The following is a 72,089-nucleotide window of genomic DNA, read 5'->3' on the forward strand; positions in this document are numbered from 1 at the left end:
AAGGAATAAATAAGATTTGGAAGGATGTAGGAAGACGTGTTGGAAAACTAAGGGGGGGTGGGCTTTAAAAATACAGAGTACATTGACTTGAGAGAACCAGTCTCTACCTCTATGACAACGAAGGACAGTGTGGTTCTGGACACTTATGTGCACAGATGATTCATACCACACAGGTCTTTGTTCTGGTTGTTTAAAAAAAACTTTATCAATTTACTAGAAAATTAACCAGACCTCTATTACAATCTTTTATCAAACAATGGATGGGCCAGACATGGGGAAAAAAAAAAAAACACAACACATCAAGTACTTTTGCTGGAAATCAGTCTAATTAACTGCAACATGACTGATGATAACTGAGCCTTTAAATTTTCACTGTTCTTCAAGTCCTTCTGTAAATAGTCACCAACTCATAAGCCACCTATCTCAAGGGAAGTGGGATTCCAACCATTTTTCCAAGGCTGAGTATTGAGTTGGACTTTCTCTTTACCATTTTTTTAGACTGAGATGATTAATCAGAAGGGCACATCCTTTCACTACCTGGAATACGGCCTTCTCCTAAATTCCAGTTGGTAACTGTTAGGCAAAATTACTTCAGGCAATGAATTTCAAATGCTTCTCAGTAGCTAAATTTCTTAATGTGACATCAAAGAAAAGTCAAATGTGGTTTGAAAATATAACACTGAGTTCCTCCCCACACTTGATCCTGGCCTGCTTTCCTCGAGATAATGGGTCACAACACCCTGCTTTCTACTTGGACTCTATTGTGCTTCTATTACCTGATGTATTCATACACCACGCCACTTTTCTTCTCAACAGGTTTCCTTGTCACTATCTGTAGATACGCTACTAAGAGTAATGAGCTGTTGCTGCTGCTGTTGCTGTTTTTAAACCTCTTTGGATTCCTGGATGGGAGTCATCACTAAAATGCCACTGATTTATTTTTTCTCTTTTCTCTAAATTGAATTTATGTAGACATGGATTTTTTAAAAAGTCTTCCAAAGAATTACTTTTTTAAAAGTGTTTTATTTTAATTCCAGTATAGTTAACATACAGTGTTATATTAGTTTCAGGTGTATAATAAAGTCATTCAACAGTTCCATACATCACCCAGTGCTCATTACAAGTATACTTCTTAATCCCCATGATCTATTTCACCCATCCCCCCCATCTACCTCCCCTCTGGTAACTATCAGTTTGTTCTCTATAGTGAAGAGTCTGTTTCTTGGTTTGTCTTTCTCTCTTTTTTTCCTTTGCTTATTTGTTTTGTTTCTTAAACTTGCCATATGAGTGAAATCATACGGTATTTGTCTTTCTCTGACATACTTTGCTTAACATTATACCATCTAGCTCTATCCATGTTGTTACAAGTGGCAAGATTTCATTCTTTCTTGTTTCTTTTTTTTAATGTTTATTCATTTTTGAGAAGAGAGAGAGAATGAACAGGGGAGGGGCAGAGAGAGAGGGAGACACAGAATCGGAAACAGGCTCCAGGCTCTGAGCCATCAGCCCAGAGCCCGACGTGGGGCTCGAACTCACGGACCGTGAGATCATGACCTGAGCCAAAGTTGGATGCTTAACAGACTGAGCCACCCAGGCGCCCCCATTCTTTCTCATGGCTGAAAAACATTTCATTGTATATATATACTACCTCTTCTTCATCCCTTCCTCTATCAATGAACACTTGGACTGTTTCCATATCTTGGTTATGGTTAATGCTGCAATAACCATTCTTTCTTCAATGTCTTAGAGTTTTCAGAGCACAGTTTTTCACTCCTTTGTTAAATTTATTGCTAGGTAATTTTATTATTTTTTTGGTGCATAAAGGATTACTTTTCTGGGTATTCTGTATCATAGCTAAGTCCCAGGACTATGAAGCGATGTCTCTTAACTTGAAAACTTTTACTTTTTTTAAGTATTTTTAAAATTTATTTATTTATTTTGAGAGGAGGTGAGGAGCAGAAAGACAGGAAGAGAGAGAATCCCAAGAAGGCTCTGCACTGTCAGCATAGAGCCTGACAACAGGGCTTGGACTCCTAAACCTCCAGATCATGACTTGAGCTGATATTGAGTCAGACGCTTAACCAACTGAGCCACCCAGGTGCCCCGTCTAAAATTGAAAAATTTTAACTCATCACATTGTAGAGACATGCACCAGGAAACCAGAGAGTTGGACTTTCAGAGATCCCATATCGATTTCACTGTATACCTCTATCAAGATTGGTAGAAAAATGAATACATCAGCCTTGGGCTTAGCGAAGAAGAAGGGGGTAAGGGAGGGACTTTTGAGCATCTCAGAGCAAGTGCAGCTGTTCAGTGCTTTAACTACATGAAGATATAGGCTAATGGAATATAAAAATGTAAGCAATATAGATACATGCCACACCATAAATAAGACTAAGTCATTTACTGTACAAGTTCAATGCTCTCTCCATTTCCATCAATCTTAAATACACACGCTGCAAGTTGGCATCTGTTATAGCAACAAAGACTATATACAACAGCCCTGGGTTAAGTTCTGCTGAGCTTGTGACCAGCTGTGGGACTTTGCCCAAATAAAGACTTCCTAAGTCTTATTTCACACATCTGGATACACCTACCTTTCATGAGAATCAAGTGAGATAATGAATAAGAACACTTTTACAACCATATCATGTAAACTATCTGGTAAACACATTGCAATGATTTTGGATGGATACCCACTTAATTGCTAATAGCAGTTACTTCTGAGGAAGTGAGCAGCACTGATAGATGAAGCAAATCTGAACTTTTTACTACTGAATTGTTTGAGGTTGTCAGGAGAAGAGGGCCTTTATTACAGATGTCTCTTTTAATGATAGTCTTCATATGTCTTTGTTATTAGAACTATGCAAGGATCTAAAAACCCTTACTATCTAGGGATTACATGTTTACTTGCAAGCACTTGTGTGAATATTGCTACAGCACTTACAACATGAAAACCCTCAGCTCACTCTTATCTGTAGATACAGAGAAAGCTTTAAAGTTCCATGTCCCTTTGCTTCTTGGAGGAGGCTCACATTTGAGCCAAAATTTAAAGTCTAGAAGGAGGCAGTTATATAAATTTAGGTGTTTGGAAAAGGGGTGGAATATGCTAGGGCCAAGACTAGTTATTTTCCAGAACAGAACATGCAAAGTTGGCTTAGAGCTAGAAATGAAAGTAGGCAGCCCAGATATACCTGGTTAAGAGCCTTAAGTTCTATGGTACAAAGATCCTTTAATGTCAAAAGACTGACAACAGAAACCTAAGAACTTGACAATATTACACAGAAAGGGACTGAATGGAAAACCAAAAGGAGGTTAGAGAAAGAATGGAGGTTGTGCCAACGGACACAAATGTGGAGACCAAGAAGCATGAAAATAAAATGTCACCTAGAAGAAACAAATGTAGTTGTTAATTCTTTGAATATAGGGTAGAGATTTCCTCCTCTGAAATTTGGTGCATCTTCTAGTATAGTTCAAAAAGAATCTTAGGGGCACCTGGGTGGCTTAGTTGGCTGAGCGTCTGACTCTTGATTTCAGTTCAGGTCATGACCCCCAGGGCTGTGGGATTGAGCCCTGCGTCGGGCTCCTGGCTGAGCATGGAACCTGCTTGAGATTCTCCCTCTCTCTACCTCTGCTCCTCTATCCCACTTGCACTCTCTCTCTCTCAGAAAAAAAAGTCTTATAATTTTATCATACAGTATAGTAGAAAACAATTTGTAATTTGAAATCAGAAGACATGGGGTCAAGTATTGTTTGTACCAATCACTAACTATATAATCATGAACAAGTCTCAACATTTCTGTACTCCAGCCTGCTTATTTTCAGCACGGAGTTAATGATAATTTCTACTTCACAGAGTTGTTCACTGGAATAAGTAAGAATGTATGTAAGATGTAATAAGGAAAATTGTGATATTAATAATGATTAAAATAATCTTACATTAGTTGGGCACGTAGTAAGTGTCAGACACTGTGCTAAGAGCTTCACGCTCTTAATATATCTCATGAGGCTGTTTGGTTAAAGGTAATGTCCAGGCATTCATTCACTTATTCACTTCATATATATCCATGAGACATCTTCCTGTCATGTCTAGTGAATCCTACATTGTCACACATCCTACATTGAAAGAGTTTATTATGCTCATCATGGTGAACATTTTGTAATCAATATAAATGTTGAATCACTGTGTTGTATACCTGAACCTAATATTATATGTCAACTATACATCAGTTTGAAAAAGAGGATCTGCCATTTATTTAGTGGGGAATGTGTGTGTGTGCGTGTGTGTGTGTGTGTGTGTGTGTGTGCGTGTGTGTGTGTTTGGAGGTAAGCGTGCTCAGATAAACTCTTACCAAGATGATAATGTCTAATAACACTGAATTCTAAAATAATGTTCTTCCAATGGTTAATCAGTCGACTCGTTTTTAAATCTGTTTGGTTGGGGGTGCCTGGGTGGCTCAGTCACTTGAGCGAATGACTTCAGCTCAGGTCATGGTCTTGCAGTTTGTCGGGCTCTGTGCTGACAGCTCAGAGCCTGGAGCCTGCTTCAGATTCTGCATCTCCCTCTCTGACTCTCTCTCTCTCTCTCTCTCTCTCCCTGTCAAAAATAAATAAACATTAAAAGACATTTTAAATCTGTTTGGCAGGTTGAGACCAGTATTTTGTCTTAAATTATCACCGACCCTACTTATTTGTATCACAAGACTCTGAGAATCCAGATGCATTACTCGAGTGGCAGTGAGATCCCAACAGCTCTCAGCATGTCTGGTATCTTGATCTGGCAAATAAACTAAAGCCTGCTTGCGTAACTTTGAGGAGACTCCTGGGAGAACTCCTCGAAGAAGTCAGGCTTGAGGAACTTGACCCAGTGATAGTGAATTCAGTGTGGCAGGTGCCACTTGAGTCTGTCTGGCTCTGCCCTGGATGTATGTCCTAGGGAGCCAGAGGGGAGGCTGAAAATGAAAACTAAAAGAACTATTTAATTAAGCCCTGAGGAACATGTAACATTAGGCAGCACTGCTTTAGAACTCCACAAACAACTACTTGCTCACAGACCAACATATAGGCCCAGTGAGGGCTGCCATGGGAGAGATGGGGGAAATGGGAAACCACCCACAGTGTCTCTGAGACACGGCTGGGTCCTGGAGAGGAGAAGTGGTGACTAGAGCAGGGGACATATTCATAAGCCCATGTGAGCCACATGAGACCCTCCTGCCTTCCTCAGCAGGAGGGTGCAAGAGCCAAGGAAGTTAGAATTACTGATATTAAGGTGATTTCATTACTCCCCATGGGCTACTGAGACCAGAAAAGAAGTGTCAATTCCGTACAACAGGGAAATAGGAGGAGAGTGAGAGAGAATATTAAATAAAGATAAGAGCAGAAAATGAAGGGAAAAACAAAATTGGACAGATCTGGCTATATGCTTGAAGAGGTCCAAAGCAATCTCTCTATCTAATGTCAATGGGCTCCAAAGCAAGTTTTTACCTTTAGCGAGATAAATGAGGAATATGCCCAATGTCTATAACATCCTGATGAGATCACCGTGTCGATTAAACTAGGGAATTGCATTTTCTAAATGCAAATACATCCTATCCTGAGTATATCTCACATGGTAGAGATGAGAGAAAACAAATAGGATGCCAGGTTAGAGGCTTTAAGCACATCAGTATGCAAACCACTTTTTAAGCCTGTTTCCATTTACTCTCCACTTCTGGACCGATTTTACAGAGCAGGTAACCTGTAACTCAAAACAATCTCTCCATGACCCTATTTCATTCAGCATCAAGATTCTAATCAATATCCTATTTCCTTTAATAGTCATAGGCATAAGCTCTAAAAATAACTTCATCAGCTCTATATTTGTGTCATTTGGAATTTTGAATTTATAAGGGCGTGTATGCCCAGCCCAGGGAAATTACTGAAAATGGTCTTAAATCTCCAATAATGGCCTAAATTTGAAGCCCTGGGATATTTCTGTCCTTCCAAAAAAAAAAAAAAAAACCCACTTTGTGCTCACTCAGGATTCGTTCAGATGATTTATAAGAAATTGCATACCCATCTCACTTTGCAAAACAGGAAATCACTTTCAAAGGAGAGCAGAATAAAACACCTTATCCATCTCATTCTCAGGGAAATTACCAACTCAAAATATTCTTCTGCTTTTGATGTTCTTTCTTTCTTTCCTCTAAAGGAATCTCAGGCTAATGTATATTTATGTTTTAAGTGGAACTACTGTGCTTGTCTAAGAAAGAAGAGGAGAAAGGGGATGTCTGAGAAACTGCAGTAAGCAAAAATAAAGGACAGTTAATAAATAAAACTAGGAAATTTCCTCAGAAAAAAAGAGAAATTCAGGTTTATTTTATTATAAGATCGATAGATGCATATTACTTGAAAACCTTGTATCTGTTTGTGCACAGGGATCTCTCCTCCAGGACTTATCCTTGGGAATTTTCTCAGCTCTGTTGAGCTTGGTAGATCATGAGGAGTTTCCTTAAACATTTCAAGACTCAGTGGAATTTGTCACGTTTCCCAGACACAGAGAGTGATAAACAGCTTTCTTTAAAGTTTTTTATATTTTATGTCCTAATAGGTATTAGAAAAGTAGTATTTCTCAGCTCTAATATCAATACAGGTCTTGGGGTAGGGGAGAGGCATAGGGTGGGTATTATGATGATGTAAGGCTAGGCATTAATTCAGTCAAAAATGTCAAGAAACAGTTAACCCATCATACTCTTCTCAAATAGGTATAACTGCACTTTGACAGAATGTACACTGAAGATTTTGGAAATTTAAAAACATATAAGCTTCTATGCCTTATAAGATCTGTATGCAATCATCTACTCAGATGTATTATTCACAGATCACTAGTCACTTCTTTGAGAATTCCAATCCAGCTTAAATTACTTCAACATCTTTAAAGTTCAAACTTAGAGCATCAACATTGTGTATTCAAGGATATTGTAGGGGGAAAATAATTACCCTTTTGGTGCATATTTAGTAGTTGTCTAATTTGAATTATAGTCTATACGTTGAAAAGGTAAGAAATGGATTCACCAATAAAGGGCTTAAATTTAATAAAGAAAATAAAATTCACATATGTGAAAATATTAGTGGACAAATAGTACTATGTATCATTATACTTAATGTAATTAAAATATTATATAATAAATATAATATAATTAATATAATATAATATAATATAATATATAATAATATAGTGCAATTTTTTTTTGCTGCAGCAATAAACAGAAAAGTGGCTGGGACTTACCAATGTAAGCTGTCGTGGATCAATGTCTATATGTATCTGGAGGAATGCCTACATATACACATACACTGTAAGTGTGTTTTCCAAACTTCTATGATGATAAAAATCACCTGGAGAATTGATTTTTTTAACAGGCTTTCTCCAGACCTACCAAAATAAACTCTTAGAGAAGGAGCTCAAGAATCTGTATTTTTCACAAATGACTCAGTCAATTCAGATCAGGCAGGTTTAGAAAACATTGTGGTCCTCAAAACAATCCCATGAGAATATTATTATCCTTCTTTTATAGTTGAGAAAACTGAGGTTAGAGAGATTAATTAACTATTCAAAGGACTCCCAAGTTAGGATAAAGCAATCTGACTTCCAAAATTTCTTTTTTACTGTGCTAAGCTTTCTTTGTTCTCTGAGAAAATGATCAGGTTGGATGTGGAAACATAGAAAAATAGAAAAATTCATTTCTATTCCTCCTTTAAAACGTTACCTTCTGTTTTAAAGTGCTGGGGAAAAGAATATTGAGCCCTTGAATGTGCATATTGATACAGCCCCTCCATTTTATAGAAACGTAGAATACATAATTCTGTACCTGGCTTTTTTCACTCAACACTTTGACTTGGGGATGACATCACATCAGTATATAGAGACTCCCTTCATTCGTTTTCACAGACATCCAAGTAACACATTATGTAGCTAGAACTCAGTTTATTTAGTCAGCCCCCTGTTAATGGACCCTTGGCTTGTTTCCAGGTTTTTGCTATAACAAATTATGCCTTAATAAGTAGGCCTGTGCAGATGCCATTTTGCACTTTTACCAGTGTGCATCTGTGGGAAATGCAATATTCTTGAAAAGGAATGGCTGAGTCAGAAGTTAAATACATATTTAATTCTGATAGATATTGACTGTCAAACACCTCTAAAAATTCTGTACCATTTTTAATTTCTAAAGGCAGTATATGAGCGTGTTTTATTCCCCACATATATAAACTCAAACATCTTTGTTTTGTCCCAGCTACGAGGTGAGCGATGGTTCTCCAGTGCGGTTTTAATTACACTTCTTTTATCATGAGCAAGAGGGGAAGGGGAAGTTTTTATTTACAGCTTATTTTCTGTGAACAACAATCTCTATTCATCTCTAGCTCATTTTTTCTATAGGGTTTTTTTTTGGTGGGCACCCCCCCAAAATTTTTAATGTAATTTATCAAACTTTTCCCTATTGGTTATGCATTTTTAGTCAAAGTTTGGAACATTTTTCCTATTCCCAGGTTATAGAGAAATTCATCCATAATTTCTTACAGTTCTTATTTGTAGTTGGAATTTTTAAAAGGTCCTAAAAAGATTCATATGTACACCAAAGTAACAAGTTACAAATCCAAGGTTAGAAAGTGATGTCAACCATTGCAGTTTATTTACATGAGAAATGTTTAATAATCTGTCATGTTCATGTTTTTCTTAATTCTTCTAAATGAAGTCAATCTGAAGTCTTCTTGCCTGTATGATAAAATGTTCCATTAGTAAAACAGAAAAGATTATTCCTGGAGTAACATATGGTCTTTATGAATAAACATATTCAATTATTGAAAACTTTACCTTTCTAAGAGAAGACAACATAAACCATTATGATGCAGCCCACAATCCAGCCAATCAAGAGAAGAATAGGGACCAGAAGGTGTGATAGTGTAGATTCTGGTTAAAAATAAAGAAAAGAAAACAGAGTAGGTAGGTCATTTTGGCATCATATCTTCTGAAGATAGAGAATTTATTTGAGAGAATAAATGGAATCTGATAATATCAAGAGGAAAAAAAATACACTCTTCAGTCACTCTCAGACATGATTATTATCTTCTGTTTTACAAAGGGTACATGAGACTCAGCTGGGTATTTAAAAGGAAAGACCTGTGTTCAAATGATAGGCTTTCCTTATACAGTTATGCGACCTTGGGCAACTCTGAGCTTGAACTTCCCTATTTGTAGAGATAATGAAACTTGTGATATCTACCTCCCTGAGTTGTTGAGAGGATCAAATGATACTGTGCATGTGCAAGAGCTTTGCAAACTCTAACCTTCCTGTGTGTGTGCCTAGGGTACACAGAACACATCCCTGCATTTGTTCAAGAACACAGCAGCTGTTTACATAGAAACCATCGAAAATGACTTTTGAGGCAATTCCTCCTAAACTAAATAATCATAATATAGGGAAAGTTATTGAAAATTGTTGTTAGCCTTCATAGCTGACTTTAATCCTAAGTATCATAGGAAAAGAAAAGCATTATACCTTATATAATCATTCTCAACTAGAGAAAAGAGATTCTATTTTCTTAACATATTCAGTAGAGCAACCAACACTGATCCAACACACATAAAAGACATTTAGAACAATGATTACTCCTGTGTCTATTTTGAACTCTAATCTGAAGAAAGTTTATAAAATTATCATTTTTTAAATATTCATTGTACATGCACACCACACAAAAAGATTCAAAAAGAGCACAAAAAGACATCATATAGAATTAATGTCCACACATTAAGGACTCAGATATATTCTTAACTGAAAAGCACAATTGGGTTTTGTACCACCAGCTAACAAAGAGAACGCATATTCTTAGCAATTGTGTGCCTGTTACCATTTCTATCATTTTAAAATGTGAAGTTTTTTTTTAAGTACTATTAAAATCATCAGGAAAAAAAACACTTCTAAAATTAGGAGCTCCTCTAATAAAAGCAAACTTTGTGCAGTTAAAGTGAACTTTAATAGTTTAAATCTATCTTTCCAGGAATGTTGGCATGTCTTTTAACTCTCACAAATTCAACGGGTTTTCCTTGCTCCTCCATCTCGCTTTGACCTTGAACAAAGCATTAACCACTCATGGAAAAACCTTTCTCTTTACCTGCCTGTGGTATTGCTTTAAGTATAAAGCGAACATTGTGATATGCCCTTTACTCTCATTTGGATGAAAGCCTTTTTATGAATTAAGGTGCCATTACAGTGGGAGTACATGGCAGTAACTTTTTTGAACTGTTCATATATGCGATTTCACTTTTTTCCCAGTTTCAAAGAACTTAAAAATTAATACGAATATTCTAATTGAGCATTTATAAATATCTTATACAAGCATATTTTTGTACGATTCTAAAATTTACATATAATAAAGCCCTAAAAGTATATATCTCATTATTTACTACTGATTGTAAAACAGTACAGTTGACTGCATTTCAACACTCAGAGTATGCCTGCATTTGTGTTCTTTTAACATGAATATTTTAAGTTTTACCATAATCTGTAGCATTGTTTTGAAATAGGAATATATAGGAACACAATATACTTTGCATAGGTCACTTATATTATGGCACAAACAAGCACAAAACTTCTTTTTAAATATGAAGAGTGATTTCAAAATGCTTCTCTCTGTCCAATTCTGAGCATGCCCAAGAGGTTATACCTGGAAGTATCCTTAAGGGCACTGTGCTCTGAAACAAGACTGTCTGCATTCAGAATCTGCTGTCACCACTTTCTATGATCACAGGCAAGTGGCTATACTCGGCTATGCCTCAGTTTCCTTATCTGTAAAATGGAAATGAAGACAATACTGCCTATCTCATGAGATCATTGTCCAGATTAAGAGCAAACAGTGTAGTGTAAAAAAGCATTTCTTGGGGCGCCTGGGTGGCACAGTCGGTTAAGCGTCTGACTTCAGCCAGGTCACAATCTCGCGGTCCGTGAGTTCGAGCCCCACGTCGGGCTCTGGGCTGATGGCTCAGAGCCTGGAGCCTGTTTCCGATTCTGTGTCTCCCTCTCTCTCTGCCCCTCCCCCGTTCATGCTCTGTCTCTCTCTGTCCCAAAAATAAATAAATGTTGAAAAAAAAAAAACATTTCTTGGATACAATATATATTCAGCCCCTTCTGTCATAGTAGAGTCAATCATTTTTCTTAAATATAACACACATTTTAAAACCAGAAAATAAGAAATTCAGATCTGAAGCATATCAGAAATGACTAAGTCCATTTTATTTATTTTCACTTTAGAGGCAGGCCCAGAGAGCTGGCGGAGCTTCCCCAAACTCACATGGCTGATCTGTGGACAGCCATGAATTGAGGACAGAATCAAATGTCCTCAATTCTGGTCCAGCACACCACAATACCTCGAATCTTGTATAACACTCGAGAATAGCTGACTCCCACCTCTTTCAAAACAAGCATGAACAAATTAAGCTCTTCTGTTTGATCCTTTGAAACTACATGTAACGTACAGACATAATCCATAAATTGTACATTGAATGGCTTTTTTCGTAGCCATGCTAACATATATGATGAATGCCCATTTAGCAGAGATACCACATTCTTAAGAATAACTGAGAAATACTAAATACTGGGGAACATAAAACAAACCAGGGAGCTTGGGCCTGTCTTACCAAGAGGGACTGATGCCTTAAATCTTACCTTTTTCAGCCATTCTTCCTGTTGCTGGGTGGGTTGGTCAGGGCCACACTCACCTCTTCGTTGTTGTCACGCACCGTCTCTTTGAACTTTAAATAGATATCTGAAGAGTGTGGCAGCTGCCTCTCTCCTGACTGCCAATTGTCTGCACAGTGATGTAAGGTGTTGGAGAACAGATCTCCCCTGGCTCTTCTTTATCCTGTTATCATGGAGGAAGCAACGGGCTACATAAGCTAAACAATTAAAGAAGTTGAGCTATCCTAACCCAGAAATGGTCAGATTTTTAATTCACCCAATGCCTTCAGGCAACATGGAGAAAATGTTTAGGAAAGGGGGTGTACAGAGGAAAAACGGCATTGCAATTAGACAAGTTCTATCAAGGAGAGAGGGTAATCTACTGGGGGAAAAACACTTTGGAGTCAGAAAGACCTGGCTTCAAATTCCAACTCTGCTATTTCTGTAATGAAGGCCAAGTTGCTTAACCTGAGTATCAGCCTCTTGAATTTTAAAATGAGAATAGTGATACCTCTCCACAGTGGAGGGGTCATAAAGAGGAGATGAAAAAGCTATGTGGAAATACAGACATTTATTACATTACAGGATGCAAAAGATAAAGTAAATTAAGTGGTGCCCCTCACTGTGAACTATTCTAAAAACAGAACATTTTAATATAAATGTACTAGAAACTAAAACAACGAAAGGCTGGGGTATTGCCTAGAATTTTCAGAGAGCAGTCATAAGCTTGTTTTTATTAGCAATGTATAAAAATAGGACATCCCATTTTTCAAAGTCCAACCTGGTTTATGTAATATGACCTAGACTGTACTCTAGATTCTCACTGGAATAACTTTAATTTTCAGGTCTGGATGGAAAAGTTTTGCAAAATGACCCTGTGACCAACTTCTCAAAAAGTCCACCACGAGATTAAGGGTGTCCTTCTTGAAAAGACAAGAGTTGCCTGACCAAGTCTACCTCCACAGAGCTCCGAGAGGGAGGTGTCCCTGCAAATGACCACATCTCATCACTCACCAGAATCCACCCATGGTTCTCCATCTCCCAGAAAATAAAAATCTGAACTCCTCACTGAGTACCTGAAAAGCCTCATCTTCCTACTTTCCCACTTGCAGTGACGCCTCAGCCACAGTGAATCCTTTGTGATATATGAATTCGGGATGAATTGATTTTTTACCTCAAGTCATATGCCTATAATTAGACTGTGCAGCCAACAATGTGGTAAGTTTATTACATGATTATGCAATATGTTTATGTTATATCATTCAAGCACAGTTGTCATCTCTCTCTTTCTCTATATACAACGTAAATATACTTTTAAAAATGCCTGGGTATACCAGACAGAAGAGAGACTTGTAATATCTATGTAACAAAATCCCCGGTAAAGTCCATTTTTTTAATACTAAATAATTATATATTGATAAAAGGTTAATTGAGGCAAGATAAACAGAGATAGAATGAAAAAGTGATTAATCTCACTTAAATACTGATTTTTTAAACTAAATAGATTCAAATGAATACCCTAAGACCAAAAAAAAAAGATATTAAAAAGAAACAGTGACATACCATCCAAAAAACAAATATACATATATACTAGTATAAAACAATTTGCCTAAAGTGGTTAAAAACAGAATGTATGAAAACATTTCTACATTAAAATTACCTTAAGCTTTCTTTTTTGATATAAAACTGACTATTATTAACATTGCTACCAATTTGAATTTTGAGGAGGAATTACTTTATAACTCATCATTTATTTTTGTTTTCTACAGAAAATGAGGGGGGGGGGGGGAACTAATTCAATGAACATGAATTGCCCAGATCTCAGAAAAGAGTTCAGTCTAGAATCTCATTTCTTTGGTATCCCATCAGTAACTTTTAAAAAATAATTATAATGTTTATTCAGGAAAAATGTTTTATTCACTAATAGACTGAATTCACTCTGAACTCAAATGCAAGGGCCTCTTTTGACAATTTTCTAATCTTCCTCTTAGGGCATACCATTTAGGAATGTTTTACATTTCTACTTTGCATAAAAATTTCTTCATGAGTTCTCAAATCCCTTATTATCAAAGTGACATTAGATTCTTCCAGGGCACTTAAGGTAAAAAAGTCAAATATTTGGCTCTTTATTCAAGATAAATCGTAATTCTTCATTTTTCTAATTTTTTCTAACCATTAGTGTCTGGAATTATAGTAGATAAATCTTTACATGATAGATTAAATGGACAAATTCCTCTTAAGACCTTAGCTTACCCAAACTGATTCAAAAAGAAAGAAAATTTGAATAGACTTATAACAAGTAAAGCAATTGAAGTTATAATAAAAAAAAATGTTTCACAAAGAAAAGCCCTGAGGGACGCCACGGTGGCTCAGTTGGTTAAGCATGGTTAAGCATCATACTTCAGCTCAGGTCAGGATCTCGCAGCTTGTGAGTTCCAGCCCCAAGTCAGGCTCTGTGTTGACAGCTCACAGCCTGGAACCTGCTTCCGATTTTGTCTCCCTGTCTCTCTGCCCCTCTTCCACTCACACTCTGTCTCTCTGTCTCTCTCCCTCTCAAAAATAAACATTTAAAAAATAATTAAAAAAAAAAAAAAAAAGCCCTGGAACAGGTATCTTCGTTGGTGAATTCTTCCAAACATTTAGAGTTAACACCAATACCTCAAAAACTATAGAAGAGGAGAGAAGACTTCCCAACTCATTCTACAAGGCCAGTATTACTCCAATACCCAAACCAAAGATATTATAAGAAAAAAACTACAGACCAATCTCTCTAATGAATATAGGTGAAAAATTCTCAACAATAAACTGACAAACCAAATCCAGCAACATAAAACATCCTGAATTACATCCCAGGACCAAGTGGGATTTAACCCAGGAATGCAAAGTCAGCACAACATTCAAATACCAATTCATGTAATACACCATATTAATAAAATTTTTTTAAAAGCCCAAAAAACAAAACAACAACAAAAAAAAACACATGATCATCTCACTAAATGCAGAAAAGCATTTGACAGACTCCAACCAACCAATTGGTAATAAAAGCGAACTTCCCCAACCTCATAAAGGGAATCTACAAAAACTCACAGCTAGCATCATATTTAATGGCAAAAGACTGGATGCCCCCCCCCCACCACCAATCTCATGAATAAAACAAGAACGTGTACGCTTATACTTTGATTCAATACTGTACTGGAGGTTGTAGCCAGGAGAATTAGGCAAGAAGATGAGATAAAAAGTCATCCAAATTAGAAAAGAAGAATTAAGCTATCTTCATTTGCATATAACATGATCTCATATACCAATAAATCCTTAAGAGCCCCTTCTGCACACAAAAAAACTCTTATTTTTTTAAGTTTTTTAATATTTATGTATTTTTGAGAGAGAGAGAGAGCATGAGCAGGGGAGGGGCAGAGAGAAACACACACACAGAACCAGAAGCAGGCTCCAGGCTCTGAGCTGTCAGCACAGAGCCCTATGTGGGGCTTGAAGTTGTGAACCGTGAGATCATGACCTGAGCTGAAGTCAGATGCTTAACCAACTGAGCCACCCCAGCTCAAAAAACCCACCCCCCAAAAAACTCTATTAAAAGTAATAATCAAATTCAGCAAGATTGTAAAATACAAGATCAACATGCAAAAGTCAATTGTATTTCTACACAATAGCAATGAACAGTTTGAAAATTAAATTAAAAAATAACATTACAATAGCATCAAAAAGAATAAAATACTTAAGAATAAAGAATAAATTTAATCAAAGATGTATAAGCCTTGCAACTAAAGACTAACAAACCCTTGCTGAAGGAAATTAAAGAAAATCTAAATAAATAGGCATTCTGTGCTCACGAATTGAAACAATATTGTTAAAGATGGCAGTACCACTCAAAACAATCTACAGGGTGACTGTATTCCTATCAAAATACCAATGGTCTTTTTTACAGAAATGGAAAATCTAATCTTAGAATTCATATGGAATTGCAAAGGACCCTGAATAATCAAAACAATCTTAAAGAGGAAATACAAGGGACTCACACTTACTGATTTGAAAATGTACTATAAAGCTACAGTAATCAATAATGTGTGGTACAGGCATAAGGAGAGACATACAGGTGAATAGAATAGAATTGAACATCCAGAAATAAATCCACTCACTAGTGGTTAATTGATTTTCAACTGAGGTGCCAAGACAGTATATTAGGGAAAGAATAGTCTTTTCAACAAATGGTGCTGGGACAACTAGTCTTTTACATACAAAAGAATGAAAGTGAACTCCTACCTCATACCATATACAAAAATTAAGCCAAAATGAACCAAAGACCTAAATGTAAGAGCTAAAACTATAAAATTAGAAGAAATCATAGGGGTAAAACAGGCAACAGTTTCTTAGGTAAAGAAACATACATAAAGTACAAGCAATCAAAAAAAAAAAAAAAAGATAAATTGGCCTCATCAAAATTTAAAACTTTCGTATATCAAAGAATACCAGAGAAAGAAAAAAGATAATCTATGGAATTGGAAAAAATATTTGCAAATCATATATCTGACAATGGTTTAATATCCAGAATATATTAAAAAAAAAAGTCTTACAACTCAACAAGAGACAACCCAGTTTAAAAAGGGCAAATCATTCAAATAGATTTTTATCCAAAGGAAATGTATAAGTAGTCAATAGGCATATGAAAATACACTCAAATCATTAGTCATTAGAGAACTGTAAATCAAAACCACAATAAGATACCACTTCACCCCCACCAAAATGGCTAAAATAAAAAGTTGTACAATAACAAGGGTTGACAAAGATGTAGAGAAATTGGACCCCTCATACAATGCTGGCAGGAATGTAAAATGGTTCAGCCACTCTAAAAAACAGTTTTGTAATTCCTCAAAATGTTAGATATAGAACTACCTTATGACCTAGCAATTCCATTCTTAGGTGTATACCCAAAAGAATTGAAAACAAGTATACAAAAACTATATACAGAAGTTCAGGGCAGCATTATTCATAAGGCTCAAAAAGTAGAAACAAACCAAATATCTATAAACTGATGAAGAGATAAGCTAAATGTGGTATTGCCACACAGGGTAATAGTCAAACATTAAAACATGTTTTGGTACATCCTACAGCATGGTTGAACATTGAAAATATCATGGTATGTAAAAATGTCATATTGTATTGTATGATTCTGTCTATATGAAATGTCCACAATAGGAGAAACCATAGAGACAGAAAGTAGATTGATGGTTGCTCTGGACTGGGGGAGATGGGAATGGGGAGTGATGGCTAAAGGCTATTGAGTTTTCTTGGGGAGTGATGAAAATGTTCTGGAATTAGATAACAGTACTGGTTGCACAACTTTGTGAATATACTCAAACCACAGAATTGTACACTTTATTTTTCTTAGTGTTTATTTTTGACAGTGAGAGAGACAGAGCACAAGTGTGGGAGGGGCAGAGAAAGAGGGAGACACAGAATCCAAAGCAGGCTCCAGGCTCTGAGCCGTCAGCACAGAGCTTGATGCAGGGCTCAAACCCATGGACTGCAAGATCATGACCTGAGCCAAAGTTGGGAGCCACACAGGTGCCCTTGAATTGTACACTTTAAAAGAGTGAATTTTATGGTATGTGAATTATACCTCAATTTTTTAACAAGTTCAAATTAGTTCTTGAAACAAAAAAGTTTTAGAAAAGAACCCCAGACCTCGAAGGCAAAAAATCAGGGAGAGGTAAAACAGCATTGGGAGAAAGGACAACAAGGAGTTAGTGTGACTCCAGCAGGATGAGCAAGGGGGATGGCAGTAAGGGAAGAGTCCAGGTAGTAAGGAGGCTGTATCAGCTATTGTTAGAATTTTGTTTTTTCCCTCTGAGTGAAACAGGGAGCCAACAGAAAGTTTTGAAGAGAGAGATTACATGATCAGACCTATAGTTCTGAAGTCTCATTTGTGGCTGTTTGATTGAGACCAAAGGTAGAAGCAGACTTGTTAGTGACTATTGTAATGATACAGATAAGAAATGGTGGAGACTTGGACCAGGGTGGTGGTCAATTCTCATCAATAAAGGTGACTATTAATGAGGGCAGAAAGTAGTGTGGCACATTTACAAAGGTGTGACTAATAAGGTTTTGATAGGTTGGGTGGGACTTTCCCATATTATGAATTTTTGTTGACCAAGTTGCTGTGTCAAGAAATTTGTGTGTTCAAAGTCCAAGCAAAAGGTTCAGCAAATTGCAATAGAATGTATTGAACAATATTTATCCAATCTGAGGTGTCCAAAATATGAAATGTATTGAGATTAATGAGTAAGAGGCAACAAAGGATTACAAACTACCTGATCCTCTTCCCTGGGACTCCTTACATGTCATAGAAAAGAAAGAGTGGCTCAAAGCAGCAGGGACTATGATAGTGAAGGAGGAGGGACTCAGGATCAAGTTTGAACACCATCTCTGGCGATCGCTGTGTGAACTTAAACAAGTCATGTGTACTCTTGAGTCTATTTCTTCATTTGGAAAATGAGAGAAATAGCATACAAGGTTGTTGCAGAATTAGAGATAAATGGGTATTATGTGCTCAGGGCTAGCCTAACACGTAGTAGATTCCCAATACATGATATTTATTATAATTAAATTATCATAAGCAGAGATAAAGATGAATGAGAAGCAACATGTACAAAGAACTAGATGTTCCCTGATACGTGTAGCCACAGTCATTCCTGAGGGTTGTCTTAGATTATCTCTTCATCCTCAGGCCGCATAAGGCAGGTTGTAGGAGTCCATTTTTCAACTCCCACTCACTTCCCAATGCACTTCTGATTTAGCTTCTGCCTACATTTTTCTATTAAAACAGCTTGTTCCTAAGATCATGAAGATCTATTATCACGTAAATTCCATGTGGCCAAAGTCCATGGAAATTTTTCAGTCCTGATCTTACTGATGATCTCTTAGTGTCACTTGGTTACTGTATTCTTCTTGAAATTCTTTCTTGGCTTCTGTGGCATTAGATTCTTCTGACTTTTCCCATTTTTAACTGTTCATTCTTAGTCTTGTATGTTTATCATCATCCACCCAAACATTAAAGATTTGTTCCTTGGTAAATATATCAGAACAGAGGTTTCGGGATACAAGAAGATGATTTGGAGAGAGCCAGTAAGTGAAATCACAAAGTCGTGCATTTACAAGGCCCTGAGAGTTCCTTTCAGGGCCAGCTTCTTGGTATACAACCTGTACCGTTATTTAGGACTCTGTGCTAAAAAGGCCCCCATGCTTGGCTTAATGCTCTGATGTCAGTGTCTTGAAATTCTTAATAATTTATCTTTGCTCTTGGGTTTCATCAGAGTTGATGGAGAAATGGAGCATGTGCACAAGCAGAAGGATATTCAGGAGACTGTGTATGCGTGATGTATCGATCCAGCCACAGCTCGAGTATGCGCGGGCCCAAGCTCTAAGTCCTGTAACAGCATCCACATAGCAGTGGACACTGTGGGCAGGCCAGAGCCTCGGACAGTGCAGAGCTGCAGGGAGCAGAGTTGTGGGGCCAGGCTGGGACCTGGGCAGAATGGAGCCCATGACAGCAGCAGGCATGCATGGAAAAGTGAAGTGAATTTTCCAATTTCACAGTCAGCCTCCTTACTTCCAACCTCTCACCTTCCTGCTGCTTTCCTGGTATCCATGACCTCTTTGGTGACATGACATGTTCACTGATTTTACATGATTCATGACATGATGTGTTCAGTGATTATATATGAGAATCCTTTATTAGCCTACTGTAAAGTATAAAGGAATTTAAGGAAGAAGGCTGATAGATACCCTAAGGTGAGCATCTATGTATCCATTTCTTATTCTAAGACATTTTTCCCTAAACTTCAAGCCGTTGCCACCAGTACCCCCATCTTGCAAAACAGTATATGAAATATGATTTCAGTCTGAATCTATTTCTTGAATGTTTTCATATAGATAAAGACAGAGGTAAATATAAAGTGTTGTTTTCAGTGTCATTCTTAATATAGTACTCCTGTTCTTGGAGTCCGTAGCCTGAGCAATCTCTACGAACACAGACACAAAAGGTGCTATTACTTCAGATTGATGTTTATTGGCTGGGTTGGATGGTTTCATCACCTAGAGAATCTTTGTGTTTCAAAGATGCATTGGCTATCAAAGGGAATTATCTGCACAGATCTGATAGATTCCAATAGTCTTTAAAAAAAAAAAAACTCATTACTGAGTCATGACAACAGGTTGAATACATGGACGGTAGAGTCACAGTGTCGGGAGTTTGAATCTCTGCTCTACTACTATGCTATTTGTGAGACCTGGAACAGGTTACTGCCAGAAAAATTCTTCATACTTGGAAATAAGGCAGACAGATGGAGGCAGATTCTTTCAGTATCACATAGGGACAAAGGTCATTCAAGGATTGTCAAGACCCGTACTGTGTTCACCTCATTTTTACTATTGATTAAAGTTCCCATACTTAGGGAATTTACTTGATAACTTGTACATTTCTGTCCAGTAGAGATTCAAGTAATTTATGCCCAATGGAGTAGATAACCCCAAATCTCAATGGCCTGCTGGACATTAACCAGTTCTATATCTAGTTCATCAATCTCATCCTAGCATTTCTTTGTTATGTTGATGCTAAATACACTCTTAATGCTCTTTGAACTGATCATAACATCTTTTTCCCTCCTTAATTATGAATTCAATAAAATATTTGATACAGGTCCTTTTTATATTTGAGAGTTCTGATTTTATCTTTTTGAAAATTATGCTTTAACTTGACTTTACTCTCTTGGCCTCAGTTTTCTTGATCTGTAAAACAGAGATAAGACCAATTTATAGGATTATCATGCAAAGGTATATAAGGCACTTTGCACAGTCTGGAGCTTTGAAGGTGAGTTTGTGAAGAGAGTACAAAGCAGCTGGAATTGGGGATGTGGTCCAGTTCATCACTGAACACTTTAACACCCACATTTTACATTCTTGCCTGAAATGATTTTCTGCTTCTATAATCACATTCTTAAAAACCTTATTTGCTGACCCTTTGCTAATTATACACTTTATACCTCATGGAAATAATGTCCAGTGGGAACTATGTGTGGGAGCTGGGTGACCTTCATCACTGAAAGCTTTCCAGTGCTTGTTTCCAATAGTGCTCAGGCAGGTGTAGGGTTTTAAAGGCCCACGATATTGTCAATCAAATAAATTTAAACCAAAAGACAAACAAGTTTTTTCTCAGAGACCATGCATTAGCATTTCTGTATTTTCAAGTGGTAATTTTTCAGAACAAAAAAGGGGACATGAAAGCTGATATTTTCAATGAAGGATATGCTGAGGAAACCTATTCAGTTGTAAACATATTCTGTAAACTGTTTAACACTTTCCCCTCCCTAAGAACTCTCCCTAAGAACTCTCAAAACTATGGAATCAAGTTTCTGATATTTCCCATTTATTTATTTTTATTAAAAAAAATTTTTTTTAACATTTATTCATTTTCAAGAGAGAGAGACAGAGTGTGAGTGATGGAGGGGCAGAAAGAGAGAGGGTGACACAGAGTCCAAAGCAGGCTCCAGGCTGCCAGCACAGAACCCAATGTAGGGCTCGAACCCATGGACCCTGAGATCATGACCTGAGCCAAAGTCAGATGTTCAACCGACTGAGCCACCCAGGTGCCCCTGATATTTCCCTTTTACTACCCAAAGGTATACACCTATCCCACCCTCAGACCCTAAACAAAAGGAACCCCAAATTTACCCATCAGAGCCAAAGGGCATTTTTACGGTTGAAGTGTGGCTAGTTCTCTCCGCATGGTGGCAAAATTACTCCTGCTGGGGGCTGGGCTGTGTACAAAACAGAAAAATGCTCTTCTCCCAACACCCATTCCACACAATCTTTGAGAACTATAAATATAGGGTTGAGCAGCACAAAACCACAGAAGACAAATAGTTAAATAACTGTACTTTATGAACTACTCAGAACTCCTGGACAAACTGTTCTCAATCCTAAGGCTTTAAGCTATAAGAGAGCAGCTTAACACAAAACTCAAAGGAGTGAATAATCACCATGCTTGAAGGACAGAGCCATCCTTGGCCTGCACATTTGCTCTGGTCCAGTGACTACATTTTTCTCCCGGCTCTTTGAACATGTGCTGTCCCAGAGGACCTGTGCTCCCCTTGCTGGCCAACATGGCTCCCAATGGGAAAGCCCTCATGGAGGCTTCACACAGCCTCACAAGTCAGAACCCCCAGGAACACTACAGAATCTATGAGAGTCACCCCAGGAGTAATTCTGTTCCCTAGACCTAGCCCTTCCCACCAGCATTCTGGTTCCTAAAACTATTATAATAGGAGACAAAATCTTTCATTCTATAAAGTTATAACCACTTTCATCTTTACTGTATTCTAAATCTCTATACATTTAAACCTATTTTCCAACACTTTATCGTGACATTTTCAAGCACATGGCAATGTTGAGATAGTTTTACATAATTACAAAATTTCCCATCTATGTGTACAAAATTTCATCAGTCCATCTCATTTTTTGATTTTCTGATTTTTTTCAAAATAAAATGCAGATAGCAGCACTCTTCCCTTTGAATAGTTTAGTATGCATGTCATTGGACAAGAGTCCAATACATTTTAATATTTTTTTCAAAATAAACTTTATATACAGTGAAATGTATAACATCTTAACTGTACATTAACTGAATTTGACAAATGCATGTACCTCTGTAACCTAAACTTTTTTTTTTTCATTTAAATCCAAATTAGTTTACATATAGTACAGTAATGATTTCAGGAATAGAATTTAGTGATTCGTCACTTACCTATAACTCCCTTGCCCTCCCTAATGCCCATCACCCTTTTAGCCCATCCCCCTTACCCAACACCCCACCAGCAACCATCAGTTTGTTCTCTGTATTTAAGAGTCTTTTATTGTAATCAAACTCTTATTAGGATAGAGACCTGAATCTATTTCTTGACCTACTAGCTTTTATTAGTGACCTGTGTATTCACATACAAGTAACAATCTGTTTTAAATATCTTAGTTTTAAAATATATTTTAAAATCTGCATGTCTCATCCCCCTTTGTTGCTCTTATTTTCAGAACTATTTTTGCTATTCTGACAGATTTAATTTTTCTCTTGAATTTTCAAACCACTTAGTTCCCACAAAAAAAGAAAAAAAAATAAAAATTAAAAACTCCTTATCTTTAATTAACTTGCATTAAGTTTAGGATTAACTTGGGGATGTGTGTAACTTCATAATATTCCATGTACCCTTCCAAGAACACGAAATGCTTTTCTATTTAGTGAAGACTTCTTTTATGTGTTAGAATTCTTTTCATAAAATTCTTGCACGTTTCTTCTTGAGTTTATTTATGGGTTGTTTTTCTAAATGTGTTTTTTCCATTATACTTTTTTATATGAATTTTGTATACAAACAACTTTCCAAATTTGCTTATGATCGACAGTAATTTTCAGTTGATTTTCTTAGGTTTTGATATATAAATCATTATCTACAAACAATAATTTACCTTCTCTTTTCCAATTTCTATATCTCTTTCTCCCCCTCTACCCCCCCACATTTATAGTTGCATCAATTAGAGCCAGGCTGTCATTAGACAGGCATTAGTGTTTTGAACAACTTTTATGTATCTCTTTCACAGTAAATGGCCTCTTAATATGGAAAATGGCCTTCCTCTTAGGGGGAGGGGATGGTTTTAGCAATTTACCTTCCCTAAAAACTATTCCACTTCACCCCAATATTGAGTTGATCAAGAGTCAATTACTTCCATTTCCTCAGTATCCATGGTCATTTCCCCATCTCCTTTATTATTTTGTATAATTATGCTTTTCTCTTTTTCACTAGTTTTTCAAAGAGTCAACTCTTGAATTTATTTTTCAGGCTTATCATTTTCCTGTTTTATATTCATTAATTTTTGCTTTTAAATTTCTGAGTTACTTCCTTCAACTTTTCTTAGGTTTATCTCCTTGTCTTTTATCTAATTTTTAAAATGTGATGCTTACTTCATTAATTTTTGTTCATCTATAAAAACATTTAAGGTTGTATATTTTTCCTCTGAGCACAGTTTTAGCTGTATCATGGGTTCTGATATGTCATGTTTTAATTAATAATGTTTTCTAGATATTCTGACATATTACTTTTGATTTTCTCTTTGACAAAGGAATTGTTTGAGAGAATTTTTAAATTTCTAAGTGGTATTTTGCTTTTAAAATGAATCATGGAGGGGCCCCTGGGTGGCTCAGTTGGTTGAGCGTCCAGACTCTTGATTTTGGCTCAGGTCATGATTCCAGAGTCATGGGATCCAGCCCTGCCTTGGGCTCTACGCTGAGCATGGAGCCTGCTTAAGATTCTCTCCCTCTCTCTTTGTCTCTGTCCCCTCCCCTACGTGCTCACTCTCTCTCTGTTTCTGTCTAAAGTAAAAAAATAAATAGGGATGCTGGGTGGCTCAGTCGGTTGAACATCCAACTTCAGCTCAGGTCATGATCTCACGGATTGCGTCCCACGTCTAGCTCTGTGCTGACAGCTCAGAGCCTGGAGTCTGCTTCAGATTCTGTGTCTCCCTCTCTCTGTCCTTCCCCCACTCCTACTCTGTCTCTCTCGATCTCTCAAAAATGAATAAACGTTTAAAAAATGTTTTTAAATAAAAAATAAATGAATCATGGAGTAACACTTTTTATAGGACAAAAATTTTAATATACGATACTAAGTATTTATGCATCTGTTCAGGGAGTGTTGTTTCCTATAAGTGCTAGCTTTGTATTTGCGACCCAAATACACTGACGTATTTATTCCTTAATTATCCTCTTTTATTATAGGAAATCAAGTCTCAGAGAGATTAAGCAATTTGTCAAACACCACATAGATCTCAGAATCAAAATAATAGAGCAGGATGCCTGCCACGGCCAACACAATCCTACCTCCCCAGACTGTATCACTAGAACCATATGAGGAAACAAAACACAAATTACTTACCATCTAGAGGAAATACATGCCCAACACACCACCATAAACATGCAGTCACTGAGGATGTCATGGATGCCCATTGAGAAATGCAGATAAGTAATTGCACATTTCCTACAAGTACAAGGCTTTTAGAGATTTCACATGTTGGGAGTGCTCCAGGACAGTGATTCTGCTTTTGGAGTTCTTTCCGATTTTAAGGTATTCCTCGAAGAGGTTCATTTCCTTGTTTCACTCTCACCATCAGGAATCCTTTTTCATACCCAACCTAATTACTTCATGCTGAGGGTTAGCTCTCTCTTCGGGATTCTTCAGAGATGGAGAACAGCTGGTCCCTATTCTCTGCATAATAACTCCTTGTAAACTTGAGGGAGGCCTTCCGTAGTCATTGTCTCTGGGATAAATAATCCTAATCTCTAAATCCTACATTTTTGCAAAAATATTTTCTAAAAATGTGGTTATTTTCATGCCAGGGAAGGACAATGTTTATGCAGCCCACATAAGGTCGTTGTGTTGACCGTTCATGAGCTACTGCATGGTGAGGTGGTGAAGGTCATTGCAACACGGTTGTTTTCTGGTGTCTCCAAGTCTGTTCAGGCCTCCTGTGGCCTTTTAACCTAGGTCATAAGCTTCAAAGCATTTGGCATCCATCTCCCACACCTAAGGTGCTGAGGAAAATCAAAGCCGTCTGGGTGGCTCAGTCGGTTGAGCGTCTGCCTTTGGCTCAGGTCATGATCTCACAGTCTGTGAGTTCCATCCCCATGTCGGGCTCTGTGCTGACAGCTCAGAGCCTGCAGCCTGCTTCAGATTCTGTCTCTTTCTCTCTCTCTTTGCCCCTCCCCTGTTTGTGTGCTCACTCGCTCTGTCTCTCTCTCAAAATAAATAAACATTTTTAAAAATTAAAAGTGCTGAGGAAAATCAAAATTGCACATGATGATGAAAGAAGATATGAGAAAAGCATGTAGACAGCAGAAAAATATGAGGTTTGTGGTGATTTGTGTGAAGCGCATTTATTCTTAGTTTTAAAAAGCAGGAAAACTTATCTGATAGCATAGAAAGGAAATAAAATGAACACCCAGGATCTGTGATAACAGAGTAAAATTTTTTTAAGGCAAGAAAAGAAAGAAAATCCATCCAAGTCTCTTCCCATTCAGAACGCTAGAATGATTTCAGGCATCTCTAGAAATCATATGATAATGACAGAAATCTAGCTGCATGTTAATTATAGAACAAAAAGTGGAGGGAACTGGGTTACTGTATGAAAGAAAGTATCATAATTACAGAAGTGATTTTTGTATATAAAATCAATGCCTACAGTATATTACTTGAAAAAATAATTTCTATAAGGTTTCACCAATAAGTATTAGTAAAAATAATTATCAAGAGCTTTATTCATCCAGTGGCCCCACTAACACCTAGAACTTCAAAATCTTTCACTAGATCTTTATGGGAAGCAAAGAAATAAAAGCCTTTACATAAATGCATGGGAGATCTTCTGGTTTCTCCCTAAAGTTGTGTATCAACCTATCCACATTCCACCAGACAGAATTCAGTCACAAGTCTAATGTGAAGCAAGGTTAGTAAATATCATCTACCTGTGTGTCCAAGTACCTACCTAGTCTCTGCTACCATATTTATCTTTATGACTAAAAAAATGCTTCGTGCATGGGTGCTTAATAATAACAAATTAATATTAATTAACACAATGAAAGTTGTATTAATACAAAGCCATATTTCCTTTGAAAAGTAAAATCTACTGCAAATGACATATCCAATAAAGGGTTAGTATCCAAAATATATAAGGAATTGATAAAACCCAACACCCTAAAAACAAATAATCCAATTAAAATATGGGCAGAAGACATGAATAGACCTTTCTCCAAAGAAGACATACAGATGGTCAACAGATACATGAAAAGATACTCGACATCACTGATCATTAGGGAAATGCAAATCAAAACCACAATGAGATATCACTTCACACCTGTCAGAATGGCTAAAATCAAAAACACAAGAAACAACAGGTGTTGGCAAGGATGTGGAGAAAAAGGAACACTCCTGCACTGTTGGTGAGAATGCAAACTGATGCAGCCACTCTGGAAAACGGTATGGTGGTTCCTCAAATAGTTAAAAATAGAACTACCCTATGATCCAGCAATCACACTACTGGGTATTTACCCAAAGAACACAAAAGCACTAATTCAAAAGGATATAGGCACCCCTGTGTTTATAGCAGCACTATTTACAATAGCCAAATTATGGAAGCAGCCCAAGTGTCCATCAGCTGATGAATGGATAAAGAGGGAATGGTATATACATACAATGAAATACTATTCAGCCATAAAAAAGAATGGAATCTTGCCATTTGTAATGGCATGGATGGAGCTAGAATATTATGCTGAGCAAAATAAGTCAGAGAAAGACAAATATCATATGATTTCACTCAGATGTGGAATTTAAGAAGCAAAACAAGCAAGCAAAGGAAAAAAAATAAGAGAGAGACAAATCAAGAAACAGACTTTTCATTATGCAGAACAAACTGATGGTTACCAGAGGGGAGGTAGGTATAGGGATGAATTAAATAGGTGATAGGGATTAAGGAGTGCACCTGTGATGAGCACTGGTGATGGATTGAAGTGTTGAATCGCTATATTGTATACCTGAAACTAATACAACACTGTATGTTAACTAATTGGAATTAAAATAAAAGTGTAAAATAAAAAAAAATAAAGGGACACCTGGGTGGCTCAGTCAGTTAAGCATCAGACTCAATTTTGGCTCAGTTCATGATCTCACAGTTTGTGAGTACGAGCCCAGCATCGGGCTCTGTGCTGACAGTGTGGAGCACTTGAAATTCTCTCTCTCCCTCTCTCTCTCTGCTCCTACCCTGCTTGCCCTCTCTCTCTCTCTCTCTCTCTCTCTCTCTCTCTCTCTCTCTCTCAAAGTAAAATAAATAAACTAAAAACAGTATTTTTAATTAAAAATTAAAAAATAGGGGCGCCTGGGTGGCGCAGTCGGTTAAGCGTCCGACTTCAGCCAGGTCACGATCTCGCGGTCCGTGAGTTCAAGCCCCGCGTCGGGCTCTGGGCTGATGGCTCAGAGCCTGGAGCCTGTTTCCGATTCTGTTGTCTCCCTCTCTCTCTGCCCCTCCCCCGTTCATGCTCTGTCTCTCTCTGTCCCAAAAATAAATAAACGTTGAAAAAAAAATTAAAAAAAGAAAAAAAATTAAAAAATAAAAACTAGAATAATCTAGAACTAGCATTTCATATAAGGTCATCTACAAATTTCAGTTTAAACAATGTATGTCTCATACCTTATGAATGCGTAATGAAATTTGAGAGTTGGCTAACCAAATTTTTAACCAGGGTTTCTAAAAGAAAATAATTTAAAATAACAAAAGTATATATGTTACTTGATGTTTTTTCATACTTAGACTTTATTATTATCTATATTAGCTAATATAATATAGATTCCTTTTCTAGTTCATTTTTTAAGTTTTCTTCTTTGTGAACTTTTGAGTTGCTTGAATTTTAAAATAAAAATCATGCAACACTTACATATATAATAAAATCATTATTCTTAAAAAATTAATGTAAAATCACATATTGGCTTTCTCTATATAGCATTCTAACAAAGAAGAAAGACAAAACAGCAATGCTGATCAACGGCAAAATGCTTTAATGTTTAATTTGACCTCTGACAGCTTTAAAGAGATGCTTTTTTTTTTTTTTAATTTTTTTTTTCAACGTTTATTTATTTTTGGGACAGAGAGAGACAGAGCATGAATGGGGGAGGGGCAGAGAGAGAGGGAGACACAGAATCGGAAACAGGCTCCAGGCTCTGAGCCATCAGCCCAGAGCCCGACGCGGAGCTTGAACTCACGGACCGCGAGATCGTGACCTGGCTGAAGTCGGACGCTTAACCGACTGCGCCACCCAGGCGCCCCTAAAGAGATGCTTTTAAAGCAATTATCACATGCTTCTTTCTTAGGAAAAAAAGGGGGAAAACAAAGCTAACCTGTCTGTGATGAGTCTTACATCATGTCTCAAATGCTAGCCATTTGGAATTTACCAAGATCAACTGTGTTTCTTTCTATAAGAAAGAAAAATAAATGGTTAATACCTTCAGCAGATCAATTAAATTACCAGGCAGCTATCTTCCCAACTGCCTATGTTGACATTGTTCTGAAATTAACTATTAAACTTAGTTTAGCTATTGATAGTATATTGCTCAAAAATAACTAGTTTCAACAACTTCTGTTTTTCCCCTTCATTCCTTTCTGAATGCCAAAGTTCCTTTCACTAATGGATTGTTTATGATATGCTAAGGAGTCCATCACCAGAATAAAGGTAGAGATGGAATGTGGTCATGATGAAATTGCTATATTCCATTGCAGAGGTGATAAAAATGCAAGGTGCCTCATAAATATTTCTGACCCATTTGCTTACAGGGATGGGGGTATTGATTGTTTGGAAATCTCTGGCTGTAAAAAAGCATTTCAGTTTATTCTATGCCATCAAGTAGCCTTTTGTTGAAGTAGAGTTTCATGGGTGAGTTATTACTGGGAAATCTGCCTTTAGAACATTAGTAATGCAATAAATTCCATCCAGCCCATCTAGGTTATTTTGAGCAGAACTATGTCTAAATGAGCCAACTGCATTTCACCAAAGATATTATATTCTATTCAGAGGCTCATATGTGATCTTCTTGGTCCTTCTCTTTTTGAGATTCAGAATGGCAGAAATAGTCATGATGGGAGCTTCTTTTTAGGGAATTTCAATCAAAAGATGACATAAAAAATTCACTGAACAAAACTTTGTAGTTAAACCAAGTAACTGAACTGATCATTATAAGCTATTGAATCACATTGCAGCTTACGAAACTTGCATATGAGATCCATGAAGATATTTTTGTCTTGAATATGAAGGTTATAGCATGTTCTTTCAGATTTGTATGGACACTATGGAATCATAGTTCTATAGCTGTACCATGTATATCTGTTTTGTTTTCAAATCAGACTCAAAACACATTGATATAAGGGATGGCATATAAGAGGCATTTCAACTTTGGAGTCAGATGTCTTGTGTTTCAGTAATGGCTCTGCCACTCAGCTGTGTGGCCTTGGACAAATTACATAGCAATCCTGTGCCTCACTGTTCTCCTCTGTAAGAGGAAGACAATAAAAGTATCTATTTTTTTGAGAATTAAATGTTTTCTCCTACTATTATTATTCTCCTTCTGTTATGTTCTGACACACAGCATCCTGCAGAATAATGGGACCACAGGAGGCACTCAGTATATGTTCATTGAATAAATTGTCCCCAGTAGATTTCTTATGGCTATAGAGACATGTAGTAGTAGCCTAGTGTGGGGTAAGGGTAGGCAGGGATCGCAAGTTAGGGAGAACTGAAAACTCAGTTTATCTGAAATAAACTTTACTAAGCAATTGTTTTAGTTTTCTCATTAGTAAAATGGTGCCAAGAATATGATCTTAAAAGATCATTGGAATTAGAAACAATATATGGTGAGTGCTGGCAAAATATCGACCACTCAATAGATAGATGATAGCTATCACTAGCTAACACTATGATCTATTTCTATTCCCAGAACACCTTTGACACTAAATGTCAAGGGTGGTGGTTGGTTTCCCATATCAACAACAAATTCTCCAACGCTTACAATTGAATTGTAATTCAGTTCTGACACTACCTGGAATTAGCACACACCCACAAGAGTTTAGTCCCACGAGACTGCCACCACTTCACACACCAGTTTCAAAGTCCAGGCTTCCTGTACTTCTGACCTACCGGCTGTAAATGGAGGGTTCCCATGACCCTCTCCTCAGGTTTGATAATTTTCTAGGATGGCTCACAGAATTCAGGAAAATAGTTTACGTACTATGACTGGTTTAGTCTAAAGCCTATAATTCAGGAACAGCCAAATGTAAGAACTATGCAGGGTAGGGTAAGGGGGGCAGCACAGAGCTTCCACGCCTCTCTGGGTGCACCATTCTCTCAGCATATCGATGAATTCTCCAACCCGGAAGCTCTCTGAACTCCACTGTTTAGAATTTTTATGTTTTAGAATTTTTTAGGCTTTATTATTTCATTATGCAGGAATGATTGATTAAAGCATTCGTCATTGGTGATTAACTCAATTTTCAGCCCCTCTCCCCTCCCTGAGATCAGAGGGTGGGGCTGAAAGTTACAAACCTCTAATCACAGGGTTGGTTCCTCTGGCAACCAGTCCCCTACCTCTAAGGGTCACCTCTTTAGCATGACTCTGGTATAGTTGAAAGAGGCTTGTTATGAATTACAAAAGATGTTCCCCCCATCCCTTTCATTCAGGAAATTCCAAGGATTTTAGGAGCTCTGCCAGGAACCGGAGAAGACCAAATATACATTTCTCATTATATTACAGTATCACACGAACATGTGCAGAATGATGCTATGAAGAATGACAACGCTGACCTGCAGACATGATCTCACCACATTTTATAAATGTCTACCTTGTGCAACACTGTGCTGGTGATATGGGCTTGAGAAAGATGGAAAACACATGACTTCTGTTGCTCATCGTCTGTTGAGAAGTAGGATTTTAAAAAGATGGTAAAATACATAATTTTTGCAAAGGCAAAGTCAAATGACAAAACTAAAGTTAGTAACAAGTTTATTGTCCTTTGTTGAAGGCAAAACAATCCATGCATTGAGGGAGTTCAATGTCTCACAAGCAGTGGAACACTCTTCCTGAGGGATTTGGATCAAGAGCAAACTTTATAGAGCATTAGAAGTAGTAACAGGTTGGGGGGCCCGGGGGGCTCAGTCGGTTGAGCATCCGACTTCGGCTTAGGTCATGATCTCATGGTTCATGAGTTCGAGCCCTGTGTCGGGCTCTGTGCTGACAGCTCGGAGCCTGGAGCCTGCTTCAGATTCTGTGTCTCCCCCTCTCTTTGCCCCATCCCCACTCATGCTGTCTTAAAAATAAATTAAAAAAACATTAAAAAAAAAAAAAAAAGAAGTAGTAACAGGGAGGGGTGTCTGGATGGTTCAGTGGTTAAACATTTGGCTCTTGGTTTCAGCTCAGGTCATGATCTCATGGCTGGTGAGTTTGAGCCCCAGTTGGGCTCTGTGCTGTCAGTGCAGAGCTTGCTTGGATTCTCTCTGCCCCTTCCCCACTCACTCTCAAAATAAATACATAAACATTTTTTTTTAATTTTTTTTTTTAACGTTTATTTGTTTTTGAGACAGAGAGAGACAGAGAATGAACGGGGGAGGGTCAGAGAGAGGGAGACATAGAATCTGAAACAGGCTCCAAGCTCTGAGCTGTCAGCACAGAGCCCGATGTGGGGCTCGAACTCACGGACTGCGAGATCATGACCCAAGCCGAAGTCGGCCGCCCAACCGACTGAGCCGCCCAGGCATCCCCATAAACATTTTTAAAAAAGAAGTGGCAACAGAAAATGGGGCATGATTGGCTGGTGCTGCATATCTGACCTCATTTAGAGAAATCAAGGAATAAGGAAATCAGTATTCGGATATTGGGTGACTGGATATACGTGTTTCTGGTCAAGGGGGACGTTATAGAAACACAAAAATTGGTTTGCTGACATAGCACCTTGGTCAGGAGTGGCTTCATCTTGGACCTAAAATTTATTTCCACTGTGTGAATTTTCAAAACTTACTCAAGAGCAAGTAGAAAAACATAAATATAGATCAATAACCATATTGTAGTAAAACATGACCAGGCCTGTTTTGTTAACACCTTGAGTAGATACAATAGCACAGTAAAATATTTAAAACTAGGTTATATATAAGATGCTTTGTAAATATCAGGTACCTCAGTGGTGCAAAGTGGTACTCAAAAAAAATCTTAATCTGGAAACTGAGTAACATGGTTTAAGTGAAAGAGAAATGTGTTTTTTCAGTACAGGTCCCTGAGATTTGATATACACCCACCTATACTCTGCCCCCCACCCCCCCACCATTCCTATCCCCTGTAAGAAGTGATATCAGGCAGTCAGCTGCCAGGCATGGATTCTCCAACCTCATAGACCCTTGTCTTCATGCGGACTGCTAAAGTCACTAAAGTTCAGCATTCCTTTATGAAAAGCAAGGGTGGTTCCAGAAAGTCCAATTTATTCACATCATCATTAATCTTTGATCTCCTCGTATCCTTTGAATTGCCTATTTGCTGGTTAGGAAGTCCAACATAGAAAAGGTTATGTTGCCTAAGAAAGTTGTGTTTATTTTTTTAATGTTTATTTATATTTGATTTTGAGAGAGAGAGACAGAGACAGAGAGAGGGAGAAAATTCCAAGCAGGCTCCATGCTGACAGCCCAGGGTTCCATCTCATGAATCATTAGATCATGACCTGAGCTGAAATCCAGAGTCAATTGCTTAACCGACTTGAGCCACCCAGGGGTCCTAAGAAAGTTGGGTTTAAAAAACAACAAAGGTGGGGCTCCTGGGTGGCTCCTTCATTTGAGCATCTGACTTGTGGGATCAGTCCCCCTATAGGGCTCTGTGCTGACAGCACTGAGCCTGCTTGGAATTCTCTCTTTCTGCCCCTTCCCCCATCCTCAAAATAAATACATAAACTTTTAAAGAAAAAGGATAAAAATAAGATTTTATTGCTCAAAAAATAATTCTCATGGAACCTCAAACGTGGGATGACTTTTGTCGTCTGGCCCATCTTACACAAGAAGAATTAAGAGTTACAAATCCTTGTAATTTTTTGTAGTGACTTTCAAAGCATGGGCGGGGGGGGGGGGGGGAAAATTCTAAAACCTAAAAAAATATTTTAAAAAAAAAAAAAAAATATAAAAAATATTATAATCAAAAACAGAACTAAGGTCAGCATTTCCAAAACTGACCCAGAAATCCCTCTTTCAAATGCACACTAATGAATCATGCACACACAAAAACGATTTTGTGATCAAATTATCTAGATAAGTGACACTCACTATGATATCCCTTTCTTGAAGACTCATAATACAGGATCTGAGAAGTTCTACAGTGAAGAAATCAATTTAACCAAAAATTTCCCCAATTGATTTGGCTGTAAGCAATCACTACCTTTTTGTGGCCCAAAACCTTTCCCAAAGCAAAGAAGGTACCAGATGCCAAAACAACGATGATCAACACCATTTGGAAAGATATCAGATTTCATCAGGACAGGAAACATAAGGTGATATCCCTTGCCCCAGCTATTAATAATGAATTTGTTATACCTCGTAAGTTTGACAAATAGTTACATGATTCTCCATTTATACGCTTATATGTTTAATTCCTATTCAGATCTTTCAAAGGGCATTGTGTTCCCTTAAATATCAGCATCTGTGCACTTTATTTTTTCCCCCATCAGCTTTGAGAGACACAAGTGAAATTTGGAAGACCCCAAATTTGGAAATAGCCCCAGAGAGAAAGGTTGAACAACCCAGTTAGAGTAAGAAACAGAACTTATTTTCTGAAACTTCTAACCAGAGGTCTCTTTAACTTTGACACCCAAGTAGAGACATGGATGGAATAGAACAGGCTTCCAAGACAGGTTATGGAAACCCAGTATAATTCTTTTACCAGATTACTCTCTCAACTCTATAAATAGCATATGTGTCTCAGATGCCATTTGAACATTAGGCTTTGCTTCACCCTGCCCATAGCCATGTCGTCTCTCTGCCAACTCCAAGATGGCAGCATCAGGCTTTTACTGGAAATGTTTTCTATAGCCTGCATAATGGATACTAATGATACAGTGCTTCCCTGCCCCTGCCTGAACAACCCCATGATTTTCATAATATCAATCCATACAGACAGTGGTCATTTGATAAGGAAAAGCATCCATTCTGTAAACTGTATTGAGCTATGAACACCTTGAGCTTGAAAAAAAAAACCAAACTGAAAAATGTCAAATATTGCATCCCATGCACGAAAAATTGGGGAGCTTCAGCCTAAAATAAATTTTTAAATACACCTTGATTTTATTACTGAAGAGACAGATTTTGTTTCATAAAAGATATTACAAAGTTTCAAATTCCTCTATTTCCTAGAGAAATAGAATTTATGTCATTTATTTATATATTTGATACATCTATCAATTGAAATTTCTAGGTGCCATTTTGATATAAAATCTATTTTGTTTCATTTGTTAATTTCTAAATTTGGCAAGAGATCATCATGATAAAAGCACAATACTTTCTTTAAGAGGTATATGTCAACAATCTCAGTTGAATATCTCTTGTGGCTTAGTTAAAAGGTGGACAAAAGTTACTAAGTTCATTATGACTCCCCCCAAAAAATCCTAAAAATGGATTTATAAAAATGGAATTTTCATGCAAGGTACAGGGCATGTACATATAAACAGGTACAAAGCAGTACCAGTTTAGGCTATTTCTTTGAAATTTTCATTGTTATTTATGTGTGTGGTTTGAGTCACAACAGTGAAGAAATAAATCATAAGGAAAAAAATCCAGTTCTATGTGTGTTCAGCTGCACTAATTATTTCTTATGAACAATACCAAGCATTTTAATTTTTCATTCTAATGAAGATGAAAAAAGCTAGTGGATAAATCATATAAAGACACTATTAAAAGAGGCCATGATTACCATACTGAACAATACTTTGTAATTTTTTAAAGACCATTCCAATATATCCAAAGAAGGAATGAGGTTTTAGGAATATTTGCAATAAGTAAAAGAGTCATTTATTTTTTTTATTTTAGAATTTTCTACTAGACACTAAAGTGAAAAATACAAATACTAAATTTTATGTGTTAATATTCCAGACAGTCAATATTAACTTTTCCAGAAGAGTTTATCTTACTAGGATTGAGCATGGACACTGAGGAAGCTCACACCATTAAATGGGAAAACAGTTCCCATTCAGTCTGTTTGCAGGGAAACAGACTGTGAGTCCGAGGTTAGCACCCAGGAGGCTTCCCTGGGGGCTCTGAGGAATGACATGGTGAGGTAAAAAAAGAGATGTGGAACTGGGCAGAAGGCGAGGTTAAACTGTGATGCAGCTGTGATCAAGATCTCAGTCAGCCTCAGTGAATGCCGTAGGAGGCCATGGAGCTGGGATGGCCCTCAGGGCCATGCAAGCTTGAGACCAGGAGGCCAGGCCTTTGTACCTCCACATCGACCGGATTTTGGACGTAGGCCACCCTAGGAAGGAGATGGAAACTGGGCCAAGGTCACCCCCTAAGGCTAAGAGCAATGCCTGGGGAAGGACTCAGCTGTGAACTGGCGGGCCATGATCCTTGGGGAAGTCGGTGGATTGAAGGAGTCCCGGGCATTGCGTAAAGCCACTACCTGTCCCTGGTGTGGTGGACCGTTACCAATCAGCGATATTGAGCTGCAAGAATTCCTGACATTAGTAAAATGCAAAGAGAACTTCATTTCATGCTTGTCTACTCAGGTAAAATCCAAAGAGGAAAAATCACCAGGACAAAAAAAAAAAAAAAAAAAAAAAAAAAAAAAGCTGGAGCATAAGTTTGGTAAGAGCAGAAATAGATGTAATGCCATTCTGAGATCACTGACCTCTGCTGAAGTCTGATACTTATGTATTTAGATTCTATCCCCCACCACATGCACATACCATACACAGCATGATCCTTGAGTCAAGAAAATTTCATCTAGCAATAGCTCCTGGCCAGACAAGTGTGACATCACCCTGATGAGCAGACGTCAAGTGAAGAACTCTGCATGCCATTAGATACTCAGGCCAAAATTCAAAACATGTGCTCATAAGTAGGTAATATGAATGCACAGGGACATTGACTTAGCCAGGAACATTTTATTTCCCTCATTACAGTGTTTCGGCTGCCGAGGAAGTTCTGTTTCTAAACACCTAATCCCAATAAAATGTAAAATGTAAACTCTCTATTTCTTCTTCCTCAGTCTTCACTGCTTCTCGAAACTAGAATGGTTCGCACCAGCCACCCCACCAAATTCCCTGAAATTTTTTTGCCAATTAACAAAATATAATACAAGCAAGTACATGTTGCCGTCAGTTACATTCACTAAAACCAACCTGAAAAGCAGAAAATCATTAATTATTTTTAAGTCAAATGTACAGAATATTAGAAATTGCATTGATTTTTTTTTAGTGGCACAGTTTGGGGTATAATACATGAAATCTGTCGTGCATTTTTCCTCAACCAGAAGCCTACCTTTTTTTTCAAGGTTAATACACACAAATAGGTGTAGAAATGATTCTGAAACTAAGATATATTGACTAAGCTATGATCTGGGAAGCATCTTAGGTTGCCTAGTTTGACCTGTTTTACAGATAGGAAAGTGAGACCAGAAATGGGAGGACACTAACCAAAGGACATACAGCTAATTAGTAGCCACTGACACAAGGAAACCCAATCTCAGAGCAGGGTTCCTTCTGCAATAATAGCTTCATTAACATTTCAGAAGTTTCAGTGCGTTCTTGTTTTCTACCATCACTGCAACCAGTTCACACTGAATCTAGCAGGGGATTGTAGTTCCTAAAGTAGTAGGCAACACTAATGTTTAAATGTTTAAGCTACTTCAGTATTTTGTGTGCAATCCAGCAAACTGTAGCCAGATTTTGTATCTCGGGTAAACCTGTTTATGTCTTTTGCCTGGCCCTCAAAGCTGGAAAATGTGGTCACTGAGTCACAAAATTCAAATGCATCTAATATAAGTTCTTTACCTCAGCCCTAGGCCCATGCAGGATAGCTAAGCCCACGGGTGTCCTGTGTTGACAGAGCTGGCGTCTCTAATAGCTTCCAGCAATGTTCTGCCTGGCAAGAGGTTTCCAACTTGAGAGGATGCATGGCCTACAGCCAGCACCGATCATATAGCATGAAAAAATTAAAACCAGAATATAGTTTCAAAATCTGTAAGGCATTTTGAATGCCTGGCTTAACCGTGCACTGCAATTTTCATTCTAGCCTTCATACTTTATTCAGAACAGGATTTTGTGTGAGAATGTTTCAAGAGACTACAGAGGGAAAAAAACTCCATCACCACACATCTTCCCATACCTTTAAGCTTCTCTTAGCCATTTTTTCCCTTTTATTCTAGGTCTTTCAAGACAACAGAGAAAAAGAAAAAAACAATATACTTCTGCTGAGCATATTTTATATATCACCGGTGGCAGATTAGCTCATTCCGTGCTCGTGAAGCTAAGGTTAAAAGTTCACCTGCAACAAGAGCTAATGACCTGCACTCTGACTTAGGGCCCTAGACAGTGTTCCAGAACCTCATTACTTCTCTAATAAAAGATAGTAGGAAAACCTGATACATGAGTGAATGGCCTCCTCACAGGACTGGAAAATATCTTCAATGACACATCCTCCCCTGGAGGGCAGTATCACCATTCTTACATAAAAAGAGCAGAGGTGCTGATGTTTTTAAGAAACGAATTGCCTTCCAGGCCTCACCCTGAATGCTGGGGATGCAGTAATGAAGAAGCTAGGCACAGTCCCTGCCTTCTCAAAACTGTATTCTGAATTCTGCTTCTTCCAGGAGGCCTGTTGGAAAAGTTCACCTAACTCTGATTCCTTCTCGGAGCTTCTTCAGCAGGCAGGGTCTACAACTCAATGTTACAGGAATATTGGACTGGCACTGGCATTCTGCTTACTTCACCATCATTCATTCCTGCAATGCTGTTAGTGTCATTTCCCTGGCTAGATGACACAATCTTTGATATCAAGAACCATTGCTTTTTATTCTCTATCTTGCTTGATACAAGCAAGATACAATTGATACAACTGATATTCATTAGCTGTCGCCTTTTTTGTCTCTGTTAAGCAGCTGAAAAAAATTACAGTTACGGAAAACTGAGTGATTTCAGACAAAGTTTGGACTGATAATTCATTTCCTTGAAAACTACCTTTCAAAACTTAGAGAATAATCTAATATTGATCCACATAATATGCAAAGCCTAGACATAAACTTATAAGTAATATATTCATACATGAACGTTAATACATAGTCTCTGTATAATATCAAGTAAAAAATAAATCATTAACACTTTATAAGCATAGGAAAGAAAATAAAGATAGACACCAAAATACTAAGTGAAACCATATGAAATCGTGGCTTGTGTTGCTTAAGAATGTTCAGCTTCCAACAAGTCTGTGGTTAAACCTGTTATTAATCATGTTTGGTTCTCAATGTGGACTTTATAAGTGAATTAAAATGCTCTTCATATGTTAGGGTATCTCTATTACTTTTCTGTTTTCCTCCAGTGAACATTTACAGTAAAATTAGAAAAACAATTTAAAAATTATTCTGATTTATTGACCATACTAGTAAAGGATCCTTTTTTAAAAATCTATGAAAAGACAGCCCTGTCACAGAAGTCTGGCATCTGTTTTCCTGAGTCTTGGTCAATCCAGCTCAGCGCTCCTTGAGAAGGCAGCTCTTTAGTGTCTACCACCCTCTAGTGAGCAGATCGCAAACCCTCGGTTCATTCTTGTAATTACGCTTGAAAACGGAGGGTCCCTATCCAGCATGGTTACCAACAGTTTTTAATTGCAGAGAATTGCAAGCATGCCTTACTAAATGAGCTCAGTTTTTGTTTTTTCAGGCCATGTGAGTTCAATATTTCTACTCTTAATGGGTCCAGCTCTTATTTGACTTTCAGACTCAGAGCACAGTACCACAACATTTAGGACATCAGGGTGAGCTACATAATCCATGACATTGCTAACTTCAGTGCAACCTATCTCTATTACCTACTGCACTTGCTGCAGGGATAGTGCCCACATGACTGACAGGAAGAACCACATCTGTAGCCAATACAGGAGGGCTGGTGGGGATTATTAAATACCACATGATGGAGCTGCGCTCCTGAGCCAAACACGGCTTTGCATAGTTGGTTTTTATTCAGAAACTGGATAAATGTCATCTATACACTTTCAGTTTGCCTTCTGTTGCACTCATACTGTGGGTTTACGTTAATTGTGAAAACTTTCATTCTACGCATCAAATAAATGAACATCTAAATATATGTACTCATTTATAATTTGTACTTCACTCACTTCCTAAATTTATTAGCCATTGCATTCTGAGGTTGAAATTCTTCTTGAAAAAAAAAACAACTTAACTTTATTTGAGAGACAGAGAGAGAGAGAGAGGGAGAGAGAGAATCCCCAAGGCTCCGTGCTGTCAGCGAAAGGCCCGACGCGGGGCTGGAACGTGTGAACTGTGAGATCGTGACCTAAGCTGAAACCAAGAGTCCCACGCTTAACCAACTGAGCCACCCAGGCACCCCAATGAGGTTGAATTACTTCTGATGGAGACTTTTTGGCACATCTACGGGATAACTTCTTTCTTCCCCAGGAATGTCCCAACCAGTGGGTCCACACACTCTCACTTCCCTTTACACTGGGAGGTTTTGTTCTTTGTGAGCTACAAGCCTCAGGCTGAAACCCAGCTCCCATCTCCTGCTTTCATTGGTTCAACAAGTATTTAATATTAAAAGTAAGTCACATGGTGTTTTTTGCGATGTGCAGGATAGAAAGATGATTTTTTTTTTTTGTTTTGAAAGTTGAAAATTGCCCCAGAACAGATGATAAGCCAGAGGAGTTCTTATCTGTATGTAGCACCTTTAAGTAAGGCAGAATGTGACAAGTGGCCCCCATGAAAGGTACAGATAATGGTGGGTCACGAGGGGGAGTAGGGTCATCATCACAGATAGCTTCAGGGAGGATGTGGCCCTAGCGCTGAAATGATGACCCAACTCAAACTCTTTCTTGGGCCCGCTCCCGCCCAACCCTCCTCTGCCCCAGTCTCTCCTCTTCCAAGTGTTGGCTACTTTTCTTGCCTGTCACCTGTTAGAACTAAGTCATGGCTGAGGATTGGTCAGATGCCAAGGGGGAGGTGGGCCTGGGAAAAGGGAAAAAGAACAAAAAAGTCAGGACCCAGGAGAAGAGAAAGGCAGAATGTGTCCCGCGGAGACCGATAAAGGTCTCACGCTTCAGGACTCAGGGCAACAAAAACCTACTACACATCCCCTATTTAACATGCAGCTTGATGCAGGCCCAGGGGCAAGGGCATCATGTAAGTAAAGCACACCTATGCCAGCACACATAAGTGCTTAGAGCTCCAGGTAAGTACGTCCCCTCCATCTGCCCAGCCACAGCCATAGCACGGGAAGGAAGAGTTTCTTCCACTCCCGTGATAGTGAAGGGCCATCCAGCCCAGAGACAACACTGTCCTCGAGTTATCCCAGCAAATTTGAGGCTTTGAGTTCAGGTTCGCTTGGTTTGGGTCATCCTGTCTCATATATGTTGAAAAAGCAAGAAAAGACCCATCCTTCTTATAATAGGGAATAGGATGCACTTTTTCTTCAATGTCCTTAATAATCTCCTGCTATAAGTAATGGACAGGGTGGAATAGACCCAGGGAAGGGTCCTTCAGGGACACAGACCCACCTTACATCCTCACAGAAGGATGAGAAAGGATGAATAAAGTTACTGATTTACACTGTGTTAAGGATAAGTAAACAGATGCTTCCAGACAGTTTGTCCTAACAGTAGGAGGCATGTGTTAGTCTGTGAGTAGCTCGGGTCTCCACCTCACAGAGGACACCACGGGCTCACGTGTGCCCAGCGCACACACAGCTTCAGTCCCGGGACGCTGAGCCTGCTTCCCTTTCAGCTTCACTCTCCCACCAAACAACTGGGAAAGGAGCGTTCTCTCTGAGCTCAAGGATCAGAACCATTCACTATAGAAGCTTCCACTTTGCCCCCAGAAGTGAAGGCAGCTGAGCATGAATACGTGTCTGGAACGACAAAATTTGGAGATACCTGGCTGGAATCCATGCCTCCTCATTCCCCACAACTCTGCATCCACATGTCTCCGGGTGGCACCTGGCTTTTAGCCTGGGGCCTGGGGGGGATAGGAGTTCCAGCATTATTAGCCATATAAACTGTTTTACGGGGGAAGCTTTGGTATACTACAGCAGTTTGGATTTAGTGCAACACTGACTCCAGCAGATGGCAATGAAGAACTTCAAATTCCTCCGTATGGGTAAGGAATCCACTTCATGCTTTTAAATAATTACAACAGTTTTTGTTCTGATACAGCCAATGTTTAGGTACAAAAAGAAAATAAGAATGACATTTATTTTTTCCCTTTTTGTCTGAAAGAAAGTCTAAAACCTAAGTTTATTAATTCATCTGACTCAAACTATGTTATGTTGTGGCTCTGAACAAGGCACAGCAGAGGCTATGTGGGAGGATATGGAGATGAACAGGACATGATGCCCCATCAGATAAAAACCCAATGGCTCTGGTCTGTCCGTGCAAGGACATTCACAAATAGTTCAACAACCAGATGTTGGAGATAAGTTTAACAAGACCTACGTACTTCTGACTCTAAATATGAAGACTTACTGAAATCATGAAGGCAGCTGGACCAGATCAGCAATCCCCAGATCTGGCTGATGTTTTTCAAGTTCTTCTTCCAGGTATTCTGATTTACTGGGCCTGCATAAGGACGGCGATGGATGTATTTTTAAGCTCCCCAGGAGAATCTGATAAATGCAATGTCAGATGTGGGATCTTCTTGCCACCAGATGACCTTTGATGTCCCTTCCAAATACTAAAGGCCCTCATTACTGTGAAAGACAGTCAAGGCAAAGGAACCGACTCCTGCTGGGCCACTTGCCTACTCAGCTGAGCCAGAGCTGAGAGTTCTGAGAGTTTTAGTAGCAATCCATTTGGAAAGAGAGATGGGCCTTTTATTCTGCATATGGATCTCACAATGTGTATTGTAACCAAACGTGGTTATCAATATGCCATTAATGCCATTTCCATAAAAAGAGCCACTATTTCAGTCTTTCAGAAAGCAGCAGATGTAGTGAATACATTTTTGAAGAAACATGTCAACATTTGTGATTACTGAGCAGAAACCGACATGATGCATGATATTGCTAATCTGCTTTACTTGAAAGCAACTGGAGCATGAGCGTTAGCATATATTCCTTTTTCAGGGAGCCAATTTAACTAAAAGCCAAACAGACAGTACAAAGCTTTGTAACTTAGACAGAAATAGTTATTAAAACTGTCAAGGGCAACACACTTAAGGATGAAAGTACTGCAGCTGACGTGTTCTTGTTACTTGCTCATATCCATATTTCCCTTGGATCCGTGCCTGTCAATTCAAAATTAGTAAGCTCCAATGAGTAATTTATTTTATTTTGATGCAAGTGTCTGAGATTCTTTGGGGAGGGGGTGGAGATATCTATTTCTGAAATAAAAATAATGCACCCCTGCTGATTATTTGCAGATATACATATACATTTAAATTTACATTACATAAATTTCATCTTACATATAAATCCCCCAAGCATCCACTCCAGGAATATGCTGTATTTATAAGGATCTTAGAATAAGGGTCTTCGGCTCCAATGTTTTTCTTCCAGTTCCTGTAACCATCACCATCAGTGCCATTCTTTTGATATTTACCATCTATTCCCGATTTGTGACAATGAATCATTCTGGTCCTCCTCTTTGCAGGAGGGGGTTATGATGTGATAGATGGAGTCCACTGGGTCTGTGGACCCACCAAATAAGATTTACCTTGTTCCTGAATTCATAATTGGGACTGGCATGCTTAATCAATGCTTTTGTCAGTAGTTATAACACAAGTTGGGGCCTCAACTTGTGAGATAAGGGGTATTATGGTGGGGAAAGTCAAACTGAAGCCTCTGAAAATGCCCACCACCAACTTTTAAAAAATATCAGGTCCAAGGGGTGGGGAGATGGCAGGAATCAATGCTACCCTTAAGGACCTAAAGGATGAAGGTTGGTCGATAAAATTTTTTTTTTAAAAAAAGGGGGTGCCTGGGTGGCTTAGTTGGTTAAGTGTCCAACTTCGGTTCAGGTCACAATCTCACAGTTTGTGAGTGTGAGCCCCACGTCAGGCTCTGTACTGACAGCTCGGAGCCTGGAGCCTGCTTCAGATTCTGTGTCTCCCTGTCTCTCTCTACCCCTACCCTGCTTCTGTTCTCTCTCTGTGTGCGTGCGTGTGTGTGTGTGTGTGTGTGTGTGTGTGTGTGTGTCTCAAAAATAAATAAATGTTAAAAAAAATTTTTTTTAAAAAGGGATGCAGGATGATGGTACCCATCAGATCTTCATTTCATTCTCCTGTCTGGCCCATGGAGAAACAAACAGGCTCTAGAGTGGAATATTGAAAACTCAACTAAAGAACAGCCCAATTGCAGCCACTATGCCAGATGTGGTATTTTTCTGGCCATTGATTTGACATATCTTCTTTTCTAATCAGAGAAGTTCAGGGGCACCTTGGTGGCTCAGTCAGTTGAGTGTCTGGCTCAGGTAATGGTCTAATAATTCGTGAATTGAAGCCTCTCGTCAGGCTTGTTGCTGTGGGTGCAGAACCAGCTTGGGATCCTCTGTCCCCCTCTCCCTCCTCCCCCTCCCCAACTCATGCTTTCTCTCAAAATTGAATAAACATTTGTTAAAGAAAGGGAGATCAGAAACAGTTTCCATTCACATGGAATAGGCAGGACTGTACAAACCCCGAGCCATGTCAACTCTCCTTCCACTGGTAACAATATACTAAGATGTGTGGACTATGTGGATATCCCACAAAGAATCACACTGATGCATCACGTATATAACATTATGCTAATTGGCCAGGATGAGTTGAGAAGTCTAGCGTGCCGGAGGCTTTGGAAAGACTCATGTGCTCCAGAAGGTAAAAGATAAGCCTTACAAAGATTCAAGGGACTTCATCAATAAAAATCCTGGAGACGAGTGGCAAGAGGCATGCCAGTAAATCCTCTCCAAAGGAAAAGACAAATTATTATATCTTACACCTTCAACCTTGAAAATGTTACCTCGGCGCATTGAGGTTCTACAGGTGGCATGTGCCACACCTGGGAATATGCTTCAGTCTCCATAGTGGGTAACACAAAGTCCACCAGCCTTAAGTGGGACTCAGAGAAGAGAAGAGCTCTACAGCAGGTCTCGGTTCTGGTGCACAAGGAGTCCTGTCACCTGGGCCTGTGAACCGGCAGACCCTATAGCGTGAGAGATAGTAGCTGTGGGAAGGGACGCCGTGTGGAGTGTGTAGTAATCCCCAGTGGAGGATGACCACACAGGCCCTGGGCGTCTTGCACACGGCCATGTCCCATGCAGGAAATAATTCAAGGCCTCTTGAAAAACACCTTCTCGGGGCTCCTGGGTGGCTCAGTCGGTTAAGCGTCTGACTTCGGCACAGGTCATGATCTCACAGTTCATGGGTTTGAGCCCTGCGTCTGGGCAGCTCAGAGCCTAGAGCCTGCTTTGGATTCTGTGTTTCCCTCTCTCTCTGCCCCTCCCCCATTCATGCTCTGTCTCTCAAAAATAAATAAAAGTTAAAAAAAAAAAATTAAAGAAAAACACCTTCTCATTTGCTCCTGGGCTACGTGTGAGGTCGAGTGGTTGGCCATGGGACACCACCAGAGCAATCATGCATCCAGAACTGCTCAGCATGAGCGTGGGCCTATTATCAGACCCACCAAGTCATAGTGTCCAGTGAGCCCAGCAGCAATTCATCACAAGATGGAAATAGTATGTCTGGGATCCCAAATGAGCAAGATCAAAGGGCACAAGCAAGTTGTGTGAGCCGGTAGCTCAGAACCCCTTGTCAACCACATTGTCGTTTTCTCAACCCAAAGCCACAGCCATATGGGGGATCCCTTACGAGCAGCTGACCGTGGTTGGGGATGGGTTGGCTCAGTAGGTGGTACAAGCTGAAAATGGATGGCGGCTGTTTTAGCCTCACTCATATGTGGCCAAAAAAGAATGGTTTCAAGTCCTCTGAATGCTTACATCAGGACCAGAAAATGATCTGGCCCGTGGAAATTAAAGACCAACAACATCTGACCCACCCTGAAAGGATTTATTTTCCAACTGATTGATACCCAGGATACTATTACTGTCATAGGTATTCAATATCCAGCAGATACTTTTTCATGGTAACTGACAACCTGAAAGCCAGCCAGCTGAGCTACCTACCCTCAAACTAATTGCAAATGATGCTTTTCAGAGTCCCAGATCCCTTCAGTGTCCAGTATCATCATCTTCACCTGCTGAGGGTATAAGGCTTTGATATCGGGTCACCTTATATCAGAATACAAAACAGGTTTTGCCAGAAGCCCACGGGCAGGATGCAGACACGTCCCTGGGAATTTCACAGGAACAAATTCAAAGCTTTTTCCATACTAATTATATTAAGACCAAGGAGACCTAGCTGCCACATACAATAGACCTAAAATAAAAAGTCCAGTTCTTTAAAAAGTGGCAAACTGGGATGCCTGGGTGGCTCAGTCGGTTGAGCATCCGACTTCAGCTCGGGTCATGATCTCGTGGTCTGTGAGTTCGAGCCCTGTTTCGGGCTCTGTGCTGACAGCTCAGAGCCTGGAGCCTGCTTCGGTTTCTGTGTGTGTCTCTCTCTCTGCCCCTCCCCCGCTCATGTTCGGTCTCTCTCTCTCTCTCTCTCTCTCTCTCTCTCTGTCAAAAATAAACATTAAAAAAAATTTTTTTTAAGTGGCAAGCAATTAGATTTTATTCCTTCTTGTAAAACTTATTCAGAAAAGGCAGTACATTTTATATATGGGAAAACATGCATAGTCATTTTAATTATACCATATTCAGGAATCCCACCCGGTGCCTCCTTTTGCACCATCCCAGGAACCTAATTAGCTTTCTGGTTATGACTTCATCTTGCTGCCACACTTGGAATGACCACCATTCAAACACAATCATACTGACATGTAACATGCTGCACTGTGACATGGTCAGTGCCATGTGGCAGCGCTTTCGGCCAAGTCTGACATGTGCTGCCTCCTCTGGCTGACTGGTATCTGAACCTGACAGAGGCTGTACAAAACCTTTCTGCTACCTGTTCAGGAGGCAGTGCATGCCAGGGGCCCAAATCATTCTGCTTTCTTAATCCTGTATTCCCTTAGTATATGGAAAGAAACAGGAGAGTCTTCCCGACCTGGACCTGGGCAAAACTGTCAACCATTCAAGAGAAACTTACAGCCAAAAAGAAGCATGGCATGGAATTCCTCTGGACTAACCTTCACTTGCAAACTGAAGACCCATGCTCTAAGTAGTGGATGAGGCTTTGACAAGGCCACTCAGCTAGAGAGCAGGAAACGCTGGTGGGGGCGCAACTAGGACAGCACACTCTGCCAAAGCTGCATCATCAACCAACTGGGTGGGTTGCCCTAGAAATCCTCCTTCTAGTTCCTGCCCCCCACACAGCTCCAGCTCGTTCTCTGGTTACTGCCCCTCTGCCCCATCTCTGGCATCTCTCTGGTCTGGTCGGTGCCAACTGTTTCTCTTGGTATATGCTATCAGCTGGGATCTGGTCAAGAGAATAGTTATGCTAGGTATTTAAAACAGAGGGGATTTAACTCAGGACTTGGTTGTATGGTTGTTGGAGCACTGAAAGAGCAAAAATTCTCAGGCTAAAATAATCTGGATATTACTAACTGCAGGAAGCAGCTACCACCACCACAGGTGGAGGAACAACAGGAAAGAAGTGGCATCACCAGAGGCCAGGCATTCACAGGGGGGCTCCCCAGGGTGCAGGTGCCCCAATGGCCAGGGCTATAGCCCTCAGCTGGTGCCTTGAGGCTGGTGCCTGGCTCTATAAAGAAATTGTCATATGGTTGTTGCTGGTCAAATCATTCCAATAGGAGTTATACTATCGCTAAAGAAAACAAACTGCTTATGTAAAGAAACTGTTTTATAGCAACTGAAAGCCTGTTATGCTAATGAAAGATCATTTTATGTAATCATTAAAGCCCAGTCCCTTAAGAATATATACTAGGCAAAACTTTGCTGCCTGGTTCAAATTACTGCAGGTAGTTGACAATAATCAAAAACCATTTCTTCAAATTCTGTAATTAAGACTGCTCACTCAAATTTGACTTTCGCCTTATCCCAGCTTGTCTGAATTGGTACAGTTCTTACCAAAAGCAATAAATCAAAACCATCATAATTAAACTATTGTGGTCAGCCTCATCCATCATAGGTCTATCATAATTGGACCTATAATTGCTTTTGTCATTGCCTCAGCTTTTATTAACAAAAATACTTGCTAGTCTTTAATAAGAGTCAATTATATACCAGGTAATTTATAAAACTTTCACTTGATCATCACAACTTATCTGTGAGGTTTAAGTATTATTATTTCCATTTAAAAGTAAGGAAGGAACTATGAAAATTTCCATGACTCGCATTTGCAAAGTTTTTTAAGGGGTTACTTATGACTTACAATATTAATCTCTGTCTTCTATGCTATTACAGAGATTAGATGAAATTATATAAAAAATAACCCAAAAGAACACATAATTGAGAGAGAAATAGAGTGTGAGCAGGGAAGGGTTAGAGAGAGAGAGAGAGACAGAATCTGAAGCAGACTCCAGGCTTTGAGCTGTCAGCCCAGAGCCCCACACAGCGCACGAACATGCAAACCTTGAGATCATGACGTAAGCCAAAGTCAGACGCTTAACCGACTGAGCCACCCACGCACCCTGCATATGGAGAATTTTTATCATAGTTGTTGCAACATCTATTTCAACTAATTCTCTTGTGAGAGAATCCATTTCTGTTATCCTAAGCCACCCAGTTTGTGTGCCTTTGCTATGACAGCTCCAAGAAACTAATATACCTGTTCATTTGGATTGGATGCTGGCTGGATATTGTAAATTTTACATTTTGCGGGGTACTGGATTTTGTTGTAGCACTTTAAGGAGTATTGGACTCTATTTTAGCACGCAGTTACTTAGACCCAAGTTACTTAGGAACAGTTTCATCCTTTTGAAACTTGCTTTAAAGTTCACCAGGATGGGTCAGGAGAAACTGGCAGTCTCGTGTTAACCCCCTTCTTCTCATCCTACTCAATGTCCACATCTTACAAGGCCTCCCCACTCTAGCTTGTGGGGATATGATATACTCCCAACCCAGTGTGAGCTCTGGGACATGTTTGATCTAGTGCTGGCTGAGTGTCTTCTCACACACGAGCAGATCAGAGCTCGGCCAAAGACCAGAGAGGACCCATCTGCGTGTCTCAGAAACTCTCTGTAGCTCTCTTCCCTGATATTCTGTCCCACAAACTCCAGGCATCTAGCCCCCAGAATTCCAATTTCAAGCTTTTCAACTCAGCCAGACTTCCACACTCTGCAGCCTGGAAACTGCCTTTGGGCAACAGTTTGGGTCAGTTCCAGAGCTCATCTTACTGATTTGGTTGTCCTTTCCTCAAGGATCACAGTCCTGCATTGCTTCGTAGCCAATGTGTGGAAACCTTTGTTTCCTACATTTTGTCTGGTTTTCCTTTTTTATGTTAGAGATTGAATCCAGTCTCTGTTACTTGTTACCATGGCTAGAAAGTACGTTAGTAATTTTTTAAGTAAACAAGAATATGATGTTTTGAATGTTTCATTTTTTTCCTCCTTCTTAGGATCTGGATGGCACATCTCACCTCACTACTCCACGCTAATGCTTAACATATCATGTATATTTTTGGCACCATGAGGTTTTTCTGTGAAGTCTCCAAGAAAGAGAAATCTAAAAGTTGAACCAGATCCTGACAGGCCAGACCCTAGGAACCCCAAATTCAATAAACATCTCACATTACTAATGACTGTTGGAGGCAAACTGGTGACAGAAACTATGTTCTGCTCTTTAAGTGATTTCATAAGCTAAGCAGATGGCAAACTTCCTCACTAGCTAACAGGTGCAAATGGTCTGGTTCCCGCCAATTCCCGCCAATAATCTTTATCTCAGCACTGTGCTGGACTGGAGGCAGGGCAGGAGGTTGTCAGGGAGACAAGAAGCAATCAGAGCAAATGAAAGCAGATTTCTTGTGCGGGGTGTGATGCGATCATCAGAAACCAGGAAATTTACACAAGAGTACGTTAGGCAAAAAGCAACAGTTTACTAAAATATGCTAAATTACATAGACTTGATAAACACGCCAAATTCTACAGGCTGACATTTTTATAGCAGTTATGGATTACAAGATATCCCCATATTTATTTATTTTCTTCAACCCTACTTCATCCCAGGCTTCAATTTTTCAGCTAATGGAAATTCCATTTTCCAGATGCTGAGGCCAAAAGGGGGTCATTGTTGGCTCTTCCTGCTCCTATATCTTCGATGAAATCCATCAGCAAATCTAGTAAGCTCTAACTATAAAACAGATCTAGCTGCAACCACTCCTGGATACCCTTGATGCCTGAGAGACCGTCATCTCTCTCCTGGATTCCCAAAAAAGCATCCTCACTGGTGAACCTGCTTCCAGCCCAGCTCTCCAAGACTATTATCAATCCAACTATCAGAATGATCCTACATCAGATTATGTCAGTCCTCTGCTCAAAACCCTGCAATGTCCCCCTATTTGTCTCAGAGAAAAAGGCAAAGTACTTAAAATAGCTAAGACCCCAGAGGACCCAACTACTCTGCCCCCACAACTGCTTCTTCTTACCTTGCTCTATTTTTCTTTTTTTTTAATAAGACTTTCATCATCTAGCATGCTATGTAATTTAGTTATGCCAAAGGGCAATACAGTCTAGCCAATTATCAATGTTGATTGATAAGATGTTGACATGTATTCCCTCAACTAAGGCATTTTACAAAGGCAAGTTTATATACTGTTACTAACTAACCTCAGCTACCAGAAGCTGACCTTAGCAGGAGCCTATAGAGCAGTTTGATGTAGATAAGGGTGAGCTGTGGCCCCACTCTTGCTATTCAGGCTATAACAAAAGCAAAGGTAACATGTATACAGGTACGTGTTGACCACACACTCATTAGCAAGCAGCACAAAACTCCACGTAAGCTAACAGAAGTCCCATCTTCCTGGATCCCTTTTAGGTTTCCTGACAAGTTCACTTGAGGCAGATACAACAGCACATAGAGGCAACATTCTGTTAGACTTTTAGGCATCAGCAAGCAATCATCTTACACCAATGGGACACGGGACCATTAGGGACTGAGCGTGTAGTATTTCCCCTAAGGATGTAGACTGTAGGCCTCCTCCAGTTTTTACATCTTATTCATGCAAGAGGAACAGCCAATCCTTATATGTTGACTATCTCACATTGCTTACAAAGGAGAGCCTATTTCTAACATGTATTATGTATGCAACAGATTCCGCGTTTTGACAATAACAGCTCTGACATCTAACTCTAATTGAATGTCTAATTATCATAGCCTTGATTTGATCAAGATACAAATAACAAAGCTTATGGTAGCCATGTTGTGTATGAGGCTTCTGTTTTCTAGTAGCCTGGGTGGCTCAGTCAGTTCAGCGTCTGACTCTTGATTTCAGCTCAGGTCATGATCTCCCGGTCGTGGCATTGAGCCCCGCATCAGGCTCTGTACTGAGCATGGAGCCTGCTCAAGATTCTCTCTCTCTGTCCCTCTGCCCCTCTCCGGCACTCTTGCTTTCAATCTCTCTCTATATGTATATAAAAAAGTAATAAAAATAAAGAGAGAAAGATTTTGTAGCACATGGCAATTTAACAGGCACCTCTAGTGACAAATAGTTCAGTGCCTACTATTTTCACTATAACAAGCACCAACACAGAGTGTTCATTATATTTTATTATGTTTTATGTATTACATATTTATTATTTATTAAATATAACAAGTAAATATATTATGTATTTATTATAGTTATTGTTTCCTTTTTTTTTTTTTTTTCCTTTTCGCAGCCACAACTAATGATTAATTCCTGGCATCATGTAACAAGCTGTGGAAGAAACTGAAAATCCAGTCATAAAAAAAGGACTCCAAAGGGCAGGAATGTCACATCAAAATTTCCTAAGCGTAAGTAACTGCCCTCTCCCCAACCAAAAACTTCTTAGGTCTGTGGGAAGAAGAGATGAAACAAAGATGGCCTTTTTACAAGATCAGAAAATTCCCAAGCTAGAACATACAGTGTCAGGGCAATCAGAGTCTGAAGAGTCAATCATTTTTATTTTTTTAAGCACTTTCTTGGATGTTTTATGATTTGAATGATTCTGTTGTGAGTGTAAAATAATTGGCTTTTCCATTTAAAAAAGCAATAATGTGTTTCTAGTAAAAATGCTAGATTAAAAATACTCTCTTGTTATATGCCAATATTTTTTTCATTTTTATGTTTGCTAATGTCTCCAGGCAGATAGAAACATCAGATAAGCTAGAAGTGAATTTCAATATAAAAATTATTCGTTGTACGTGAGTCAACAATATTCCCCACAGAAAGCTCTGCCGAGTGCTATCAATCTAAAACATATTGCTCTATCAAGCCATGCATCATCCAGGGAGAGTTATAAAATAAAATCTTTCTTGATTTCTTTATTGGGTTTTGCCAAGCAGTATTTCCACTGTTTACATCTTTCAGATTACAAGGTGTCTAAAATGAACGATTTAAAAAGAGATCTTGAAGTGTTCCATGGAAAGCCACCCGGTCTTTCCAAATTTTCAGTTATGGATGAAGAAAAACAGAACACATGTTGATGCTGGCAGGGCCAAAGTGGGTTTAAAAAATGTTCCTGCCTTTGCAGAAGGCATGATTTGGTGTGGGCCTTAGAGAATTGTTGGAACTTGGCTCATGGAGAGAGACAGCACCATTTCAGGTGAGAGCCGAGCACAAGTCTGTCATGGACACCAGAACGAACATTAGTCAGCATGAGAGGGAGGGCTGAGGAAGGAGAGCAACAAGGGAGACAGGTTATAAATGAGGCACTGAAGCAAATCAGTTTGACAACTAAGGTGCGTGATCTAAGAAGCAAATTGAGTACTTGTTGAGGGCATGAGCAAGCAGAGGTCCCTGAAAAGGAGAAATCTTAAACTTGGCCAAGTTTATCAAGAATTTTGCAAACCAAAATTCTAAGAAGGGGCTATTTACCTTCCAAAGTAGATGTAACCTGTGTCTTTTATGGGTCAGGGGATGCTTTACTTTGAATCATGTAAGATAAATGTTGAGGGGTGGTGACACCATCATTCCTTAGTCCGGGGCCCTAGAGCAGGAAGCTTGGAAAGGTAAGAGAAAAAAAATCCACTGACTTAGCAGGGGAAGAAAGTAGAGCCTTGCAAGGATTAACTGAGCAGTGCTCTACGAGGTGGAGGAGAACACAGTGAGAATTCCTCCATTCCTGGTGTGAGATGATTGGGGCACTGCCAGGAGGACTAACCCATGGGTAATTTTGAAAACAACGTCATTCACCATTACAAAAAGGCAGTGGGGTTGAAAGTAGCATAATCCATTTTCATTCTATTTTTGTATGGCAGAATTACCCTATGTATGTAGGTTAAATGCAGCTAAATCTGTTAATGCTGTTTGTATAATAATCTCCCAATAATAACATCAAATCTTATAAAATATGCATATATGGAGATAGGTAGGTAGATCTGTAGATGCAGAGATAAAGTTGGTTAAGTTACTAAAGTTACTTTAATTCACAATAAAACTAAAAGATATTCCCACAAGGTTCATGTATTTTTGACACAAACTTCCTCATAATACGCTGAATTGTAAAAATAATGCCCCCCCAAAAAAAATTTTTTTTGCTGTAAGTCCGACTTAAAATTAATGTCTTAATTTTACCTCTTTTAAAACCTAGATATAATTTTAGAAAATCATCTGAATTATATTGTGTCACTCAGACAGATATTTAGGAAAGATTCTACTACAGGATTTTCTTTCTGATATTCTTCAGGGAACAAGCAAATGAGACTACTCAAATCATAGCCATTTCTAAAAATAACAAGCATTTCTCACTTCATGCCACTAGATGGCACACCTATACATAAATAAACCAGGAAATTTTGTATAAAGGAGGAAATGAATCTAGGTTAAAATAAGCCTTGTCAAATCAACACTGGAAGAAGATGGAAAGTACCTGGAAAATGATTATCATTTTGACTATTCAGAAATGATTTGAAAAATTAATTCAGCCATAGTCCAGTGTGTCAGTTTCCTGGGGTATTGTAACAACTGAGTGACTTAAAACAACAAAAATTTATCAGTGCACAGTTGTGGAGGCTAGATGTCTGAAACCAACATGCCAGCAGGGTTGGTTCCTTCTTGAGGCTCTGAGGGAGAATCTGTCCCAAGATCCTTTTCTGGCATAGGTGGTCGCCAGCAATCCGTGGTGCTCTTGGCTTGAGGACCCATCCCTCCAATCTGCATCTTCACCTGGCTTTCTCACCCCTATGTCTCTGTGTCTTCATGTGACCTTCCGATAAGGACACCAGTCACTGGATTTAGGGCCCACCCTAATCCAGCATTGACTTCATCTTAGCTAATCATATCCACAAAGAGCTATTTCCAAATAAGGTCACATTCTGAGGCTCCAAGTGGACTTGAATTTGGGGAAGACACTATTAGGCCCAGTATACACACAGCGACATGCGTCCTGGGTAGGTAGGTTTGAGCCTAGTCTCACCACTGCCATGCTGTGGGACCCATGGACAAGTGACGTAACCTGTTTAAGCTCCATGTCTTTTTCTTGTAAAAAAAAAAAAAAAAGGAATAATAACAGTATATAACAGTAAGTATAGCCTTGCTATGAGGATTAAATGGCATAAAACATGCATTATATTATTATTATAATATTTATTATTATAATTCAGAAACAGGGCTTCTACCTCGTGTTTTCACCAGAACCTGAAATAAGAGGTTCTCTGACCTGAGTTTGAGAAAATGAGGAAGGAGATGAAATGCATTTCCTGAAAGACCGAGCCTTGTTTCTATACTGTCTCCCCTCCAGGAAAGGACCCTGGACATCCTATGTTTTGATTTTTTTTCATCATGCATTTATTTATATTACTGGGTCTACTTTCCAAAAAGGCTCTGTGATAGCAATGTCCTAATGTTGTCTCTCTGTTTCCTTAAGTTCTAAGTGTACCCAGGAACAGTCTGTACCTAGAAGAGCTTAGGACTCTACAGTGTTTTAGTAAAGAGGTAATTAGGGAGCCACAAGATGCAGCTGGCTATCCAACCCGGAAGCACAAACAGCTGGGGACAGACAAGCCAAGTCCTGCCTGAGCCCATGGAAAGGGGTGGGGGGAGGGGGGTTCAGGCTGCGTCCAGGCAGGACAGCAGTTGTGACAAAATAATCACGCTTAGGGGCTAAAGTCAGCCATGGACCTGGTGGATAAAGTGGTACTCCTGGGGAGGATCCCTCCAAGGAACTCCGGGAAAGGAGTTTGAAGATGGCCTGAGAATGAGCCAGGCAGAAGGAGAAAGGCTTTCAGACAGAAGCAGGTACCAAAGAAGGAGAGAGTGAGAAGAAAAGGTCTCTTTACAGAGCACCAGGGCTCAAGGGAAACACAGACTCTCAGAATCCCCACCTAGATGCCCCCCTGGCATCTGCCACTTCCATGCTCCCCAGGCAAAACCATCACCCCTGCCAGAAGCCTGCTCTGACTTCTGCATTCCCTTTCTAGAAGTCAGCCCCCCAGGCTCACCAGCCAGAAGCCAGGGGTTATTATGCAGTGAGCCCTTGCCCTCATGGTCCATATCCTGTGGGTTCCACAACTTCAGAGTCACACGAATCCCCTGTGCCTCTACCTTTCCTATTACCTGCAGAACAAAGTCTTCAGCTAGGAACACAAGGCCTTCATAATCTGAATCCTGTCTAAATTTCCAGTCTCACCTACTCTGGCCTCTGCTGGCAACTTACACTCCCTCTATAATGAACACGTGTGATTGCTGGATGAATAAATGCATCGCCACAAACAGGAGCAGGTTTATGGTTTCCAGAGGGGTGATATATGTTTGCAAATACTTTGCTGTCAAAGTCTATCTTTTAATAAATCACTCAGGGTTTTCTTGTTAAATTGACAGTTCATCATGGATTGAAAGGGATCCCCTCCACTGTGGGAATAGAGACTACATCTTCCTCAGTCCTAGCAGAGCACCTCACACAGTAATATCTACTGAAGGGCAAGAGCTAATTTCCAGGCCCTGGGGACTTCAATATGGAGTTTTCTCCCAAGATGAATCTTTGACATAGATCCTGATCTGTCTTGTACATGGTAGAAGCAAAAATGACATGGATTAATGCACCCTCTTCTGCAGCAAGATGCCCATGGCAGGTGACTCTGACACAGGGGCAGGAAGTAGGAAGGGGGAGCTGAAGCAATGTGTGTAGGATGGAGACAGGTAAGGGGCAAAAGTTCATTTGTGGATAGAGACTATTGGAAAAGTCCAGGAGGTGAATCCCAGAATGGATTAAGTCAGGTGACATGTGAAGACATCAATGCTGGAACCCACAAGGGCCAGACATCAGTTCATACGGGTGTGCCACATGGGTCTTCTTATGGACTGAAGTGTGTATCCCTAAAATCCATATAGTGAAGTCCTAACCCCCAGTGTGAGCATATGTGGAGATAGGACTTTTAGGGAGGTAATTAAGGTTAAATGGGGCCATCAGGTTGGAGCCCTGATCCAATAAAACTAATGTCCTTATAGAAAGAGGAGACACCAGAGCTAATTTTGTGCTCTCTGTCCTCTCTCTCTCTCTGTCATTGATTGTATGCACAGAAGATGGGCCATGTGAGTAGTACAGAGCAAGAAGGCATCTATCTGCAAACCAGAGAGAGAGCTCTCACCTGGAACCAAATTTGCTGGCACCTTGATCTTGAACTTTAGTCAGTTTGGTATATTACAACAAACTACCATGGGCTGGGTGGCTTTTAAACAACAGAAATGTATCTCTGGAAGCTGCAAGTCTGAGATGAGGGTACCAACAAGGTCAGGTGAGGGCCCTCCTCTGGGTTGGTTGCAGACTGCTGATTTCTCATTATATCCTCATCTGGTGGAGAGAGAGCTAGCTAGCTCTCTGGTGTCTTCTTATATGGGCACAAATCCTATACCTGAGGGCTCCACCCTAATGACCTAATTACCTCCAAAGGCCTCACATCAAATACCATTACACTGGGATTAGGCTTTCAACATATGAATGGGGGGGAGGGAGGCACAAACATTCAGTATGGGGCAGACTTCTAACCTCCAGAACTGTGAGAAAATAAATGTCTGTTGTTTAAGCCACCCAGCCCGTGGTATTTTGTTATGGCAGCTGAGAAGACTAATACAGGTCCCCTGAAGGACCAGGTCCTGCCCTGTGTAAGTAACACTCTGTGCCACTTCCCATAGAAGACACCCAATGTGGTGGCTGCAGAAGACAGCCCCCGACAACACACATATACTAGGTAAAAGAATGAATCTGTGACTATGCTTTTATCAACCAAGCAAAGCAAAAGAAGATATCCTGAAAGCAAGCCTACACAGTTCACCCATAAGGCCAGATCTCTCTCTGAGGAAGAACTATTTAGGGACCTCACAAAGCAGGGCATTAAAGCAGGGATTCAAGCAGTTTTGCAACTCAGAAATACCAAGATGGTCAGTCATGCTGTCCCTAAATGATCGGCTTCAAAGTGTCTGTCTGGCTTCTTTCTTGTTCTTCACCCATTTGCTGGCTGACCTGGCTGGTCTGCTCCTATTTCAAAGTCAACTGTCTTACCCCCAGGACCGTGAGGCTCCCTGGTTCCATGTATGTTTCACTTGGCATATTTGGGAAATTCTAGCCACTGTGAAAGAGACATCTCTGGATCTCTGGCAGGTCTGATAAATGCATAAACTCCTTCCAGCTTTTTCTTTTTGCGGAAAAAAGTTCTTTAATGAAATTATTGCTTCTACTCCATTATGATGCAGTTAGGAAAATTGTTTCTCCAATCAATCTTTTTGACTATTTTCCCCCTGTAACCCAAAAAGAATTTATTTATATGTCTGCTAAAAGATAATAAAGCCAATTATTAAAACATTTTTAAAAACTGGCCATCAAATATACATGCTGGTGTTTGCACCAATAAGTTCCCCAACAATAGACACATATAAATTGATGCTGCAGTTAAACCCCCTGTGTGTAGGAGACTGGAAATGCTCTCCTCGGCGTCTATGAGTAGGGATAGTGCTCCACTTTATAACCATACTAAAAGCAAGTATATTTTCTATTGAAACCCATTGGATACCTCATTTCTGTATTCACTGCAAAAGAAATATTTTGCATCATTGCAGAAGGAATATTTTGACACCTGGTTTAGGTGGCCCAGATAGTCGCTGCACTGAAATAATTAAACTACTATTACATAAACTTTAAAAAATTCCACCTCGTGACTTACACTTACATGGAGGTCTGTTACTCTCAAACACAGTGTGAGGTACAGTTATGCAGTTAAACCATCAAATTAGGTGTTGGGGGTCAAGATGATTTCTGGAAGATTTAGGGTATATAATAGAGAACCCGTGAGCCCCATTATGGTGGAGCCTTAGTATCTGGCCCTCCCTGGCCACTGACTAATCCCACTGGATGACATTGGGCAGGTCTGTTTCTCTGCTACAGAGTTTTTTAATAATTAGTTAAAATAACCAAACAAATGTTGAGTTATCAGTTTACTATGTACAACTATTTACAAACTAGTTAAACTTATGTGAAAATCTCATTTTCTGGAAATTTCTCTTCAGGATTAAAAATACAAAAGCAACATATTAAAGAAAAATTTAGCTCTTTATATATTAGTCAAAAGTTTAGAGAAAATTGGACATATTTTCCCATTAAAACTGAAATGTATACCTCTGAACTATGTGCTAGCAATCAGTGGGATTCCGGATTGCACATCTTGCCTTGAAACACCAGGGGTTTGATTTGAGCTCTTTGACAGAGAACAGAGTATGTTGGCTGTGATACAGAATGTCAAGAGGGATTTCTCCTGGTGTCTCGGAATTGTGGCAAAGGTCCAAGGCCAAGAACAAAGGCCCTAAAAGCCCTTTCCTAGTTCAGAGAGCTGACATCTGCCTGCAGCTAGAGTGGGTAGTAGGGGCCTGCAGGCTCACTGAGAATCTTTGGAACCAACCAGCCCTCCAAGAACATCCCACCCCCGACTCAGATTAAACCCAAAGAAGGAGGAGTCTGCCATCTAGGGGAGTGCAGTGATGGAGAGAAGCTAGGCCTTCCTTGTGGAGAGACGGAGTGCTTACTCGCTCCAAAGTCAAGAGTGGAGCACCCCAAGAGAACCTCTCATTAAGTTGGGGTGTCTGGAAGAAAGAGAGGAGGGCAGTTCTTTCCCTGACCCATGTCTGCTTAGTCTCTGGCTTGCCCATCTGCTCCCAGCAAAGGACAAGAGGAGTGAGATCAGGGATGCGGAGCGGACAGCAGAGCAGTGGCCCACACTCCTGGAATGGCCGTGGCAAGGATGTCAGGTGTCCCCACAGGTGGGGTGGCCATCTCAGACAGAGCTGAACTCATACTTGCCAATTCCTCACCCTAGTGTCCTCCAGCTGGGGTTGGGAACCCAGCAAATGGGACTGTGGGACAGACAGTCTTTGGAGGGCTTAACAGGTGTGGTGGAGGAGGTCCAGCAGAGCTGGCTCTCCCAGGCCAGGGCAGGGAGCTCCAGCAGGAGGAAACCTGCCACAGCGGTGCCTCCTGGAGAGGCACACTGGACCTGGGCCACTGCAGGGGGAGCATGATGCCAGGCAGCCTGTATGAGCCAGAGAAACAACAATGAAGGAACTATAGACTGCTCAGTGGGAGAGTGACATCTTTGCCCTGTGCCTCTCCTCTGTATCCCAAAGCACAAGAAGGGCTTGGCTTAGAAGTAGGGACAGACCTAAATAGGCCAATAAAGAAATTAATTAATTAATAACAGACCACACCCCTGCCCCTCAACACACACACACACACACACACACACACACACACACACACACACGCTGGGAAAACATAGACAGGTGTGGCCTCCAGGGGGAGGAAAAGAGCTTTAAAAGTTTGAAAGTGAAATTTAAAAATGAATGAAACTAAGTCAAATACTAAAATAAGATTGTGATAAGCTAATGTAAATATAAATTTACTGGTTACCATAGTGTTTGAATACACTTCTAGTATTTTAGAAGAGTGTCTGCTCCCTTTCCCCTGACCTGGTATTACAGTGAACCAGATCAACCAGCACAGTTGGGTCAACAGAACATAGGCATTCATGCACACGCACAAACACGTGCATGGACCCACACACAAGCACACACACACACACACACACACACACACACACACAAGCATATGCACAGAGAGATCAATAGTTCATGGAACTAGTACAACAAACCTTCAGTATTATAAGAAAACTCATAATCCTTTATGATAACAAGATTTCGATATAAAGTCAACTTTATATGTAAAAGATCCACCCTAATATAAGCCTTATAGACAGTCAAAGGCATGTGGAGAAAGGTAAAGAGGGTGCTGATTCTCATGGGGGTAGGTCACATGGGATGTATCATTACCAGCTCTCTTCCTAACCCACAAAATGTGGAATTTGGATTTAGGTGGTCCAAGGTCCCTTACCACTCTCTGATTTATAATCTGACATCTATAGCTTCAGCAAAGCACGTCCTCTATTCCTCATGTCCTTTTTAAACCATTTAAACTGCACTACACTGAAATTTTCAGCTCCCGAAGAAAGGCAAAGCAGACTCCTATATGGGGAAACTGCCAGTGTCCTCCTGCTCCAGGTAGGTGGGTGCCCCCCGCCTCCACCTCCAACCTACCAAAAGCCCAATCTCCTGAGGCTGTTTGCCAGTGAGCTGCATGGAACGTGGAGCCCAGAATAGTGCAGTAACTTCCCAGCATCACATGGGTAGTTAATGAACTTGGACAACAGAACAGTTCTCCTAAGTACCTGCCCAGACCCGAAACTAGTCATATTCACTTGCATAATAACAGAGTAGTGAGGACATTGCCTCCAGAAAAGGTCTCTTTGCCATAATCTCATCCAGGGCACTAGGAGATCAGGCCATTTCCACAACAACCACCCCCGCCTGGACCATCTCTTTAGATACGTTTGTCTCCACTTGGGTCCTGGTCTCCCTCTGCCTCCTCTCCCTTTCAACTCACCTCACCTACTCCCAAACTTAACCATAATATCCTCTGTGGCACTTCACAGTGGACAAAATGCTTTTTCCTGAGAGCACACTATCTAAATGCCATCATAGGTCTATCTTGTATTAGGGACTAACCCCATTTTACAAACAAGGGTACTTAGAGGGAAAAAAGGAGACACTCCCAAGGTGGCAATGCTGGTTAAAAATAAGAAAACAGGCCCAAAATTGAGCCATTTATGCTAAGCCCCACATCACCAAACCAAGGCTTAGTTACAATTTTGGCTTTCCTAGAAATGGAAGCTTCAACCAGTCTCAGAAATCTTCTGATCAGTACTAGTTAGGTGATATGCCTGATAGACCCCTGCCATCCCCCAAAGGAACATAACCTTGCAATGATCAATTCCCTCTTGCCTACTATCACATTCCTGTCCCTGCTCCCTTCTGCCTATAAAAGTCTTTTATTTTGTACAGCTCCTCAGAGCTCTTTTCTGTTAGATTGGATACTGCCTGACTTAAATTGATTTTGCTCACATAAACTCAAAAATTTTAATATGTGGGGTGGCTGGGTGGCTCAGTCAGTTAAACAACCAACTCCTGATCCTGGCTCAGGTCATGCTCTCACGATTTGTGAGACCAAGCCCCACATTGGGCTCTGCACTGACAGCATGGAGACTGCTTGGGATTCTCTCTCTCCTCTCTCTCTGCCCCTCCTGCACTCACACACACACACACACTCTCAAAATAAATAAATAAACTTAATAAATAAACGTTGAAAAAAAATTAAAAAAAAATTTAAATATGCCTAGATTTCTTTTAACACTAGTAAATGGTAGTTGTGAGGATGCAGTCTCAGCCTCTGCATCTATGAGTAGGGATAGTGCTTCACTTTTTAACCATAATAAAACCAAGTATATTTTCTATTGAAACCCAATGAATGCCTCATTTCTTGAAGATTGTGATTTTTTTCTTTTTTTCTTTTTTCTTTTTAAATTTACATTCAAGTTAGTTAACATACAGTGTAGTCTTGGCTTCAGGAGTAGAACCCAGTGATTCATCACTTACATATAACACCCAGTGCTCATCCCAATAAGTGCCCCCTTAATGCCCCTCACCCATTTAACCCACCCTCTCATCCATGACCCCTCCAGCAACCCTCAGTTTGCTCTCTGTATTTAAGAATCGACTGTGATTTTTTTTTCTAAATAAGAAACTATGCTTTGTTTGAGAAAACAGTGTTTGTGCACTTAAAATGCAAATCATCTTCAACAGGTGTTTGATCTTACTGTCCACCTGCTGATAATTTGCCCTCTGAATACAACCTTGCTGCTCTCATCTAATTCATTTACATCCACTGGAAAAGTAGGTGTTTTTGTCTTTTTTTGTTGTCGTTGTTCTCTTTCCACTGACTCAAACAGTGCCTAATGCTTAGAAGAGGGTCAAGAAATATTAATTGAATGAGTGACTAAGCCAACCAGTACAAAAAGCCAGTCTAGACTCTTTTAGAGTTAGAAACATAGCCAAAAGCACTCCTCCTTGTGAAAAGTTATTTTTTAAGTAAAATAGAATAATTCTAAAAGATTGACTATAAACCTGATGAGAATTGTCATCTTTCTTAGGAGGGTGTTCTTTTTTCCTTTTCCTTCCTTCCCCAAGCCATTGGCCTCGTTACGCAAAAGGATGCTCTCCCAGTACTCGTTTGGAGGTAAAATGAGAGTGTAGGAATTTGTGAATGCTTGAGTGTGTGTGAGCACAAGTTATAAAGGGGAGGCAGAAGAGTAGGTGAGGAGAAAGAATGGGAAGGGAAAACCCTAGGAACCAGCCTCCCACCTCTATGCCACTTAAAGAAGTTGACATTAAAGCAAATGCATGTGGGAGAACTCCGCCCCCACCAGCAGCAGGACAAATTCCACAAGGACAAGGAAGAGTCTGTGAAGGTAGCACTAGCAGCCATTGGTCAGCCGGCTGGATGCTTGCATTTTACAAAGAGCCCTCATCTGGAACCACCGCCTCAAGTGTCTTTCTCTGCATATCACACAAGCAATTATTCTAACATTGTCACATAAATTGATTTGGAGGGCAAAACTTCTCAGAGCTTTGCACTGCTAATTCTTCGTGAAGCCTAAACAAAAGCCTCTTGGCCTGAGAGATGTTTACAAAAATCATTTCCATAGTATGGGGCTCACTGAACTGAAAATGAATGAATCAGACTGAATTTTAAAATCATTTGATAAAAATACATGGATGTGAACACAACCATGGCGTTACACCCATTTCATTCATTTCTTCAGTAAGAGTCTGTTTGGTACTGGTCATTGACTTCCCATCCTTCTCCTTGACCCATCCTACCTTTTGAGTCAAAGGATAGTGATATGCAAGTGAATAGATTTTGATTCAGTATATTTTTAACCCCTGCCACCCAATGATGAAGGGTATGCTGGTCCTGTCACTTGGAGCACAGGGGACAACTGCTCTAGGAATTAAATATCACCACCTAATACCTATAGAGTCTGTCTTCCAGCAAAGTCCACCTGGTAGAAATGCTGAGCTTCAGGACAATAGGATCAGATCGCCATATTTCATTTTATTCATTTATTTATTTTTTGAGAGAGAGCTCAGGGGAGGGGCAGAGAGAGAGAGAGAAGAGGGAGAGGGAGAGAACCTTCAGCAGGCTCCATGCCGAGCGTGGAGTCCAACATGGGGCTTGATCTCATGACCGTGACATCATGATCTGAGTTAAAATCAAGAGTCCGATGCTTCACTGACTGAGCCACCCAGGTGCCCCAGATTGACATATTTTTTAAATGTTTTATTTATTTTTGAGAGAAAGAGAGCATGAGCAAGGGAGGTGCAGAGAGAGAAGGGGAAGGAGGATCTGAAGCAGGCTTTGTGCTGACAGCTGAGAGCCCAGTATGGGGCTTGAACTCAAGAACCATGAGATCATGACCTGAGCCGAAGGTGGATGCTTAGCCTACTGAGCCACCCAGTCGCTCCGGACATATTTTAGATTACTGAAATACACAGTTATCACTTTAGAGCATTGTTTAGAAAATGTTGAACAGCATTCATCATTCCCATCATCATAACGTTTAATATTTATATAGCACTTTCTCAGAGGTGGTAAACTGTTGTTCTAAATACCACGTTTGGCCAGGTGTTAGTTAGGCTTTTGTTGAGCCCAGTATGTTTTTTGATTTAGTTGCCATTATTTAAAATTTGGGGGACTTTACATTTAAAAAAAAAAAGTATTTCCAACTCCTCTTAAGAAATAATAGGATCTAGAGTCACCTGGGTGGCTCATTCAGGTAAGCATCCAACTCTTGATTTTGCCTCAGATGAGGAGCTCCTAGTTGTGGGACCGAGCCTCACATTAGGCTCTGCATTAACAGTGCAGAGTCTGTTTGGGATTCTCTCTCTCCCTCTCTCTCTGCTCTCTCTCTCTCTCTCTCTCTCTCTCTCTCTCTCTCAAAAAAAAATAAACTGTTTTAAAAAAGACACAATAGGACCTAGTTTTAAGGCCATGTTTCTTCATGAAACAAAATCTCTGGAACTGAGTTTCAGCTGACCTTTTTAAACAGCTTTGTGGTGTAGTTTACCACAATCCACACTACTCTCTATCGTCTTATGCACAACCCATTACACCTCATTCATATTATCTGCCAGAACCATTCTGTTTTTCTCTCAACAAAAGTACTTCTGAAAGTGTTCTTTTTATTGCTAATTAGAAATCCATGTGTACTTGCCATTCTTTTATGAAACACTGTGCACCTATAATTTGTCACTTAAAAATATTTTCACAATTAGTGTCTTTAATGTGGACCTTTAGTCTTGAGACCTATAATAGGACATTGGATGGCATTTTTGTTCTTATCACAAAACTGTTTATTTCAGTCCCAATGCTGAGGGCAATTAGTAATAATGTCCTCAAATCTTAAAGAAGAGCTTCTGGACATGTTCTGTGAGAATTACTGAAAGATACACAAGTCATCCCCCAGGACTTCACTTATCTCTGTGTCCTATGTAAGGAAAATAGTAGAAATCCAGAAGGAAGTCCTCAAGGCAAAGAGGTCTGGAGAGGGCACTTTCGTCCCCTTGTTTTGAATACTCTGGAACAAAAGGAGGAGGTCAAAAACATCTCTTGGAGCACCTAGAAGTGCCTAGAGGGAGGGGGATCCCCCTCTAGGGGGGGACTGACTCTAGGCATCAGTCTCCTTTTTCCGGGAGTGGCAGAATCTCACAGGCTCACCCCCTCTAAGGAGGAGCAGAGGGAGGGAGCACGTAGGAGAAACTGCTGTACATTTTCTTGAGTGGGGGCATGCATGAACAGAGACTGGGGCCCACTTCACACCTGGAGACACCTTCAGGCAGGAGACAATGGAGGCTGGTGGAGAGTGCAGTGGCGGGGTCACCGGCACTCTCCCCAAGAATGCTCAGGTCTCACAGTGAGCCCTCAAGCAGGTGAGCTTCAGGACTATTGTAATAGAGTCACTACGGGCTCACATTCTTTCTCTTTACTTCACTTTCTAAAGGATCACAGCTTTCCCAGGCTGGCTCCCATCCTGATTTCAAGATGCCAACATTTCCTAGGGTTGGGTCTGCCTCAGCTTATCCTGAAAGAGGGCATGTCTCGGTCCCAGCATTTCAAGAAAAGATCCTGAGATGCACCCTGGCCTCCCAGCTGAGCGCACACTCCAGCCTTGAGCAGGTGACTGTGGGCAGGAAAGCTGCTGAGAAGGTGAAGTCATTGAGGCTTCAGCCAGCCAGCATCCATCTCTAGTGCTATGGCATTGGAGCTCTGAGGTCAGGGATGTCCAACTAAATGACATCCATCGGAAGCAGGGAGTGAATTGGGTAGGCAACCAATATTTGTTGTTTTCTACAGAAATAATTAAAGGAATTCAGGTAGAGAGTAACAAATTTAATCATGAATTTGAAATCATTTTGGCTGCAGTATGAAATTTGAAATGGAGGAAGGCAAGACTAGAACACATATCTTTCCTATAAATAAAGCCTTTGCTATATCTGAAAGTAAAATCTTGGCCTTTAATACGTGCCTTGGTACTCGCATCAAAACTTGGAGCAGTTAAGAAATGAAGGCAAATATTTTCCTGACATTGTCAAACATCTCTAAATACCGCTGATGTGCCTTCAACCTATTAAAACCACTACTCTGAAAGCTGTGCTGTCAACATGAATAAAATTTCCCATCTTAAGAGTGCTGCGAACAGGTGTATGTCATAACTGGAGCTGCAGAAGTTGGACTGGTTATCAAAAGAAATTAGTGTCTTAACTCCTATTTTTACCAAAGTGCACACACATGCACAACACTCTGACACAGGCACACCCACATTCTTGTGCTTACATGTGCTTACATGTCTTCACACACTCATAATCACATGCACACCCACACAGGCACACTTTCATGCACACACACTCACACACTTGCACACAGATGCTCACACACACTTGCTCCTATACACACATACACTTTAATGTTTTAAATTTGTTTAATGTTTATTTGTGAGAGAGAGAGGGAAAAAGAGAGTGTGAGTCAGGGGTGGGGGAGGGGCAGAGGGAGGGGGAGGCACAGAATCTGAAGCAGGCTCCAGGCTCTGAGCTGTCAATACGGAGCCCAATGCGGGGCTCAGTCCCACAAACCGTGAGATCATGACCTGAGCCGAAGTCGGATGCTCAACCAACTGAGCCACCCAGGCCCTCTACACACGTACACTTTAAAATCCAAGAGCCAATGCAAAGAGCACCACCTGTTATATTCTGTAGGATCCAGAATGGAAGAAGGAAAATGATGAATATTTACTTGGGTTCAATTTTTTTACATCTTGCTAGTTTACTTATATATTTCAAGGACAGAGGGGAGATCTGTCCAGGTTTAGGGATTCAGATCTTGGAAATTTCCATCTGCATTATGTATTCTAACTGTCTGGGGAAAGGCTCTTCTCACATTTCCACTTTGGCCTGCTCAGTCAGGTTGCAACAGCTCGACTGTAAAACAAAGGGCACCACCAGCTTTCCTGGAATCAAAACTGAGAAAAAATTTCAAGCCTATGTGTGTACCATTGTGTTAAAAGAGGAAAAGGTGAGGATAATCTCATGTTGCCAATGGAAATCATGGAACAACAGTGAAATGAGATGTGCTGACTTCTGGAGTACAGTCTGGGGGCTTGGGGAGCTGAGCTCTTAGCCCCAGCTTGCTCACTGACTAGCTAAGACTCTTTCGTTAAGTCCCGGGAACTTTTTGAGCCAGGCTTTTTTTTTTTCATTCACTGATAATACTTCTTTTCAGATTCAACTTTCACAAATTTGGTTGGGTCATAGTGATGTGGGTAATTTGTCTTTGCAAGAGCCTGGCCTTAACCAGCTCCCGGCCGTTGTATGCTCTGGGTAGCTACATACTAGTTCTAGAGAAATTCATTGCTTGAGCCCCTGACATGCTCCATCAACCATTGGCACAAATTCAGACCTCTCTCTCTGTTCTGCCATGAGACTGTTCTCTCAGGGAAGCTTGCACCCACAAGCTGAGGACAGAGGGCAGGAGTGAGGAGATGTGGTCGGTGTCTCTACACCTGCTTCTTTCCAAGGTGCGGTAGCAGTCTCCATCCTTTGAGACTGACTGTGTCAAGCCTGGCCTCAGGTAACAAAGGCCTTGTGTAAACAAAGGTGCACTCTTATTTATCTATGTCAGAATTTGTCATCCTAGATGGCTGGATGGCTGGCTAGATATTTTTTTTTTTTTTTTTTTTTTTGCACTGGCTTGAATAAAATCTCACAAGTTAGACGTATTGATGTCAAATAACAATATGGCCTAGCTGCAATTTTCATTCCAACCCTAGAAAAACCTGAGAAGTAAGTAAATTTGAGCTTAAGGTTCCCCTACCTTTACTCCTTGGACTTCCAACCCTAACACTGAAGGTTTCCCCACCGACCCCCAGATTCCCAGGGTGTTCCACGAAAACACTCCATGATGGCAAAACACATCTTAAGCCTTTGCGCTTCTGTCCCCTTCCAAACCTGGAAGTCCTATGTCCCTATTCCTGAGGACACAGCTCTGCCAGAAAAGCCAGTACAGCATGGGTGTATGCGTATTTAACTTGTGCAAATTTAATTATACACAGGTAGAAAACCACAATGGAAAAATATATTTATGTAAATGCAAGCCAAGTAGCTCTCCAAGTGTTCAATAGTAGTGGCAGTAATCTATTCCAGCTCTAGAGGGAAAAACTGCTGTATAGGGCTTATCAAGAGGCAACAGAATGCATAGAAAATTGGGTCCACGGTATTTGCGGACCCAGCAGCATGACCACCACTGTAACTCAAGGCAAAAATTTACAAGTGATGGAAGCTCAGTGTTCTTCCCCTCATGACTCATTTTTCTGTTTTAACAGGGCTTCAGTGTTCAGTACAAACTGGAGTTCCATAATTCCCTATCAGCTCCAGGATAAGTAAGTGACCGCAGCAGGGTGGCCTGCTGCCTCATCTCCCTCCCCCAGGCCTCAGCTCCAGCTACTCTAGTCTTTACTCTGCAACCTGACATACACTCTTTTTAATTTTCTGACTCGTTTTTCTATTAAAACGATATAAACTCATGAAAGCTGAATTCAAATACTGCAAACTAGCAAAAAGCAATGATATGTACATTTTTCTTCCAGACTTTTATGTCCATAAAAGATGAGCTTATTCCATATAGACCATTATATTTGCTTATTTTTTTTCTTAATATTATAGCATAAGCACTTCCCCATATTAAAACGTCTTTGTAAACATCATTTAAAAAGGTTACATAATAGTCCACTGTATGAATATTTAGCAATGTACTTATGCATTCCCCTGTGGTGTCGAGCATTTAAATTGCTTCCATTTTGCACTATGACAACGTGTACCGATCATATGCACTTTATCCTCTCTGCTGTCATTATGTTGTCACCAGACTGTCACATCTTTCCATCTGTTCTCTACCTGGTAAACTCTCACTTACACTTCCAAGTCCCTAGCCTCAAGCTTCACCTGTTCTGCAGAGTAACCTATTCTGTAACTAACTCCTCACAGTCCGTTACTTTCTAGTCAGAGTTTCTACATCACTTTGTGTGTATTTCTAGTACAGTGCTGTTGGTTGACATTGTATGATATTAAGAGGTTTGAGCATCTCTTCCACCAAAATGTGAGCCTCCTGAGTGTAGAATCATGCATTTTTCATCTTTCTAACTGTATCACCAAAGACAATGCCTAGCACATAGCAGGTGCTCAACAGACATTTGCCCAGGAGTGTTTTTTTCCAGAATTCTTCAACTGTAGCATTCAGAAATTTTGTCCTTTCATCTATTCTCCTACCTGTGCTAGAGGCCTGCTTGGTAGGAATAATGTGATAGATATTGGAGAGGAAAAGTATTGTATTTCAGGGAATGTAATCTACTTTGTGACAAAAGTACCAAACAAGTGACTAAAATTAATACTGATAACTGCTTCTTGGGTAGAGGCAAATCAGGTTTGGTCAGCAAAACTTGAAGATCTGCAAAACTTTTCTTAGATCTTGGAAGCTACTAGAAACACAGAAACGGCATTTTAATATCAGTCCAAGAAGAGTCTGCTTACACCTTAACCCCCATTATCTGCTGCCCTCTTGCTCACTGAAAGCTCTGGATTATGTTCCTGTTCATATTTTGCACTCTGTCATCCAAAGCCTAGTGCAATTTTATAGCCAATATTAGTAGCCAACATTCAGAAAATAATTATTTCTGACTTAAATGTGAATGTTCTAACTGATTCCTAAATTTACTCGTTAGGCATTCAGTCTGAGTGTTCTCACACAAGAAAAAATAACTACTTTTACTTAAGGCAGACACACTACTTCTCTCCAAAAGGATTAGGTATGCAGATAATTTTCACTTCCACCAAGATATATATGTATATATTTTAAGATTTTACTAAATAATTTCTACACCCAGTGTAGGGCCCAAACCTACAACTTTGAGATCAAGAGTCACACACCCCAGTGACTGAGCCAGCCAGGCACCCTGAGATTAATGTATATAATCCTAGGTATAAGAGCTTTTGCTAGTGAGTACTGTGCTATTTTTTATAGAAAGAAAAAGAAATAAGGACAATATAACTAACAAGAGGAAGGGGAGGAAGGGAAAGGACACCCAAACTTTCCTCCTACTCTAGTAGAGAAACAGGAACCACCAGATTCTAGACTTTTTGTGCTAATTAAGCCATCAAAAGATGAAGTACACATGTGTGGAATTGGTAAAGCTTGAGAAAAAAGGGGATGAGGGATAGACAGCATATTATCTGTGTTCTTTTTTTTTTTTTTTTAGTTTATTTATTTTGAGAGAGAATGTATGCATGGGAGGGGCAGAGAGAGAGACAGAGAGAGACAGACAGACAGACAGACAGACAGAGAGAGACTGAATTCCAAGCAGTCTCCACCCTGTCAGCACAGAGCCCAATGCAGGGTTCAATATCCCAAAGCGTGTGAGATCATGACCTGAGCCAAAATCAAGAGTAGGACACTTAATGGGCGGAGCTACCCAGGCACCATTGCCCACCCCCCCACCGTGTTCTTGCTAAAAATCTACCTCTTCCAAAAATCCCACCTTGAAAATTCTAGCTCCCATGACTCTCTTCTTTTACAGTTAATATTCATTTTAGCAGACTGTTATAAACTATCCTTTTAACTTTCCCATTTTTAAAGTTATTTCTGTCTTCACACTCATTTCAATCTTACTTTGAAAAGGACTCCAATTCCTTCCCTCGAGGCTCACATTGGACCTCGTGGAGTTTTGGGCACATATTTGGTAGGAACTTAAAATGTTTTAAATATAATTTTTAATCACAGAAAATCTGCACAGTTTTAGAAGGTACTCCAAAACTCTCATGAAGAAAGTGTGCTAAAGTGTCCCCACAAAATCCATGCTAATCCCAGCACCTCAGAATGTAACTATATCTGGGGATAGGGTCTTTAAAGAGTCAATTAAGGTTAAATAAGGTCATTAAGGCAAGCTCTAATCCAACTCAACTGGGGTCCTTATAAGAAGAGATTAGGACCCAGACAGACAGACACACACACACACACACACACACACACACACACACACACAGAGGAAACACCATGTGAAGACACAGGGAGAAAACAGCCATCTACAAGCCAAGGAGAGAGGCCTCAAAAGAAACCAACCCCAATGACAGCTTGATCTTTAACTTCTGGTCTCCAGAACTGTGAGAAAATACATTTCTGTTATGTAAGCTGCCCAGTGTCTGGGACTTGGTTTTGGCAGCCCTCACAAACTAATACAGGAGGGTTTCTCTCTCATTAATTTGATAGAAAAATAGTGAGGGATTTTGCAATTTGTGATTAACAAGATAAACTAACAAAGTAGGAAGTCTCATTTGTTTACTTTTTTTTCCGCTGTGTAAAGAAAATTCTTTACCCCTGAACCTTGCACATTTGCCTGTAATGTTTATTTGAATATAAAAATACAATATTTTAACTAGATCTACCATGGTTTTAGCTTTTGGGTTTTTATTTGTTTTAATGTTTAGTTATTTTTGAGAGAGAGAGCATGTGTGGGGAGGGGCCAAGGAGGGTGGGGGCAGAAGATCCAAAGCAGACTCCACTCTGAAAGCAACAAGCCTCATGCGGGGCTCGAACTCACAAACTGTGAGATCATGACCTCAGCCGAAGTTGGATGTTCAACCCAATGAGCCATCCAAGCGCCCCACAGCTTTCATTCTTATTTCTAAAAGTCAGGGGATTAAGGAAGTGGGGGGAAAGAGGCAGAAGGTAAATCCTTAGCCAGTAGAGTGCCTCCAGAATGACGCTGCCTTTTGCTCAGGGCTTCCTGCTGACCGGCTTCTCTCCAAGTAAAACACAAGTCTATTCAACTTTGTGTCAATTTTGTCACCGCAGATGTGACTCTATTCCAGAGGTGTCTAGTTTCCTGGGCAATGACTTCGCAGCTTTGCCAACACTACTCCTTCTCTTGGGTTTTCCTGGAGGCCTAGGCTCTACACCACTGTTCTCGACAAAGGAGCCCCTCTTGCTGGTGCTGTGACCTTCCACAGCCCCACAGGACCCACTTGGCACTACTTAAGGTGAGCTCACGCTGACCCTCAGGAAATCAACAAGGAGATTTCTCTACCTAGGCTATGTGCAGTTAATTTAACATTACATTCAAGCAAATTACTTCACTCAGTACTATATCTGGAGAGAAATTTCTTTAAAACAATAGCAGGAAAGTAGATCAGGCAATCCATTGAGACTATAATAAATATTACAAATAAAGACTCAAATGTGCTAAAATAAATCACAGGGATTAGCATTTTTTAAGTCATACAGTATTCTCCATGCTCAGCTCTGTTTTCACAGAACTTCATTGAAAAGGCCCACAAAGCAGGCCCACATCAAGGGTCATCACCTCTTTGCCCTGACTACATACCCATGAACATGGGAAATAGCACTACCTAC

At 39.9% G+C, this 72,089-nt stretch overlaps 1 protein-coding gene and 2 long non-coding RNA genes across 4 annotated transcripts; 2 read left to right on the plus strand and 1 right to left on the minus strand.

Annotated features, from left to right (window-relative positions):
• Positions 1 to 7,235: 7,235 nt before the first annotated feature.
• Positions 7,236 to 39,668, plus strand: LOC121033877 (uncharacterized). The gene is made up of 3 exons (XR_005792167.1): positions 7,236 to 7,334; positions 12,554 to 12,926; positions 37,736 to 39,668. It is a non-coding gene; the product is annotated as an uncharacterized LOC121033877 (long non-coding RNA).
• On the minus strand, positions 8,645 to 42,371 carry STRIT1 (small transmembrane regulator of ion transport 1). Its single transcript, XM_040480547.1, has 4 exons — positions 42,058 to 42,371; positions 11,697 to 11,892; positions 8,849 to 8,944; positions 8,645 to 8,749 (listed from the first exon to the last, which is right to left on the minus strand). Exons 2-3 carry the CDS (start codon positions 11,707 to 11,709, stop codon positions 8,853 to 8,855), a joined length of 105 nt encoding a protein of 34 aa, XP_040336481.1. The 5' UTR covers positions 11,710 to 11,892; positions 42,058 to 42,371; the 3' UTR covers positions 8,645 to 8,749; positions 8,849 to 8,852.
• A 3,801-nt stretch (positions 42,372 to 46,172) lies between these two features.
• On the plus strand, positions 46,173 to 52,029 carry LOC121033878 (uncharacterized). Of its 2 annotated transcripts, none has more exons than XR_005792169.1 (2): positions 46,173 to 47,069; positions 51,402 to 52,029. It is a non-coding gene; the product is annotated as an uncharacterized LOC121033878 (long non-coding RNA). The 2 variants fall into 2 exon arrangements; XR_005792168.1 differs by having other exon boundaries at positions 46,173 to 47,000.
• The last annotated feature ends 20,060 nt before the right edge of the window (positions 52,030 to 72,089 follow it).

Source organism: Herpailurus yagouaroundi, unplaced genomic scaffold, assembly GCF_014898765.1.
Source record: "Herpailurus yagouaroundi ecotype Mexico unplaced genomic scaffold, PumYag 159, whole genome shotgun sequence".
NCBI lineage: Eukaryota > Metazoa > Chordata > Mammalia > Carnivora > Felidae > Herpailurus > Herpailurus yagouaroundi.